Source organism: Cervus canadensis, chromosome 24 (assembly GCF_019320065.1).
Source record: "Cervus canadensis isolate Bull #8, Minnesota chromosome 24, ASM1932006v1, whole genome shotgun sequence".
NCBI lineage: Eukaryota > Metazoa > Chordata > Mammalia > Artiodactyla > Cervidae > Cervus > Cervus canadensis.
Window position 1 is genome coordinate 37,096,922 of NC_057409.1, and position 72,089 is coordinate 37,169,010.

Genomic DNA, 72,089 nt, shown 5'->3' on the forward strand with positions numbered 1-72,089 from the left:
ATTTTATTTCCACCACCACAAACTCCAGGCAATGACTTATGTGCTTTCTATCATCATAGATTAGGGTTTTTTTTTTAATTCTAAAATTTCATAGATTTCATAGCAATAGAATTATTCGGTAGTTACTTATTGATGTGTCTCATTTGCTTAGCATAAATTTTTTGACAATGATCCATGCTATAGTTTTTTTTCCCAAAGGTGAGTAATATTCCATTGTATAAATGTCACGACATTATTTATTTACTCAACTGTTCATGGATGTTAGGGTTGTTTCTAGTTTTGTTTTGTTTTTTTAAAAATACAATTAAGAGTGTTGCTGCTGTGGACATTTGTGTGAGCACATTTTGTATTTGTTACTGGATTTCATTTTAACTCTTGCAAAAAAAATGTTAGGCCTACAGAAGAATTGAAACAGTATTAAGAGTTTTTATTTACTCTTCACTCTAATTTCCCTAGTGTTACCATCTTACATAACAGTGGTAAAATAATCAAAACTAGCAATTAAATCTCGGTTCAATGCAACTAATGAAACTATAGACTTTGTTGAAAGGTCCCTAGTTTTTATACTAATGTCCTTCTTGTGTTCCCGAACTCACCTCAGGATGGTGCACTGTATTAGTTGTCACGTCTCCATAGTTTCTCCAACCTACGATAGTTTCTCAATCTTTTCTTGACTTTTATGACCTTGACACTTTTGAAGAGTAGTGGTCAGGTGTTTCATGGAATGTCTCTCAGTGGGGTTCATTCGATGTTTCATAATGATTAGACTGAGAATATGAATTTTGAGGAAGAAAACCACAGAAGAGCTGGGCCTTTTTTAGTGTATTGTATCAGAGTTGAATGCTATCGATATGTCTGATGACTGGTGATGTTAATCTTGATCATCAGTTCAGATGGTGCCCGTCAGATTTCTCCGCAACAAAGCCACTATCCTCTTTTTGAGCTTCCAAGGTGGCATAGTGGTAAAGAATCCACCTGCCAATGCAGAAGATATAAGAGATGTGGATTTGACTCCTGGGTTGGGAAGATGCCTTGGAGCAGGAAATGGTAACCCACTCCAGTATCTTGCCTAGAAAATTCCATGGACAGAAGGGCCTGGCAGGCTACAGTCCAGAGGGTTGCAAAGAGTCAGACACCACTGAGCACACAGCATATACAATATGCATTAAAATATACCTTAAAATAAGATGAATTCTTATGGTAGCCCGCCAGGCTCCTCTGTTGATGGAATTCTCCAGGCAAGAATACTGGAGTGGGTAGCCATTCCCTTCTCCAGGGGATTTTCCTGACCCAGGGATTGAACTCAGATCTCCTGCATTGCAGGCAGATTCTTTACCATCTGAGCCACCAGGGAAGCCCAATTCTTACAAATATTCCAATTCCAAGCCACTCTCCCAGGATGCATTCTAACAAGCCCCTTGTGCATATTTATAATCTTACATTGCTGAGTAGTTTTCTCCAACAGTGAGGAACTCTCAACATTGACAGTATACTTACTTATGTGTTGAGTTCCAGTACACATGTGAAATAATTTGCAGATTGCTAACGTATACCTCTGTGAGAATTAGACTTACCATTTAGAGTAGAGTGCTTTGTATGACTCTTTCGTTGTCTTCATAACCAGAGCGTAGAATCAAAACACTATTACCAAGTGGCTCTAGTCTTCTTTCTGCCCATAGCTCCACCGCCAATCCCAGCTCTGTGGCACACTGGCTCTGGAGCTTCGGAACAATTACTGACCTCTTTGCCTCACTTTTATCATTTGTAAGATGGACAGTATAATAGTAGTAATGTCCTTTATTGTGAGTAGATTCCTGGTACATAACAAACATTAGATATATATTTGCTATTATTATTGCCCACTAGTCATTATCAGTGCAATAAGTTGGCTTGCAATTATGACATACAATTTTGCACTTTAATCTACTTTTGTCTATTTTCCTCTTTAAGTTGTGAGCTTTCTGAGAATAGAAATTAGATCTTTATTTCTTTTTACAGGTGTCTTGGGTGATAAGTTCTCAGAAGATGTTTGTTGATGTTATTGAGTAGTAGGTACATGCACATTGGGCTTCCCTCATAGCTCAGTCAGTAAAGAATCTGCCTGCATTGCAGGAGACCCAGCTTCAATTCCTGGGTGGGGAAGATCCCCTGGAGAAGAAAATGGCAACCCACTCCAGGATTCATGCCTGGAGAATCCCATGGACAGAGGAGCATGGCAGGCTACAGTCCATGGGGTCGCAAGAGTCAGACACGACTGAGCAACTAAACCACCACCACCACCACCACATGCTAAATCTTAGCAAGTGCATATGGATATGCTGATAAATAATAATTGTTCAATATTATCTTTCCCTAGTCACAAGTTCGTGGTTTTGACATAATCTTTCCTGAAAAGGACCTATTCACTTATCCACATATCTATGTTTTAGAAACTTGTGGAATGGTACCTAAAATTCTCTCTATTTGATCTATTCTTTGAGTTAACTGTTTATTATCAGAGGGAAGATTCAACGTAATCTGTCATAAGAGCTAATGAGAACTCTTTCATCTTTCTATTTCAGAAGAAAAGATTTGACCAAGATGTCTCAAAAGGAAGAAGAGTCAGGGGATGTGAGGGTAAGAACAAGAATATTGCCATTTCTCTTAAACAAGGATGATGATTTAGCAAGAGCTAAAATGTAAACATTAAATCATGATTTCTCTCTAGGGGGAAGATATAGCTTCCACTTTCATGATGATAAATTTTATTCTTCCAGTGGTAATCTGTTCTGATTATTGTGTTCAGAATAACTTGTTGATTCTCATCATGTTTTGCATGTGAAATCATTATAGAGATACAGGAGAAATTTTTGTCTGTCTTTATTTTGAATTTATAATTAGGAACTCTTTTGCTACATAATTGTCAGATATAAATGATATAAATGCATATTTCATATTCTTTTATTAAACATCCAAGAAATGTGGAGAAATCACATTTTGGAGAATCAGGAAGTAAATAGTACCCTGAATATAATAATTTAGAATTATGGAAAATTAATAACTGCCTTTGAAATGGTTAGCTTTGTGCTTTAGCATTAGCACTTGACAATGTTCAAATAGGGAACATTTAAAAGGGAATTAAATTTGCCTAAAAATTGTCATTTAACCAAAATAGTTAGTATAATTTCTGGTAGCTGGAAAATTTTCATAATGTAATATTAGAAAAGAAAAGAGCATTAGATAGTTGGACACTGATTTCCCTTAAATGTCCATAAAAACTTTTTTTTAAATGTGTATCATTTTTAAAGTCTTGAATTTGTTACAATATTGTTTATATTTTATGTTCTTTGGGATTTTTGGTCCCTGAAGTTGTGAGATCTTAGCTCCCCGTCCAGATATCAAACCAACACCCCTGCACTGAATGGCAAAGTCATAACCACTGGGCCACTGGGGAAGTCCCACACCCCCCCTACCCCATAAAAGCTTTTTGAGGAAAAAATAAACAGCAATGACAACAACAAAAAAAATTCTGAGGTTAGCTTCATATGTGTTAGTACAACTCCATAGACTCTCAAAAAGTACATTTTTTAAAAATCAAGTTAAAGAGTCTATAACTGAATTGAGGCAAAATTTACTGCCTTCCTAGAGGAAGAGATGTAACACTTTTATTTTCATTAACATGTCACAGTAACCAAAAGCTTAGGTTACTTTGGAGCCAAAAACATTTAATTGCTGGGTACTGAAAAATAAAAAGTGCATTACCATGTTATAGTTAAGATGATTGGAGAAGGCAATGGCAACCCACTCCAGTACTCTTGCCTGGAAAATCCCATGGGCAGAGGAGCCTGGTGGGCTGCAGTCCATGGGGTCGCTAGGAGTAGGACACGACTGAGCGACTTCACTTTCACTTTTCACTTTCATGCATTGGAGAAGGAAATGGCAACTCACTCCAGTGTTCTTGCCTGGAGGATCCCAGGGACGGTGGAGCCTGGTGGGCTGCCGTCTGTGGGGTGGCACAGAGTCAGGCATGACTGAAGCGACTTAGCAGCAGTTAAGATGATGGAACATCTTCAGTGAACCTACACACTAGTTGTCAGTCATTTGTTCATAAAACACTTATTGATGAGGCATTCTGGTCAATGTATTGGGCTATAAATTGGGGGAATATAAAGATTAGAAAGACATCCTATTTATATACACAGAGAATTATAATACAGAGCTGAAATTGGAAGGGACCTAACATTTTTGGAAGTATGTGAATGGGAGCCAATAGTAAAGTTTTAAGTTTCAGTAAAATCAGCATCAAAGAAGAGTTTCAGTTCAGTTCAGTTCAGTTCAGTCGCTCAGTCGTGTCCGACTCTTTGCGACCCCATGAATCGCAGCACGCCAGGCCTCCCTGTCCATCACCAACTCCCAGAGTTTACTCAAACCCATGTCCATTGAGTCGATGATGTCATCCAACCATCTCATCCTCTGTCATCCCCTTCTCCTCCTGCCCCCAATCCCTCCCAGCATCAGGGTCTTTTCCAATGAGTCAGCTCTTCACATGAGGTGGCCAAAGTACTGGAGTTTCAGCTTCAGCATCAGTCCTTCCAATGAACACCCAGGACTGATCTCCTTTAGGATGGACTGGTTGGATCTCCTTGCACTCCAAGGGACTCTCAAGAGTCTTCTCCAACACCACAGTTCAAAAGCATCAAATTTTCAGCGCTCAGCTTTCTTCGCAGTCCAACTGTCACATCCATCCATGACCACTGGAAAAACCATAACCTTTACTAGACGGACCTTTGTTGGCAAAGTAATGTCTCTGCTTTTTAATATGCTGTCTAGGTTGGTCACAACTTTCCTTCCAAGGAGTAAGCATCTTTTAATTTCATGGTTGACATGCAAAGAAAAGGACATAGCCTAAGATGTCATTGTTGCCTCAAACCATGATCATTTTAATATCAGTATATTCTGGGGGAGATGTTGCTAGAAAACATTACAGTAAACAGACACAAGTGTTTAATTTTCTAACTAATAACAACATGATTTTTTCACATTATTTTCTTTTTTTTAACATTATTTTCTATCGTTTTCTTGTTTAGCATCACAAAGTTTATTAAGTTTTCTTCAGTGTAAACATCCAGTTAACTTACTTTGGGACATTGGCAAATAAGCAGCTTTAGTATCAGCGGTACATATTGCTTTTCATAACATGATTTTAATGACTTGAGCACCACTGAAATTGTTAATATAATTTGAAGTAAAATTATTTGCATTTCTTATTTAGCTGAAAATATAGATTATTTTTTCCTTAACTTGTCTTTCACATTGTTGGAATATAAGCAGCTTTTCTTAAGAGTCAGCCAGAAGCCTTAGACAAATACATGTAAATGACTTAAAGTGAATTGGGCAAATCAACCTCCTTATTTCAGAAATACTCTGATCTGTTCTGTCAGGTTTAACTGTCAGATTTCTCAATGTCAAAACAAAATTCAGTTTTTCTCTACTCATAAGTTTACTTTTCTTGAGTTGGTTCTATAATGCAGTTGACTATTGTTTTACAAGAAGATATCTAAATGTGTAATTCTTCCAACAATGACTATTTACTTATTTTATAGCCAATATAGGGCTTTTATGGTGGCTCAGATGGTAAAGAATCCACCTGCAATGCAGGAGACTCGGGTTCGGTCCCTGGGTTGGGAAGATCTCCTGGAGAAGGGAATCGCTACCCATCTCAGTGTTCTTGCCTGGAGAATTCCATGGACAGAGGAGCCTGGCAGACTACAGTCCATGGGGTTGCACAGTCGGACACAGCTGAGCGACTAACACATACACACACATAGCCAACATATGTTTCATAGATCTAGGTTCATCTCTCCTGCTTATACCAAAACTTTTTGTTTCATAAACCCAGATGTGGGATAAAATGGAGTTCAGATAAAGTGAAACAAAATGAGGAAAATATATTGCTTCTGATTGTTTACATATACAAAAATCACGACAAATACATATATTTTTAAGGAATGATGTAGTTTAACCTATGAAAGCACAGGCACATTTGTTGCCCCAGCTTAATGAATGTGTGAGTTGAGATGGAGACCCTAAATTATTTGAGCAGACTTGGCAACAGTGTTCTGAACAATAGCTACTACCTGCACTGGACTGATGTGTTTATCTTCCCAGGAAAAAAGTCCCATAGAATCTTAAACACTTGCAGTGAATCTATAGCTAAGAACCTCCAGAGAAAGAATTGTTCTGCTTCAATAGAAGCAGAAAAAATATTTACATTGCTTTGAAAGAGGCTGTTTCTATTTTTCAAATTTTATTGCTTTTAAAATTATGAAAACAGTCATGTTCATTGAAATAAATCCCAACATTACAGTATAAAATGTTATCAAGCTTCATTCCCTTCTCACCAGTCTCCTCCTCCTCAAGGATGATCAATGTTGGATATCTTTCAAAATTTTAGTGTATGTGAGAAGTCTCACCATTTTACATTCCTAAATACATTAAATGGACTAAGTCATGTGTAATTATCAAGCTTATTGCATAGAGATATGTCTCAGTTTACTTCAGTTGCTCAGTCCTGTCTGCCTCTTTGTGACCCCTGGACTGCATGCCAGGCCTCCCTGTCTAATACCAACTCCTGGAGTTTACTCAAACTCATGTCCATTGAGTCGGTGATGCCATCCAACCATCTCATCCTCTGTTGTCCCCTTCTCTTCCCTCATTCAATCTTTCCCAGCATCAGGGTATTTTCTAATGAATTGGTTCTTTGTATCAGATGGCCAAAAGATTGTAGTTTATGCTTCAGCATCAGTCCTTCCAATGAACACTCAGGACTGATTTCCTTTAGGATGGACTGGTTGGATCTCCTTGCAGTCCAAGGGACTCTCAAGAGTCTTCTCCAACACCACAGGTCAAAAGCATCAATTCTTTGGCTCTCAGCATTCTTTATTCTCTAATCCTCATATCCATACATCACTACTGGAAAAACCATAGCTTGACTAGACAGACCTTTGTTGGTAAAGTAATGTCTCTCCTTGTAAATATGCTGTCTAGGTTGGTCATAACTTTTCTTTCAAAGAGCATGTGTCTTTTAATTTCATGACTAAAGTCACAATCTGCAGTGATTTTGGAGCCCCCCCCCACAAAAAAAAATAAAGTCTGCCACACTTTCCACTGTTTCCCCATCTATTTACCATGAAGTGGTGGGACCTGCTGCCATGATCTTAGTTTTTTGAATGTTGAGTTTTAAGCCAACTTTTTCACTCTCCTCTTTCACTTTCATCAAGAGGCTCTTTAGTTCTTCTTCGTGTTCTGCCATAAGTGTGGTGTCATCTGCATATCTGAGGTTATTGGTATTTCTCCTGGCAATCTTGATTCCATCTTGTGCTTCATCCAGCCCAGTGTTTCTCATGATGTACTCTGCTTATAAGTTAAATAAGCAGGGTGACAATATACAGCCTTGACATACTCCTTCCCCGATATGAAACCAGTCTGTTGTTCCACGTCCAGTTCTAACTATTCCTTCTTGACCTGCATACAGATTTCTCAGGAGGCAGGTTAGGTGGTCGGGTATTCCCATCTCTTGAAGAATTTTCCACAGTTTCTTGTGATCCACACAGTCAAGGGCTTTCGCGTAGTCAATAAGGCAGAAGTAGATGTTTTTCTAGAACCATCTTGCTTTTACTATGATCTAACGGATGCTAGCAATTTGATCTCTGGTTCCTCTGCCTTTTCTAAATCCAGCTTGAACATCTGGAAGTACACGTACTGTTGAAGGTTGGCTTGGAGAATTTTGAGCATCACTTTGCTGGCATGTGAGATGAGTGCAATTGTGTGGTAGTTTGAGCATTCTTTGGCATTGCCTTTCTTTGGGATTGGAATGAAAACTGACCTTTTCCAGTCCTGTGGCCACTGCTGAGTTTTCCAGATTTGCTGGCATATTGAGTACAGCACTTTCATGGCATCATCTTTTAGAATTTGAAATAACTCAAGTGGAATTTCATCACCTCCACTATCTATGTTCGTAGTGATGCTTCCTCGGGCCCACTTGACTTCACATCCCAGGATGTCTGGCTCTAGGTGACTGATCACACCATAATGATTATCTGGGTCATGAAGATATTTTTTGTATAGTTCTTCTTATATTGTTGCCACCTCTTCTTAATGTCTTCTGCTTCTGTTATGTCCGTACCATTTCTGTCCTTTATTGTGCCCATCTTTGCATGAAATGTTCCCTTGGTATCTCTAATTTTCTTGAAGAAATCTCTAGTCTTTCCCATTCTGTTGTTTTTCTCTGTTTCTTTGCATTGATCACTGAAGAAGGCTTTCTTAACTCTCCTTGCTATTCTTTGGAACTCTGCATTCAAATGGGTATATCTTTCCTTTTCTCTTTTGCTTTTTGCTTCTCTTCTTTTCTCAGCTATTTGTAAGGCTTCCTCAGACAACTATTTTGCCTTCTTGCATTTTTTCTCTTGGGGATGGTTTTGATCACTGCCTCCTATACAATGTCATGAACCTCCATCCATAGTTCCTCAGGCACTCTGTCTATCAGATCTAATCCCTTGAATCCATTTGTTACTCCCACTGTAAAACTGTAAGAGATGTGACCTGAATGGTCTAGTGGTTTTCCCTACTTTCTTCAAATTAAGTCTGAATTTGGCAATAAGGAATTCAAGATCTGAGCCACAGTCAGTTCCCAGTCTTGTTTTTGCTGACTTTATAGAAAATTTCCATCTTTGGCTGCAAAGAAAATCTGATTTCAGTATTGACCATCTGGTGATATCCATGTATAGTCTTCTCTTGTGTTGTTGGAAGAGGGTGTTTGCTATAACCAGTGTGTTTTCTTGGCACAACTCTATTAGCTTTGCCCTGCTTCATCTTGTACTCCATGGCAAAATTTGCCTGTTACTCCAGGTATCTCTTGACTTGCTACTTTTTCATTCCAGTCCCTTGTGATGAAAAGGATATCTTCTTATGGTGTTAGTTTTTGAAGGTCTTGTAGGTCTTCATAGAACCATTCAACTTCACCTTCTTCAGCATTACTGGTCAGGGCATAGATTTGGGTTACTGTGATAATGAATGGCTTGCCTTAGAAACAAACAGAGATCATTCTGTCATTCTAGAGATTGCATCCAAGTACTGCAGTTTTGATTATTTTGTTGACTATGATGGCTACTCCTTTTCTTCTAAAGGGATTCTTGCCCACAGTAGTAAATATAATGGTCATCTGAGTTAAATTCACCCATTCCTGTCCATTTTAGTTTGCTGATTCCTAAAACGTCAACGTTCACTCTTGCCATCTCCTGTTTGACCACTTCCAATTTGCCTTGATTCATGGACCTAACATTCCAGGTTCCTGTGTAATACTATTCTTTACAACATTGGACTTTACTTCCATCACCAGACACATCCACAACTGGGTATTGTTTTTGCTTAGGCTCTGTCTATTCATTCTTTCTGAAGTTATTTCTCCACTAATTTCTCCACTGAAATAGCAAGATATGTCTATTCTTTAACAATGCTGCTGTATAACTCAATATGGGACATTCCATAATTTATTCCATAATACCTATGGTCAGTTCCATAGGTTGGTTTGTTTTCTGAGGCAAATCAGGCTGTTATGAATGTTTCTATGTATAAATCTTTGCAATTTGTATTTTAGTTTTGTAGGATTTTTAGGAGTAAAATCTTGCTACAGAATTGTGTATTGAATATCTTGATAGATAATATCCATTTTTTTAAAACAAGAGTTAGATTGTGTCATTGTTGTTGTTCAGTCACTCAGTAGTGTCTGACTCTTTGCGACCCATGGATTACAGCATGCCAGGCTACCCTGTCCTTCACTATCTCCTGGAGTTTGCTCAAACTCATTTTCAATGAATTGGTATGCCAACCAACCATCTCATCCTCTGTCATCACTGTATCCTTCTGCCTTCAATCTTCCCCAGTATCAGGGTCTCTTCCAATGAATTGGCTCTTCACATCAGGTGGCCAAAGTATTGGAGTTTCAGCTTCAGTCCTTCCAATGAATTTCAGGACTGATTTCCTTTAGGATGGACTGGTTGGATCTCCTTGCAGTCCAAGGGACTCTCATGAGTCTTCTCCAACACCACAGTTCAAAAGCATCAATGTTTTGACACTTAGCTTTCTTTATAGTCCAGCTCTCACATCCATACTCACTACTGGAAAAACCATAGCTTTGACCAGATGGAGCTTTGTCAGCAAGGTAATGTCTCTGCTTTCTGATATGCTGTCTAGGTTGGTCACATTTTTTCTTCCAAGGAGAAATGTCTTTTAATTTCATGGCTGCAGTCACCATCTGCAGTGATTTTGGAACTCAAAAAAATAAAGTCTGTCACTGTTTCCATTGTTTCCCATCTATTTGCCATGAAGTGATGGGGGCAGATGCTATGATCATTTATCAAATGTTGAGTTTTAAGCCAGCTTTTCGGTCTCCTCTTTCACTTTCATTAAGAGTCTCTTTAGTTCTTTGCTTTATGCCTTAAGGGTGGTGTTATCTTTGTATCAGAGGCTATTGATATTTCTCCTGGCAATCTTGACTCCGGCTTGTGCTTCATCTAGCCCAGCATTTTGCATGATGTACTCTGCATATAAGTTAAATAAGCAGGGTGAGAATATACAGCCTTGACATACTCCTTTCCCTATTTGGAACCAGTCTGTTTTTCATGTCCGGTTCTAACTGTTGCTTCTTGACCTGCATGCAGATTTCTCAGGAGGCAGGTGAGGTGATCTGGTATTCCCATCTCTTGATGGGATCTACACGTGGTAGATCCCAAACTTGTAGATCACAAGTTTGTTGTGATCTACATAGTCAAGCGCTTTGGCATAGTCAATAGAACAGAAATAGATGTTTTTCTGGTATTCTTTTGCTTTTTTGATGTTCCAACGAATGTTGGCAGTTTGATCTCTGGTTCCTCTGCCTTTTCTAAATCCAGCTTGAACAGCTGGAACTTCACAGTTCACATACTGTTGAAGCCTGGCTTGGAGAATTCTGAGCATCACTTTGCTAGCATGTAAGATGAGTGCAATTGTGTGGTCTTTGAACATTCTTGGCATTGCCTTTTCTTGGGATTGGGATGAAAAGTGACATTTTAGAATGCTCTGGCCACTGCTGAGTTTTCCAAATTTGCTGGCATATTGAGTGCAGCACTTTAATGGCATCATCTTTTAGGATTTGAAATAACTCAAGTGGAATTCCATCACCTCCACTAGTTTTCTTTGTAGTGATGAATCCTAAGGCCCACTTGACTTCACATTCCAGGATATCTGGCTCTGGATGAGTGATCACACTATCATGGTTATCTGGGTCATGAAGTTTTTTTATATAGTTCTTCTTTGTATTTTCATCACCTCTTCTTAATATCTTCTGCTTCTGTTATGTCCATATCATTTCTGTCCTTTATTGTGCCCATCTTTGCAGGAAATGTTCCCTTGGTATCTCTAATTTTCTTGAAGACATCTCTGATCTTTCCATTCTGTTGTTCTCCTCTATTTCTTTACACTGATCACTGGAGAAGGCTTTCTTAGCTCTCCTTGCTATTTTTGGAACTCTGCATTCAAATGGGTATATCTGTCTTTTTCTCCTTTGCCTTTTGCTTCTCTTCTTTTCTCATCTATTTGTAAGGCTTCCTGAGACAACCATTTTGCCTTTTTTGCATTTTTTCTCTTGGGGATGGTCTTGATCACTGCCTCCTGTACAATGTCACAAACCTCTGTCCATAGTTCCTCAGGCACTCTGTCTATCAGATCGAATCTCTTGAGTCTATTGTCACTTCCACTGTGTAATCATAAGGGATTTGATTTAGGTCATACCTGAATGGTCTAGTGGTTTTCCCTACTTTCTTCAGTTTAAGTCTGAATTTGGCAATAAGGAATTCAAGATCTGAGCCACATTCAGCTCCCAGTCTTGTTTTTGCTTACTGTATAGATCTTCTCCATCTTTGGCTGCAAAGAATATAATCAATCTGATTTCAGTATTGACCATTTGGTGATGTCCATGTGTAGAGTCTTCTCTTGTGTTTTTGGAAGAGGGTGTTTGCTATGACCAGTGTGTTCTCTTGGCTAAATTCTGTTAGCCTTTGCCCTGCTTCAACTTGTACTCCAAGACCAAACTTGCCTGTTACTCCAGGTATCTCTTGACTTGCTACTTTTGCATTCCAGTCCCTTGTGATGAAAAATACATCGTCTTTGGGTGTTAGTTCTAGAAGGTCTTATAGGTCTTCATAGAAACATTCCACTTTAGCTTCTTCAACATTATTGTTTGGGGCATAGACTTGGATTAGAGTGATATTGAATGGCTTACTTAGAAACAAACAGAGATCAGAGAGAGTGCACCCAAGTACTTCATTTCGGACTCTTTGTTGACTATGAGGCCTACTTCATTTCTTCTAAGGGATTCTTGCCCACAGTAGTAGATACATTGGTCATCTGAATTAAATTCACCATTCCAGTCCATTTTAGTTCACTGAATCCTAAAATGTCGATGTTCACTCTTGCCACCTCCTGTTTGACCACTTCCAACTTACCTTGATTCATGGACCTCACATTCCAGGTTCCTATGCAATAATGTTTTTTACAGCATCAGACTTTACTTCCATTATCAGTCACATCCACAACAGCGTGTCATTTTCACTTCGGCTCCATCTGTTCATTCTTTCTGGAATTATTTTCCACTGATCTCCAGTAGCATATTGGGCACCTACTGACCTGGGGAGTTCATCTTTCAGCATCCTATCTTATTGCCTTTTCATACTGTTCATGGGGTTCTTAAGGCAGGAATTAAACCACTGACGTGCTTTGCCATTCCCTTCTCCAGTGGACCACTTTTTGTCAGAGCTCCCCACCATGACCCGTCAGTCTTGGGTGGTCCTACATGGCATAGCTCATAGTTTCATTGAGTTAGACAACGCAGTGGTCCATGTGTTCAGTGATTTTTGGGCCCAAGAAAAGAAAGTTTGTCAGTGTTTCCATTGTTTCCCCATCTATTTCCCTTGAAGTGATGGGAGCAGATGTCATGATCTTCATTTTTTGAATGTTGAGTTTTAAGCCAGATTTTTCACTCTCCTCTTTCACTTTCATCAAGAGGCTCTTTAGTTCTTCTTTGCTTTCTGCCATAAGGGTAGTGTCATCTACATATCTGAGGTTATTGATATTTTTCCCAGCTATCTTTATTCCAACTTGAGCTTTGTCCAGCCTGGCATTTCACATGACGTACTCTGCATAGAAGTTATAAGCAGGGTGACAATATGAAGCCTTAACCTACTCCTCTCCCAATTTTGAACCAGTCTATTGTTTCATGTCTGGTTCTAACGATTGCTTCTTGACCTGCATACAGGCATTTGTTGATATCCCAGCCAAATTATGCATGATTCTCTACACTTTCACATATGCCAGTTATTATTATTATTATTTTTAGTTTTCTACATTTAAACTTTTTATTACCTGGAATTTATATCATGTACAGTGTGAGGTGGGCTTCCCAGGGGACACTAGTGGTAAAGAACCTTCCTGACAAGGCAGGAAGTGCAAGAGACACTGGTTCAATCCCTGTTTCGAGAAGATACCCTGGAGGAGGAAATGGCAACCACTCCACCATGCCAGTTTTCTTGCCTGGAGAATCCCATAGTCAGAGGAGCCTGGTGGGATACAGGCCATGGGGTCACAAAAGAATTGGGCACGACTAAAGTGACAGCACATATGCAGTTAGTGTGAGGTAGGACTCAAACGTATCTTTTTTCCCAAATGAATATCAAGACCCAGAATAATTTATGCATGGAGTATCCTTTCCTTTCAAACTGTGATGCTGGAGAGGACTCTTGAGAGTCCCTTGAGCAGCACGGATGTCAAATCAGTCAATCCTAAAGGAAATCAACCCTGAATATTCATTTGAAGGACTGACGCTAAAGCTTAAGCTCCAATACTTTAGCTACCTGATGTGAAGAGCTGACTCAATGGAAAAGACTCTGATGCTGGGAAAGCATACATAAAAAGGAAATTATTGGCAGAATGATGAATGATTTGGTTTAGCAATTCTGAAACTTCAATGAAGGAATCATTCTCCCTTAAGATATTCCTAGCTGCAAACGGGAAGTAGAGGTAATGAAATTCCCTAATTCATTTTCTCAGAATATAGATCGCAGCGTCAAGAGGGATCAGGAGGCACACCACTCTATCCAGAGTCACTCTTAAAAATAGGATTCCACCCAAGTGGTAGAAGGGGCAAAATGTTCCCTCTTTTCACCTGTGCTGCCAATCATTCTGTTAGTAAAGGCTTACATTGTGGCAATATTCCATTAAGTGGCACTGACAAAAAGTGTTCTATTCAGAATATCGAAGAGTGTTTCCCATCCCTTGGAGAGAGCCATGAGTCCAATTTAGGATCACCATCCCTCTGGGAACTCAGACAACCTCCTAATACAGAAAATAGAGAAATTTCACATTTGTAATCTCTTGTGAAATGATACTATTAGAAAAAATAGAACTTTATATAGATAGGAAAAAATCTGCAGAATATAGGAATGCTAATGAAAAGAAAATCTTCCATAAGGAAATCCATCAAATAATTAGCAGTGAATACCTCTGGGGATAATACTGAGATGAGGAAAAGATGGTGAAGGTTTCACTAGAGACTTTCATTTTTTACTTATTTACTTATTTACAAATTTCCGCTTGTTTTTTGAACAATGAGAAAGAATGCATGCAACCCCTAATGTAGCTAAAATATTGACTGACACTTCTACATAGTTTAATATATCAAGATGTTAGCTGGGTCATTCCTGCCCAAAGAAATCTAGATAGTAGTGCCGTAAAACTTCAGTTCCATGGCCTAAGGAATCCCTAATCTCCGGATTCCAGGAATTTACTCTTTCATGGGCCCTTGTACTTCTTCCTCCATCCTCATTTGCTGTGTGATTGTAGCAGATGGGTTTACACACATACCTTAACAGTCCCAGTTGTTGTTCAGTCGCTAAGTCATGTCTGACTCTTTTAAGACACCATGGACTGTAGCCTGCTAGGCTCCTTGTCTCCATACTCCTCTTCAGAATTCTTTCCCAGGCAAGAATACTGAAGTGGATTGCCATTTCCTTCTCCAGGATCTTCCCGACCCAGGGACTGAACCTGCTGCTCTCCTGCATTGGCAGGAGGACTCTACCACTGAACAACCAGAGAAGCCCTAACAATCCATTTTGTTGTTCTTGTTTAATCCCTAGGTTCTGTCTTAGAGATCCATATGAAAGCTACAAGGGCAACATAGACCTTTACGAAGATTCTATGGGGAGTGAGAGAAGACTCGACAGCATGCAACCTAAAAATGCTTATTTACTGTTCTGTTCTCCAAAGACACGTCTCACTGCTCTCACGCTCCAATGACCCCGTCTCCTTTCTCCTTCCACACAGCTCTGAGTCTCCTTGAATTCTCTGTCTGCCTTCCAAATTTTCAATTCCTGTCCTTCCACTTGCCTTAGTTATTTAACTCCTACTGCCAATTTTTGCACATAAACATTTCAAGGTGCTCTGAAGAACGGAGCAATGACTTTAGACAGAAGTTATTGTTATGAGTGCCAATTACTATCTGTCATGTTATACCTTCCTCCCTTGAAAGAAAAAAAAATATTTATAATTCTTAAATGCTTCTGGTTCATGCTTGTTGCCTGTCCTTATGCTTGGAGTCTTCTTGACGGGTGCTTTCTGCTTAACACGGGGAGTATCTTTCGCCTTCTTCTTCAGGGTTCTCATTTACCACTTATTCCCTCCTTCAGGCTGTAATTCAACTGTTCCAGGAAAGGGGTTTGCTTCTCATTATTTCTGCATCTGGGCTGAGTCATCCTTGCATGAACACTACTTCCTCAGTTGCTTCCAGTTCTAAGGATACAGTTCAATTTTGTTCTGTGGTGAATGCTGAAGTCATCTTCCTATCTCCTCATCCCAAATTATCTCCATGTACTATGATAATTTATGGAGACACTCAGGGCTCTCAGACACAGTGTGCCTCCCTAAAATATTTTGCACCAAATTGCTTCTGCAGTGTCTTACCACAACCAAACCAGATTTTTGAGACTGAGTTCAATAGCACCTACTTGTATGGCTCACTGGAATCATCTTTGATTTGAAAATATATGCAGAGGACTCTTCAGATAAACATCATCTACAATTGTGAAAAAAGAACCCTGAACTAACACCAAATGTTAATCAATACTGTAATAAGTATATATATATTTCATTGGAATATGCAATGGGATGAAGTGATGGGGAATTTATGATTGAGAGCTGTATGTAGTCTCCTGGATGAATCTCATGGTAGAAATACTAAGTGGGAGACAACTTACATATAAATACTGATAGTTGAATTTACATAAAGTTGTAAATATTGTGTATACATTTACTATATCAATATATAAGAAAATAATAGCAAAACACTCTTGTGCTGTATTAGTCTAATTCTGAGATTGATTTTAGTTTTTTAAACATGTTGCTTGGAATATTTTGAAGGACTACAGTTCACTTTGTCTCAGAGGTAACTAAAGCTACAGGATTGAGAGACGTACTAGATACGGGAGCAAGAAACCAATTTTCCTGCCATTTCTGGTGAAATAACCTGTGTTTCTGTAATTTTAGAAAGTGAAACTGTTTTTCTAGCTAAATTATGCTAGTTGCAGACCTGGACAACAGATTAATGAGGTACCTTGACCTTGAGAAATCCCTAAGAGATTAGGCACCTGTAGATGAGAACGTTGAATGAAAACACCCAGGAGACCGAACCTCAGAAAGAATAGAATGAATGGCATGAGATAACGTCAGGTAGCATTTCATCCTGGAGACCTCTGTGAAGCAGGAAGAAGATCTTTACAACGTCTTCCTCAGTTTTCTAGGTCAGTCTAACCGGATAATTAAGAGCAGGTGTTTGAGGAGAAACTGGCAACTAGTGAAAGAAGCTGAAAACAAAGCCACACAATCTTAAAACAAGTTCCTGGATCTTCTCTCTCAGGAGAGGCACCTCTGTACTAACACGTGCTCCCACAATTGCCCCAGCAGCATCAACCACTAGCAGAGAAGTGCTGCTCCCCAAAACTGACTCGCTCCTTTCCTCCCGGTCCATTCACCAAAGCAAGTCCAGTGGCAATACCTAAAGCTGTGAGAGGATGCGTTCATGCGTGCTAGGTCGCTTCAGCTGTACCTGACTCTTTGTAACCCTCTGGACCGTAGTCCGCCAGGCTCCTCTGTCCATGGGATTCTCCAGGCAAGAATACTGAAATGGGTTGCCATTCCCTCCTCCAGGAGATCTTCTCGACCTAGGGATCGAAACAGCGTCTCTTATGTCTCCTGCATTGGCAGGCGGGTTCTTTACCACTAGCGTCCCCTGGGAAGCCTTGTAAGATGGTGGGGAGATTCAGTTCTCAGAAGTAAAGTATTCACATATGAACACGCCTCAGTAGCACCTATTACCCAGAACAGGCACCAAAAATGCACTTCATTTTACATTTTAATGTTTCTAAAGAAAAATAGGAAAAAAACTAATCAATTTTCAGGAAAACACTAACTATAACCCAGAAACTATTGAGAAATCTCTTGTAAAATCTGTTTGCCTTCGTTTACTCACTGGAAGAGATGCAATTAATGTAAACTGACTGGAAAAGAGAAAACACTCATTATATGAGCATTGATCATACAGCTTCCAGGGACGACCATGCACAACCTATAGCAAAACTGAGTTTTTGCTGTTTCAAGAGCTTCCTCTTAGAGGAAAAGCTAACACCCCCCACACACACCCCCACCCCCACCCCCCGACTCCCCCAGATATCAATTCAGCAGACTCTACATAGATCACACACTGCTCAGGTTAAAAGAAAATAAGAAAGATAGGTTAGAAAAGAGAAGGATGTGTGGGAAATGGCAGAATATTATTTAATACAGAAACAGGAGATTAATTTTGAATCATCTTGCCAAACTGCTTCTCCATCTTTTCTGTAGTTTGGCATGTTGATCAGTTTTTCAAAATCAAACAGTTTTCAATTTCATAAATGAAAATTGTGGTTCAAAAATTAGGGGGACGTTTACCTGGAAGGAATTTTAGATTCTCTTTTACACTTCTCTCTACCTTTGAGAAATCCACCTTAGATCAGACTCAGTCAGATATAGTCTGAAGTTGCATTTAGTATAATGTTTATTTTTGCTAGCCATTTCTTCCCCTTCATTCCTTTAATGCCCTTGCTTATAAATAAGGTGAAATGTCCTTCCTCTAAATCAGTGATTCTCAAAGACCTGTGTGCTTAAGATCCAAGTAGAGTGGTTATTTAAAAAAAAAAAAAAATCCTTATTCCTGGATGATATCTCTAAAGATACTGATTCAGAAAATCTCAGATGGAGTACAGCAATTTCCATTTTAAACCAGAGCTTCTGTTGGTTCCATTATGAGAATCTGAATACCACCCTTTGAGACTCATTGTTATAAAGTGATCAACATGGATCAATTGACTCAAGAATTTTTTCAACACCTGTTGTGAGTACCCAGGAGACTGGCTGGGTACCATCCATGGTGGCATTCCAAGGAAGCTGTGTGTTTTTTATAGCACTGATTCTCTATGGAATCATTGATATTTGCTATCCCCTGACCTCCATCAAACTAGTAGTGAGTTCCATCACAAATGAGACACTAATATAGTCCCTATGTAGAGACATTAGCTCTGACTTCAAGGTGTCTAGTTTTTTAAGGGGAGTAAAGCCAGGCAGACCAGGTACAAAGCAGAAATAGATGCAAGAAGGTGGCATTTGGCTGAGTCTTAAAGAAAGTGAATGTTAGTCACTCAGTCGTGTCATACTCTTTGCAACCCATGGACTGTTGCCCACCATGCTCCTCTGTCCAAGGAATTCTCCAGGCAAGAGTATTGGAGTTGGTAGCCATTCCCTTCTCCAGGGGATCCTTCCTAACCCAGGGATAAAACCCAAGTCTCCTGCATTGCAGACAGATTCGTTACCATCTGAGCCATCAGGGAAGATGCTTGGAGGAAGAGTAGCATTTTAACAGGCACTGGATTGAATACATCTTAATTAGTGGGGACAGCATCACTACAAACAAAGCTAGTGGAGGTGATGGAATTCCAGTTGAACTATTTCAAATCCTGAAAGATGATGCTATGGCAGTGCTGCACTCAATATGCCAGCAAATTTGGAAAACTCAGTAGTGGCCACAGGACTGGAAAAGGTCAGTTTTCATTCCAATCCCAAAGAAAGGAAATGCCAAAGAATGCTCAAACTAACCACACAATTGCACTCATCTCACATGCTAGTAAAGTAATAATCAAAATTCTCCAAGCCAGACTTCAGCAATACATGAACTGTGAACTTCCAGATGTTCAAGCTGGTTTTAGAAAAGGCAGAGGAACCAGAGATCAAATTGCCAACATCCACTGGATCATCAAAAAAGCAAGAGAGTTCCAGAAAAACATCTATTTCTGCTTTATTGACTATGCCAAAGCCTTTGACTTTGTGGATCACAATGAACTGTGGAAAATTCTGAAGGAGATGGGAATACCAGACGACCTGACCCACTCTTGAGAAACATATATGCAGGTCAGGAAGCAACAGTTAGAACTAGAAATGGAACAACAGACTGGTTCCAAATAGAAAAAGGAGTACGTCAAGGCTGTATATTGTTACCGTGCTTATTTAACTTATATGCTGAGTACATCATGAGAAACTCTGGGCTGGAAGAAGCACAAGCTGGAATCAAGATTGCCGGGAGAAATATCAATAACCTCAGATATGCAGATGACACCACCCTTATGGCAGAATGTGAAGAACTAAAGAACCTCTTGATGAAAGTGAAAGAGGAGAGTGGAAAAGTTGGCTTAAAGCTCAACATTCAGAAAACTAAGATCATGGCATCCGGTCCCATCACTTCAAGGCAAATAGATGGAGAAACAGTGGAAACAGTGTCAGACTTTATTTTTTTGGGCTCCAAAATCACTGCAGATGGTGACTGCAGCCATGAAATTAAAAGATGTTTACTCCTTGGAAGGAAAGTTATGACCAACCTAGATAGCATATTAAAAAGCAGAGACATTACTTTGCCAACAAAGGTTCATCTGGTCAAGGCTATGGTTTTTCCAGTAGTCATGTATGGATGTGAGAGTTGGACTGTGAAGAAAGCTGAGCGTGGAAAAATTGATACTTTTGAAGTGTTGTGTTGGAGAAGGCTCTTGAGAGTCCCTTGGACTGCAAGGAGATCCAACCAGTCTATCCTGAAGGAGATTAGTCCTGGGTGTTCATTGGAAGGACTGATGTTGAAGCTGAAACTCCAATACTTTGGCCACCTGATGCGAAGAGTTGACTCGTTGGAAAAGACCCTGATGCTGGGAGGGATTGGGGGCAGGAGGAGAAGGGGACAGGAGGAGAAGAGGATGAGATGGCTGGATGGCATCACCGACTAGATGGACATGAGTTTGAGTAAACTTCGGGAGTTGGTGATGGACAGGGAGGCCTGGCGTGCTGTAATTCATGGGGTCACAAAGAATCGGACACAACTGAGCAACTGAACTAACTTGTGGGGACAGTATGGACCCAGGCTTGGGTAGAGAGATGTACAATTGTATGCTATGTGAAGAGGTAGCTAGTGATCCAGGTTGACTAGGATCTAGTGATGTGCTGATTTTCTCAATGATTTATTGCAATCTAGAAATTTTAAAGTGAATAATTTTGTGCAAATGGGGGAGGAGGGCAGGGTGAAGAAGAGGGAAAAATAGCTGACATTATTTTTTCTGATAGTAATCATAATAAACTCTGTAAAATTTAATCATATTTAATTCTCAGTTTAATCCTTTAGTGAAAGGACAAGGAAGTGAAATTACATAAAAGCAGACAGCAGAAGGGAGGGAGGAGCCGGGAGAGAGGCAGAATGGAATGAGGTTAGATGGCTGCAGTGTGCTGGGAAGAACATTATCCCATTGCTGGGGTTGCTGTGATTGTGTCTGATTAAGGTTGGCATAGAAAAGCTACTTAGGAGCTGGCAACTGTATAGAGGAAGGCAAAAGAAATAGACCTGATTTTAAGACACAGTCAGTTCACAAAGCTCCCAAGAAATGACTCAAATAAGTGTAATATGTGATTTGCCTAAGAATAGTGTATATAAACATCATTGCTTCTTGTGATAATAGGTCAAATTCTGTTCAAGAGCAATACTTTGCTCGTAATTAGAATGACTCTCAGAGAAATAAATATCAGTTTGCCTGAGGACTTTATTCCATTCTGTACATGTTTACTCCATTGTATGCCCCATCTCTAATAAGAAATTCAATTATGACACATCACTTTCATTTTTGACACTTTTATTTTTGACACTATTTTTAAAGGATTTATGAAATTAAAAAATGAATTACTTTTCCTTTTGCCAAAGATAGGCTGCACTGCAGTAAGTTCTAGAGAAATCTACTCAATGCTTTGATCAGAAAGAAGTTTTCCCCAAATTGAGATAATGAGCTTTAAGAAATGGAAAATCAATTTGGGTTGCTGTTCTTTGTGTAAGACAGTATATCTGAATGGAGATAACATAATCTTACATATTCAAATTATTAATGCAATTAATCATTAATGGTTCTGTGCCGTGTCATCAAATTGGAATCTAGAATAAGTTAAATTTGTTTTTAAGGTCTATTAATTTTCTAGCATTTTTCCAATTTAAGAATTATAGTAAGCAAAATCCCAACTTTTGATATTTTCTAAAAATTTTTACATTTGGTAGAATGCATTATTCTCTACTCAAAAAAAAAAAAGAAAAAGATTTTTCAAACCATTTAAATTGTGATTTAACAAAAAAAATCAATCTTCATGGAATTTCTAAGAATCTATTTACTTCATAAAGGAAGGCAATCTTTAACATGATAGCAGATAGGAAGGGAGAAATGGGAATGTCAGATTATGGGTATATACAATAGCGCAACGTTGCAGGGATGCGCGAACAGCCTTTATACTGAACAGATAATGTGGGAAGACTGAAATGCTCTAGCAAGGGGGATGTGCCCATTTTGAACAACTTGTTCAGGGAATTGGAAAGAGTACCAGAGCAATCTGTCTACACTGAAAAAATTGCTTGGCTTGGAACCAGTCATCCAACTTTTCTGCACCTCACTTTATTCATCTGCATTATTATTAATAATGGAGTTGGACCAGATGCTCATTATTGGAAGCTTAAAAAATGCAGAATACTGGATTATACCAAGATCTACTGAAGTAGAAATAGTATTTAACATAAGCTATGGATTCTTCCTATGTGTATCAAGTTTAAAAAGCACTATCTTAGATGGTTTTTACATTACCTTAAGTTGTACTTTTCTTTGTGTATCTCCTTCTTCTCTACAAATTCTCTCTTCAGCAAAGCAGGCAACAGGCTTTAGCAAAAGGTCAAAGTTTTCCTGAGTCTGGGAGTCAGACAAACTTGGGGTTCCTGGCTCACAGTTACTTTGTGGGACTCTGGATAACTGACTCCATCTTACTTAATCACAGTTTTCTTATCTTAGTAATGCATATTAATGTGTTCATCACATGTTTTCTGTGTTAATTAGTGTTTGTTGAGTCTCTGACACATATTTGAGGCTTAATAACTGGTAGCTTTAATTATTGCTATGATTCCAATCATTTTTACAACCCTGAATTTCCCTGCATAATTCATATTAGCTAAGGGATAAGTCTAACTAATAATGGTTTAATGATTAATCTCGCCATCTCTTTTTTTTGGAAAAAAAAAATATATATATATATATATATATATACACATATTTATTTATTTACTTTTGTCTGTGCTGGATCTTCATTGCTGCCTGGACTTTCTCTAGTTGTGGACAGCACGGGCTACTCTCTAGTTGCGTGTGTGGGCCTTTCACTGTGGCGGCTTCTCTTGCCGCAGGGCACAGGCTTTAGGGCACAGAGGCTTCAGCAGTTGTGGCGTGTGAGCTCAGTAGTTGTGGTTCCCAGGCTCAGGCTCCATGATTGTGGCACACAGATTTACTTGCTCCATGGTGTGTGGGATTTTCCTGGATCAGGGATTAAACCTGCATCTCTTGCATTGGCAGGCGGATTTTTTTTTTTTTTACCACTGAGCCACCAGAGAAGTCTTCCATCTCTTTCTATGCTTTCCTTTCAAAAGGAGAGTCTAAAAGGCTATTGGTCATGGAAGGACATTGTCCAAATGGCCTTCGAGTCTCCTCTCTTCTCATTTGCTTCTGGACTGTTACTGGAGTCTGGATAAGCATCCACACCCTGTCTTCCACTCTAGAATTATAGGGAGGAGGGATGATTCACTCTTGTGACCCAGTACTTGTCTCTGTGGCAGATCTTAGACCTACTTCCTCTGTTGCTAGTGAGGAAATAAAAAGTTTCCTGTCCCAGAAAGAGAGCTGATCTCTGATTTAAAGCTTGAAAAATATCTTCCATCAGGTATTATTCTGTTGCAGGTGAACTGAAAGAAGAGTCCAAATATTCTCAGTGTTTGCCATGTACACTGCCATTTTTGGAAGAAATTGACCCATCCCGGTCTTTCTCCATCTTAGCAGCCTTTGCTACCAAGGGGAAGTAACCAGTCACCGCACTATGAAGGTGGTTTAGTTGCTAAGTCATGTCCGACTCTTGTGACCCCATGGACTGTAGCCCACCAGGCTCCTCTGTCCGTGGGATTTTCCAGGCAAGAATACTGGAGTAGGTTGCCATTTCCTCCTCCAGGGGATCTTCCCAACCCAGAGATTGAACATGTGTCTGTGCATCGCAGGCAGATTCTTTACCACTGAGTCACCAGGAAGCCTAGACACTGAACTGGTCATATCCAATCTTATCTTGACTGTTGCCTGACCCCAGAGTAGGCTGGTTCCTAACTATTGGCATCTTGCATCAAGAAAACAAATGAAACTCCGCATCACATTATCTCCAAATTAGTTGAAGTCATAAATTGAAACAACATTATTTTGATGAATCTGAGATTTTCAAGTTAATTTAAAAATTTTAAGTACATTTTTAAATCTTTCATAAAGAAATTAATTATCTAGAGTTCTAGTGTTCAGTGTCTTCCCAGTTGCCAATGAAAAAAACAATATGACTCCTCATGTCTCTCTGTCTCAGTATTTATATATATATATATATTATTATTTAATACCACAAAATATTATTCAGTAGCCTTTTGCAACTGTTGAAAATACTGATTTGTAAATTTCTACAAATTGAGATATAAAAGGAAGCAATAAAATGAACCATCATTGTTCATGGGAAACAATATTTAATGACTTAAGAATCAAAAACATGGTATCTGAGAAGAATATTGCCACATTACTTAGTCTTTTCAATTACTTAAGGGCTGAAACTGCTCAAATATCTCCCATATTCTGAAGTGCTGTATTTTTCCAACATAGCATATTACAGCCTATAAACTTTGATGATATTTGTCTGTATGTTTTTCTTTTGATAGCATGGAGCAGAAGATGTTGAGAAGATTTATTTTCCTGAGCTTGAAAGGTGTTCATTGAAAGGGAGGACACACAGCCTCCTGGTTGTCTGCCCCGAGAAGACATCCTTGTGCTCTTCAACAAACTTATTAGTTTGCAAGAGCATGGAGAAGGGAATAGCAACCCACTCCAGTATTCTTGTCTGGAGGATCCCATGGACAGAGCACCCTGGTGGGCTACAGTCCATGGGGTCACAAAGAATGGGACACTCTGAGGGGCTAAGCACGCATGATATGCAGAGCTCTCTGAACAGAGTGGCTCAGTGGAGAGGTCCCTCTTGCTTGAGTATAAGGACAGTTGGTTTCTGATCCCACCAAGATAGTTGGCTAAAACTGCCTAATAGAACTAGAGCACAATGGATGATATCCAAGCCACCCAAGCTAACTCTTCCCTTTGGAAAATGGTGGTTTGTGTGGCCAGAATTTCTGTCTTTAGAATTCGCAAGTACATTTTCTGTGTATTTATGAAGACTCATCTCTATCAGGAAATTTGGATAACTGAACCCTAGTTGATGTGTTGCATAAACTGATTACTGCTCCCACTCCATGCACCTTCATCCTTGCAATAAACATATACAATTATGGATAAGCTGGGATTTTTATTTCTTGAGATCCTGGGTGGTCTAAATAACACATCTAATATACATCCTTTATAAATAACTTCAATTTCATACCATGTTATCTTGCATAAGCCACTATTATCCCAGAGCTTCAATGATCTATTAATATAAAATGAGGAAAATTATATCTATCTCTTAGTGATGCTTCAAGGACTAAATATGTTAATATGCTTAGAAGGTGCTCAGTTAATTAAACATGAATATAAGTCAAAAAATACAAGACTAAAACCCAGAAATGCTTTTGCCATTAATACCTTTACATTTCATGGTAAGACTGTTGAGACATTATTTCTTTCTTGCCATAGTGTTGCTGTTGTTTTTGTCATCAAATAACTCTGAGAGTCACTTTGTTATGGGTAATTAGCACGCTCATATGAAGAACCACTGGTTCCCTACACTGATAAAGTTTAAAGAAAGAGACAATAGGAAGCTGGTTGTTGAGTCAGGCTTCTATCTGAGGACTGCCAAGTTGGGATAAGCCTGCAGACCTTCCATGGTGCAAACAGAGGAAATGAGCTTTTAGTTAGGAGCCTGAGGGCTTGAGGAAAATGTTATTTGCTACATTTCTGAGATGTATTGCATAGAAAACAACTGAAACATTTATTGCTTCCAGCTGCTGCATATTCCAGTTTTGTTTGTACTTGACCAGTCCATTGGTGGATGCTGTTGCTCCTACCCAAACTCTCACACCTGGATTTCCTTAGAGCTACTCTTGTACTGTCACTTTCGAGGTGTCCTAGAATTATTTTGTAGTATAAGTATGGTTCGGAGTTACTTTGCCGAGTTGACGTCCAACATCAAATATTGGATAGCAATGGAGAATGCAGGGTAAAAAGCATTCAAATACATGCATTTAAATATGCTTTTCTATTTGTTTAAATGTCTTGTAGTTCATCTATTTTCTAAAAGGATTTGGGGTAACTAATGGTTTGGATACATACCCAAAATAAACACTTGAAATAAAAATTTTAATTTTAGATCTGCATGAAAAGAGAGTGAATGTTGCATCAGAAATTTAGGATTAGAAAGCTACTCTTAGTGCATTCAAAATTTATATCTGAATCCCAGGATGTAAGAGCAGAAAATGTTCACATAAATAGCTATCACACTCCTCATGTGGGGAAATAAAATGCCTAAATTCACCTGAACATGCAAAACTACTAAATATGTATTCTGTCCCCCAGTATTATATAATCCACAGATTATACATAAATGCATTCTGAGTCTAGGATTAAGATCTGTTGAATAATCATGTAAGATAATGTTGGCACTGCATTCCCAACCCCTAATCCATTAGTACAGTTCTGCACTTCCCTTCCCTGTACTTCCCCAAACACATTTCACTCCTTGGCTTTCAGAATGTTTTCAATGGCTAGATCTAAGGCTCTCCTTCAGCCCACTGCCCTAGGCCTAGTTTATGTGGCCCAGCACTCCCCTGTGGGAATATTAAATTTCAGTTCCCTCATCCCTGCTAGGGACAGCTCTGCGGAGTACCCCATACTTCAGGGTTCCCTTGCCGGGTCAGCTGGGAGCTACCCTCGATGGGACTTTTGCCAGAGACCCCATCTTTGTCTCTAGCATGATGTATACTCTTGGGGAACACTTCCTGAATAAATTATTTGTGCACAGAATCTCTTTTCCTCTTTGTAAGATCAGCTTCTGGGAAATTCAGTCTAGCACAATAATTGATGAACTCTAAAAAGCTCTCAAGTCCTCTCTTGGAGCTGAGGCACGGCAATAAAGTTCAGGTATACCTCAACTTGATTGGTTTCTCAGAGTTGAGGAACCCAATCTTCCAGTGTTAAAAAGAAAATATGTTTAGAAATTTTAAGGAATATAGCAAGGTCATTTGTAATTTTTTTAAGTCTGAAGATAGGATAGTTTTTTCTTTCCCAGGAGAAACAGGACAGAGCAATGAGCTAATTAGGAGAAATGGATATGATAATAGTGATTCTGCATCAGAAGAGACTGGCTCTTAGAACTGCCAACTTTTTAACAGATAATTAACGGGATGTTTTAAAGAAGATCCTGATCCCGGATTCTACCTAGGAAAACAATAAAGTCTATAAACTGTAGGCAAATCATCTGAACTGACCCAGCAAGCATATGTTTTTTGGGTTTTTTTTTTTTTTTACCAAAGCTTTGTTGTTTAGTTGCTAAGTTGTCCAACTCTTTGTGACGCCATGGACTGCAGCAAGCCAGGCTTCCCTGTCCTCCACCATCTCCTGGAGTTTGCTCAAGCTCTTGTCCATTGAGTTGGTGATGCCATCCAACCATCTCAAATCTCTGTCTCCTCGTTCTCCTCCTGTCTTCAATCTTTCCCAGCATCAGGGTCTTTTCCAATGAGGTGGCTCAGAGGCAAAAGAATCTCCAAATCTGCTTTTTTATTGGCCTCAAAATCTGTCATCAGGTGTCATTATATCCAATTTAGTTTTCTATGGAACATTATTTATAATTAAAATATTTCAGAATATGTATATTTATATGATTCATAAAAGGTCTCACATTTCTGCTATAATTGGCTTGGTTCCCTACCTCCTATTTATTCCCACAGAGAACCACTAATATTGGTATTTCGTGTATTCTTCTGAAGTTTCTTTGTGTAAACATAAGCAGATAAAAATAAGATTTCTTATCCTTTCCAGTGCCCTGATGCCCAGGTATAGAGCAGTTCAACGGGATTGCAACTTATGAGTAAATGTTGCTATGAGACTGTAGAGACGACTCTTCCAAGAGTGCTGATCAGGATGCTGAGACTTCTCTAGACCTCAATTTCTTCTTCGTAATTAGTTCCTCTTGCAGGAGTAACAGCAGGGGAGTATTTGTACTGGCACCTTATGCATTTCCTAGAGGACACACATTGGATGTTAGCTTCCCATTTAACTTCTGATGGCAATGAATTAAGATGGACCCTGTGGATGAGCATGTCCAATTGTTATTTCCTGACGTGTGACACTGACCTATTCAATTCCACATGTCAGTTTTCACTCTGTATTGGATTGGCCAAAAATTTCGCTGGGGACATCTTACAGAAAAAACCTGAATGAAGTTTTTAGCCAACCCTATATTTTGTGGCATCAGTTATTAAGATCTGAATGTACTCTGTATATTCGCCAAACATCTTTTTTCCTAAACAAAAAGGAGAGAAGCAAATTAATATGATGTGGAAAGAGAAGTTTTTCATGCATAGCCCCTTAGGCTTTCTCTTTGAACCCTACATAGAGTGGAGAATTAAATATTAATTTTTAAAGACGGCAAGATTCTTTTTACTCTCCCTCAAAAGTAATTTTTATGTTTTAACTAGAAATTGTTAAGTTATAAAAGTTCAGTTCAGTTCAGTCACTCAGTCGTGTCTGACTCTTTGTGACCCCATGGACTGCAGCACGCCAGGCCTCCCTGTCCATCACCAGCTCCCAGAGGTTACTCAAACTCATGTTCATTGAGTCAATGATGCCATCCAACCATCTCATCCTCTGTCATCCCCTTCTCCTCCCGCCTTCAATCTTTCCCAGCATCAGGGTCTTTTCAAATGAGACACTTCTTCGCATCAGGTGGCCCAAGTATTGGAGTTTCAGCTTCAACATCAGTCCTTTCAATGAATATTCAGAGTTGATTTCCTTTACAATGGACTGGTTAGATCTCCTTCCTGTCCAAGGGACTCTCAAGAGTCTTCTCCAACACCACAGTTCAAAAGCATCAATTCTTTGGTGCTCAGTTTTCTTTATAGTCCAACTCTTACATCCATACATGACTACTGGAAAACCATAGCATTGACTAGACAGCCTTTGTTGGCAAAGTAATGTCTCTGCTTTTTAACATGCTGTTTAGGTTGATCATAGCTTGTCTTCAAAGGAGCAAGCGCCTTTTAATTTCATGGCTGCAGTCACCATCTGCAGTGATTTTGGAGTTCCCCCAAAATAAAGTTTCTCACTGTTTCCCAATCTGTTTGCCATGAAGTGATGGGACTAGATGCCATGATCTTCATTTTTTGAATGTTGAGTTTTAAGCCAGCTTTTTCACTCTCCTCTTTCACTGTCATCACGAGGCTCTTTAGTTCTTCTTCACTTTCTGCCATAAGGGTGGTGTCATCTGCATATCTGAGGTTATTGATATTTCTCCTGGCAATCTTGACTTCAGCTTGTGTTTCATCCAGCCTGGCATTTCTCATGATGTATTCTGCATATATGTTAAATAAGTAAGGTGACAATATACAGCCTTGATGTACTCCTTTCCCAATTTAGAACCAATCTGTTGTTCCATGTCCAGTTCTAACTGTTGCTTCTTGAACTGTGTAGGATTTCTCAGGAGTCTGGTTAGGTGGTCTGGTATTCCCATCTCCTTAAGAATTTTCCACAGTTTGTTGTGATCCACACAGTCAAAGGCTTTGGTGTAGTCAATAAAGGAGAAGTAGATGTCTTTCTGGAACTCTTATTTTTTGATGATCCAGTGGATGTTGGCAATTTGGTCACTGTTTCCTCTGCCTCTTCTAAATCCAGCTTGAACATCTGGAAGTTCATGGTTCATGTGCTGTTGAAGCCTGGCTTGGAGAATTCTGAGCATTACAATGCTAGTGTGTGAGATGAGTGCATTGTGCGGTAGTTTGAACATTTTTTGGCATTCCCTTTCTTAGGGATTGGAATGAATACAGACCTTTTCCAGTCCTGTGGCCACTGCTCAGTTTTCCAGATTTGCTGGCATAGTGAGTGCAGCACTTTCACAGCATCATCTTTTAGGATTTGAAATAGCTCAACTGGAATTCCATCACCTCCACTAGCTTTGTTCGTAATGATGCTTTCTAAGGCCCACTTGACTTCGCATTCCAGGATGTCTGGCTCTAGGTGAGTGATCACACCATCATGGTTATCTGGGTCATGAAGATCTTTTCTGTATAGTTCTTCTGCATATTCTTGTCACCTCTTCTTAATATCTTCTGCTTCTTTAGGTTCATACCATTTCTGTCATTTATTGTGCCCATCTTTGCATGAAATGTTCCCTTGGTATCTCTAATTATCTTGAAGAAATCTCTAGTCTTTCCCATTCTGTTGTTTTCCTCTGTTTCTTTGCATTGATCACTGAGGGAGGCTTTCTTATCTCTCCTTGCTATAAATGTAATACATAAGTATTTTATCATTGTTAAAAATCAATTACACAAGAAAACTAAGAAGTTAGGATGTGGTGACTCTTCCAGTTGCTGCAGACTTTATCCCCAGAGGGAACCACAGCGATCAGTTTTGTCTTTGTCCTTCCAGACACTTTTCCTGGACATTTGTACATTCGTGCCGCTATGGGCATTGTAGGTTCGATGTGCTCGTTGTCATGAATGGAGTCATACTCTGCAAAATGATCTCCCTACATTTACCACATAGAGATAAAATTAGAATTTTTTAATATCATAATATATACATCTGAACCTAGTATTCTGACCGTTGGCAAACTGCTTTACGTCTCTTCATCTTCAGTTCAGTTCAGTTCAGTCGCTCAGTCGTATCCGACTCTTTGCGACCCCATGAATCGCAGCACGCCAGGCCTCCCTGTCCATCACCAACTCCTGGAGTCTACTCAAACCCATGCCCATCGAGTTGGTGATGCAGTCCAGACATCTCATCCTCTGTTGTCCCCTTCTTGTCCGGCCCCCAATCCCTCCCAGCATCAGGGTCTTTTGCAATGAGTCAACTCTTCGCATGAGGTGGCCAAAGTATTGGAGTTTCAGCTTCAGCATCAGTCCTTCCAATGAACACCCAGGACTGATCTCCTTTAGGATGGACTGGTTGGATCTCCTTGTAGTCCAAGGGACTCTCAAGAGTCTACTCCAACACTTTATCTATATGGTGACCATCATAATGAAACATACCACACTGGGTTATTGCAAGGATTGCTTGAGGTAGTGCTTGTGAAATGCCTATAGCCCCTCCACCTCTTCAAAAGTTTGCTGGATATTTGTACTTTTCACCTTATAAATTGCTTATTCATGTCCTGATTTTATTTTTCTACATGTATATTTTTCTTATTGACCTATATGCTTTCTATTGACCTACATGTTTTATATTGTTAGCTAATTAGCCTTATGTGTATCACATGTATGCAACATTTTGTTTTCACAGCTTGATTATTTTCTTTTGACTTTATTTATGGTGTTTGAATTTTCGCCTATGGGCAAAAATGTTATTTCATTTAAGATTATATATGTGGCACAGTTATATAAAACATCCCTCATAAATTTGTATTCTATCAAGTAGATAGGAAATTTACAAGTAGATATACTGTATCATGTCAGTGAGTGTCTTGGAAATGCCAGGTACTTTAAGGGAAAAGATAGAGAAGGAAAGGAGCGAAAGCTGCTTTGAAGTGGTGATATTTGAATGAAGATCATAACAAATGAAAGAACACTCCATGGAAATGCCTGTTAAGAGTTCCAGGCATCTTTAAAAAAACTAAAATAGAACTACCGTATTATCCAGCAATTCCACTCCTGGGAATATACCCAGAGAAAACCATAATTGAAAAGGACACATGTACCCCAGCATTCATACGTGCTCCATCACTAAGTTGTGTTCCACTCTTCTCGACCCCATGGACTATAGCCCATCATGCGCCTCTGTCCATGGGATTTCCCAGGCAGGAATACTGGAGTGGGTTGCCATTTCCTCCTTCAGGGGATCTTCCCAGGGGTCAAATCTTCTTTGTCTCCTGCATCGGAAGGCAGCTCTTTACTGCTGAGGTGCCAGGAAAGCCCTTGCAGCACTATTTACAGTCACCAGCACAGGGAAGCAACCTAAATGTCCATTAGCAAAGGAATGGATAAAGAAGATGTGGTATGTATATACAACGGAATATTACTCAGCCATAAAGGAATGAAACTGGGTCATTAGTAGAGAGTTGAATGGACCAGGAGATTGTCATACAGAATGAAATAAGTCAGAAAGAGAAAAACAAACATCATATATTAACACACATATGTGGAATCTAGAAAAATAGTATAGATGATCTTATCTGCAAAGTAGAAATAGAGACACAGATATAGAGAACAAATGTGTGGATTCCATGGGGGTGGAGGGGAATAAGAGAAATTAGGAGATTGGGATTCATACATATATACTATTGAACCTATTGCCAGGAGAAATATTTGATATTAATAATATCAAGATTGCTGGGAGAAATATCAATAACCTCAGATATGCAGATGACACCACCCTTATGGCAGACAGTGAAGAGGAACTAAAGAAGCTCTTGATGAAAGTGAAAGAGGAGAGTGAAAAAGCTGGCTTAAACCTCAACATTCAAAAAATGAAGATTGTGGCATCCAGTCCCATGATTTCATGGCAAATAGATGGGAAAACAATGGAAACAGTGAGAGACTTGGTTTTCTTGAACTCCAAAGTCACTGCAGATGGTGACTGCAGCCATGAAATTAAAAGACGTTTGCTCCTTGAAAGAAAAGCTATGACCAACCTAGACAGCATATTAAAAAGCAGAGACATCACTTCGTCGATAAAGGTCCATCTATTCAAAGCTATAGTTTTTCCAGTAGTCATGTATGGATGTAAGATTTGGACTACAGTGGTGCTGGAGAAGACTCTTGAGAGTCCCTTGGATGGCAAGGAGATCCAACTTGTCCATCCTAAAGGAAATCAGTCCTGAATATTAGTTGGAAGGACTGCTGTTAAAGCTGAAATTCCAATACTTTGGCCACCTGATGTGAAGAGCTGACTCATTTGAAAAGACCTTGATGCTGGGAAAGACTGAAGGCAGGAGGAGAAGGGGATGATAGAGGATGAGATGGTTGGATGGCATCACTGACTCGATGGACATGAGTTTGAGCAAGCCCTTGGAATTGGTGATGGAGAGGTAAGCCTGGCATGCTGCAATCCATGGTGTCGCAGAGTCAGACACGACTGAGTGACTGAACTAACTGACTGATTGACGCTATGTGTAAAATAGACAACTAAAGAGAACATATTGAATAGCACAAGGAACTCTACTTAATGCACTGTGACAATCTAAATGGGAAGGAAATCTAAAAAAGAGTGAATATATGTATATGTATGGCTGATTCATCTTGCTCTACAGTGGGAACTAACAAAACATTGTAAAGCAACTATAATCTAATAAAAATTAATTTAAAAAGAGTTCCAGGCAGATGGGACAGCAAATGCAAATCCTCACTCAGGCACAGGTATGATATGTTCTGGAACCAGAAAGGGCCCCTGTCACTTGAACATTAGTGAGCAAATGGGAATAAGCAACAAGTGGAATTGAATAGGTTGATCAGATCACATATGGTCTGAAAGGCTGTAGGAAGACTTGTGTTTTTTTTTTTCCTGTATGTTAAGAGAAATTATTGGAAGATTTCCAGCAGGGAAGTGACTTGGTATGTTTTTAGGAGTTACTACCCTCACTACCCAATCATCTGAGTATGAGATAATAGTGACCTGGACTAAGGTAGTAGGAAGGAAATTGATAAGAAGTAGTTGTATTTGGCTAGTTTGAAAGTAGAAATTTGTTATGAAATAATGGGGAAGAGAGAAAAGAGAGACTCATAGCTGATGCCAAAGGTTTTAGCTTGAGCAACTGACTGTATTATTTACTGAGATATAGAAGAAAAAGTGAAGGATAGATTTATAGAAGGGGATCAAGTTGTGTTTGACATATTATTTGTGAAATGACTATGAGGTATGCAAGTAGAGTATCAAGTAGACAATTAAGTATGGAAGTCAGAAGAGAACAGAGCAGGGCACATAAATGTGAAAATCACTAGTGTGTGGATGGTATTTAAAGTCACATTACTGTATGAGATCACTTAGAGTTTAATGACAGTGAGGAGATGAAGACCTAGAGAACTCCAACATTTAGAGATCAGAAGGAGGTGGTAAATTCAACAAAGATGAGCAAAATTGGCTTACAAAGTAGGAAGAAAATCAGAATCATATTGTGTCCTGCAAACCAACTGTGCCAACTATTTCTACTGTGTTTAATACTCCTGAGAAGTTGAGTGATAGGAGGACTGAAATGAAACAGTGGGTTTAGGATTACGGAGCACTTGTGGGTTTAGCAGTAGGATTTTGAACAGAGAAGCACAAGGAACAATAGCCAGATTAAATAAGAAATAACACACCATCATTTCTCTTCAGAGCATCTTCATTTTGAATATAATGGCAAAGTTCTCCTCTCTGCAAAGATTCTATAAAATCATGATAAAGGACATTACAATGGAACTATTTTAGACCCAATTTTGGCTGAGGCACTATAATGACAGATGCGCAACCCACAGTGAGACATGGGAGATAAAAAAAGGTTGTATCAGAATATTGGTTTCCATCATTGGTTGATTACTCACCTCTAACAGATCTTGGATAGGCTAAGAAAATAGATCAGAAATTCGAATAGAATTTTTAGATAGAGTCTTGGTGTTCTATGGTTTATCCAAACTGCAAAAAGCAAAGTGCTTTTCCTTTTTTTTTCAGACAAATAAAGGGGATGCAAGAAAAGAACTTGGAGAGCTTAATATTGGGTTGGCCAGAAAGTTCAGGTTTTTCTGTTAAAATGGTACAGAAAAGTCCAAATGCACTTTTTGGCCAACTCAATACATTCCCTTCCTATGGCCATCTGACTCGTGCCTGAGAAAACTCCAAGGGCAAGTTCTGGGCTGCCTTTCTGGGGCTCATAGAAGGGAGGTTGTTGTGGCTTCAGAATTGTGCTACACTCAGAAGTTCAGCGGGGCAAAGCTGTGCATTTCTCTTATGCCCCAAAGACATCATTTCTGAAGAAAGGTTGTGAGCTTGTCTTTGTTCTTGCCTAAGTCTTATATCAGTTAGACTTTGCTGTGTAAGAAACCAACCAAAAATTTAGTGGCTTAACACAGCAAATGTTTGTTATTTTAATGCATCAACCACATGACTATTCTGGGGTCAGTTGGCAGGTTGGCTGGGGCTGGATTGCCTAGAATACCTTCATTCCTATGTCTGGTCATTGGTGTTAGCTGGTGTGATGATAGGGACATCTCTCACCATTAGTAGGCCAGCCAGCACCATTCTCGTAGTAGTGGTCACAGGGAGCACTGAAAGTTTCAAAGAGTAAGTCTTCCTTATGCCCCTCAATTACTTGAAAAACTTTTCTTTGTATAGGTGTTGTATGTTAACTGAAAATTTTATTCCTATTATTTATATTTTTGTTCATATTACTATCAACAATAACATAATAGTGAAGTTAACATTTACTTTTCTATATTTGTTAGCAATTTATTTTGAAAATAGTTTTAGAAATGTCATGGATGATTATGGAAAAATAAAATGCACCAATTAATTTTCAGTTTATTGAATATGATACCTATCCTTAAGACCTGCTCAGTCATTTTTTTAATTTGGATTCTCTGTTTTAGCTCTCCCTTTGTGCTGAGCTCACAGAGATGAGGTTGTTCCCAACTATTTTGCTTCTATCTATTCCCATTTACAATTTTTGCAGTTTTATTTTAATGGTCTATAATTTGATGCATAAATGTTATTGATCCGGTAGTTAATGTGGTTTGCTCTGATTGATGATTATAAAATTTCTTTTTTTTTCTCAGTTCATAATCATTGGGTTGAACTCAAGCTTATAAGTCCCTACTTAACATTCTTATTTTAATAATGTGTGCTAATTTGCTTCAGTTGTGTCGAACTCTTTGCGACCCTATGGACTGTAGCCCACCAGGCTCCTGTCCATGGGATTCTCCAGGCAAGTATACTGGAGTGGATTGCCATGCCCTCTTCCAGGGACTGTTCCCAACCCAGGTATCGAACCCACATCTCCTATATCTCCTGCATTGGTTGGCAGGTTCTTTACCACTAGCGCCACGTGGGAAGCCCTTATTTTAATAATAGATTGTTCCAAACTTGGTGAAAGTTTGGTAATTCACACTTTTTCATAATTCAGACAAAACTTAAGATACAGTTATATTTAATTAATGAATTATTTTTATAAAATATTTAAATCATTTATCAAATTATAAACATATTCAATTATTAATCAAATGTTCAAATTATAAGGATTAACCTTGCAAAAATTCCAAGAGAATAAATTTTTCTAGTATTTTGGAAGTTATATTTTATTTGCAAATAGATATTTAAATAACTACACTCTGCACTTGCCCTAAGAACATTTTCTTCTTTGAAAGAGAATCTTGGGGTCAAAGATTTTGCTGAAAACCATATAAAATATTGAATAGTTTATATATTAGAGTAAGTGACACATATCAAAGTTTTTGTCCTCCCTGCAACAAGCACCACGCAAATATTACTACCATGCTAGTTACAAATCAATATGACCTATCGAAATAGTTATATAACCATTATTTTCTCAGCATGTATTCTGTGCACTTAACATTGTACTCAGCATTTCTGTACATTATGTAAAATGTTATGTGAAGCAAGTATCCTTATTTTTACTTACAGATGGAAGAATTGAGGCTCACAGATGAAATGTGACTTCTCAAGGTTACACAGCTACTAAGTAGCAGAAGGAGAATTTGGACCAGGTCAGTTGGATGCCAAAGAGCGTACACGTCATCAACTTTGCTCTTATGTTTAATATTCCCTTCCTGGGAAACAATGCGAGTGAATAAAGGATGTCAGCTTAATAAGGAAGAAATATATTTACAAAAAGCAATTTAACAGTATTTAAGTATGTGAACTGGGGTTTTTACTAGATCAGCTAGGTCTTTTGGCAAGGATAAAGTAAGGAAGTTTCACTATTAGCATTTTTGTATTATAATATTGGGGATTGAATGGTTTTAGAACTTGAAGTGCATCCCAATATTCTAAAAATGTTGATTTTCTCTGAAAATAAAAAACAGTGATCTAAACGGTTTGCAGAGTTTTCAATATAACTACAGTATGCAAATATATGATATGTAAATATATCTATCTGGTGGCTGAGACGGTAAAGCATCTGTCTGCAATGCGGGAGATCTGGGTTGGATCCCTGGATCGGGAAGACCCCCTGGCAAAGGCAATGGCACCCCACTCCAGTATTCTTGCCTGGAAAATCCCATGGATGGAGCAACCTGGTAGGCTACAGTCCATGGGATCACAAAGAGTCGGACACGACTTAGCGACTTCACTTTCACTTTTCATCATATATCAAAATAGATGATTATCAAATATTGATTAAAATGTAAAAACTCTGCCATGAAAGTCTTAAATGATAGTCAAATCTCCAGGAGAGGAAATGGGAGCATTGGCATTCAGTGACCGCCCCCCCAGTCCACGGCCAGTCCACGGGGTTAGGGGAGTTTTTTCCTCCCAAGGTTGTCTTATGAGCGGCACTAAATTCTGCTGGCTGGTCACTGGTGCCCTCTGCAGGACAAATGCGTGCTCTACAGTCCTACTGTGTTTGCAACGGAAGCACGGAGGCAAATTGCCTCCTACAGTGGCATTTTACGGCTGTTAGCCAACGTGACGCTAATGACACGTCTCCCAGCCTTCAGCAGGCTACCCCGGGCTCTTTGCATAGCATTGGTCATGGGGGGAATTGGAAGTGTCAAAGAACCTGTTTTCCTAATGCCCTTCAGTTGTTTTTTAAATTTCTTCTGCATATAGGTGTTATGTAACTATAACACTCATAATACAACACTCATATAACGACTTTTTACATTGTTCAGTTAATTCAAGATGATTATTTTTAAAAGGGGGAATAGGAAACAGACCTGGTGATGGCAAGAGTGGATTTTTCTTTAAAATTTAAAGAACTTAATATCTTCCTGATTGGTTTATTGTAAGACAAATAAGTTGTGTAAAGCACATGGCAAACAGGACCTCTGAAAGAATTATCACTCTATCAATTAAGTTTTAAAATTTTATGTGGGAACAGAGCAAGCTAGGGTGAGGATGGAATGGCTGGGGATTATGGAAAAAGCAGGCAATGTGGAAAAAGTTTCTACATAGTCTTCAATGAAAATATGTCTCAGTAAATATGTTTTGTATAAAAAATTGAAAAACGGACACAAAATATAAACACATGTTTCAAGCATAATAAAGAAAAGCCATGTAAGGTCAATGTTAGGCATTTTTTTTTTTTCTTAATGAGAAACCTAAGCTTGCAGTCTTTGCTCAGGGTCAGACTTAAGCTGTTGGTTAGATTTATTTACAACCTTTTTCTTGACAGTTTTCTGACATGGACTAATTCGGAACTCCTTGACTCTTGGTAAAGAGACAAGCTCTAGTTTTTTCCTCTTCACTGTGTATAGAGGATAACAGCATCCTAACGCTACTAAGGGCTCCCCAGGTGGCTTAGTGGTAAAGAATCTGCCTGTCAGTGCAGGAGACGCAGGAGACGTGGGTTCGATCCCTAGGTCAGGAAGATCCCCTGGAGAAGGAAATGTCAGCCTACTCCAGTATTCTTCGCTGGGAAATCTCATGGATAGAGGAGCCTCTTAGGCTACAGTCCACGGGGTCACAAAGAGTCAAACATGACTGAGCAACTAAACAACAAATTCCACTAAGGTTTTTGTTTTGTTTTTTAGGCTAAATAAGAAATTCATGTAAAAACACCTAAGACTTATCATGCTGGACATGGTCATAAGTTCTTCACATATAATAACTTGACTCTCACAACAATCTTTCAACAAAGGACTATTTTCCTCATTTTTCAAAAGAGGAAAGCAAGGTAGAAAAAATTTTAATAAATAGCCTAAGTTGGACACAGTTTATAAGTGCTGGACCCAAATCCATCTTGGGCAATCTGATTCCAATTATCTATGTGCTTTATCACATATTCAATCTTGGCATGTTTTTATAAAGTGATATTTAAATTAAGGCATTGTTATAAGGACTGATACTAATCGGGTCATTATTTCTCACACTCAGCTAAACTGAGTTAATATGAACAGCATGGGCCCATTTAGAATGATCAAAATTAAACATTATTCTTAGAGGTCTGGGTAGCATAATTTTGGCACCATTTATACTGGAATGGGATATGGTGTTTCTCTTCTGTTAAACAGGTTTGATTTTCTTTGGTTGCTTAAATTTTTCTGTAACTTTATGCCACAAATGTGCATCCTTACTTATAGCATGGTACCTTAGGGTATGATGTTTAGATCAGGTTATGATATTTAGATATTTAATTAAAATGTTTTTGTTTTTTTGAAAGTAAACTTAGATTAAATGTCTTTCTACAGTACTCAAAAAACAGGATCTGTGTATATATTTGGAATTATTAAATAATTTAATTATCTTAGTCTATTTGTGCTGCTATAACAAAATACCATAGACTGGGTGGCTTATAAACAGGAATTTATTTCTCACAGTTTTGGAGGCTGAGAAGTCCTAGATTTACCATCATATTAATGGGATTTCAGATGGGAGGAGTGATAAATAAAGTGGTTATTAAATCATAGCAGAAGCCACATAATGCTTAAGCAAGAGATGATGTAAGAAGAAACTTTAAAAGAAAGAGAATGCCTATTGTCATCAGACCAATGAACTGTAGGTCTAGAAGTCTTTCTTTTACAAATCAGTGTTTACGAAGCAAGGTAGAATAAATTAATTTTCTAAAATTATGTAATTGTCAGTATCAGTCCAGAATGAGTGGCAATTCTAGCTGGAGTGATTTTTTACTTCTTATCTGTTAACATCTGATTTTAAGGGTACATAATGACTGTTTTTGCTTAGGACTTGGTGCACCTGGCACCTTTAGCTAACTCAGGTCAATAAAGGCTTAATAAGGTATTTTATTTTTAGTTGCCCGACTCTTGCCCTGCACTTGCTGTACTTTTTTTCTTTTTTTAATTTTTTTTTTTTTTTTTGCTGTACTTTTTTTCATCCTCTTCAGTGACAGGGCAGATAAGAGCTTGGAGGCTTTCTACTAAGCACATTTCAAAATATCAGACCAAGCTAATACTAGTGCAATTTTTCTTTTCCAGCCAGAAAGTCTTATCTGGAAAAAATAGTTATCTTTTAAACTCTTTTTATGAATAATTTTTATGAATAATTTATTTTGAAATATTTTATTTGATCATATTACAGTTCAGTTTTAGCTAGAGCTAGTGGTAACTCTGAGCTTCCCAGGTGGTGCTAGTGGTAAAGAACCTGTCTGCCAGTGCAGGAGACTTAAGAGACGTGGGTTCAATCCCTGGGTCAGGAAGATCCCCTGGAGGAGGGCATGGCAACCCACTCCAATATTTTTGCCTGGAGAATTCCAAGGACAGAAGAGCCGGGTGGGCTATAGTCCATAGGGTCACAAAGAGTCGGACACGACTGAAGAAACTTAATATGCATGCAACAAGAACTCTAGGCTGCTGTTTTTATTTTTCAAAATTTGAAATGTGAGTTTGAACTGTTTTACCCAAAAGAAAATAAAATATAATTTACAAATACAAAATCATAATTTTCTATTTCTGACAATAAGTAACAAGGGCACTTATTCCTGAAGTATTTCTGTATGTTTGGACATTTTTTTCAGCTGTAGAATTACAAAGGACATTATACAATGTCTTACTTCACTAATGTACCTGAGGTTATATGACAATGAGTGTTTTGTTAGTCTGCCAACACTATGGGCTTTAGGTTTTGAGGAATGAAGTAAAAATGGCAAGCCTAGACTAAAACTCCTTTTCAGTTGATACTTCATAAGGAAATTAAAATTCTAAATCTGTCAAAATTTTTCTCTAACACTATTACCTATAAAGTTTTATTGAGGTTGTGTTTTCAGATGTAATGCTTTCTCATATTATAAATTCAGAAATACTCAAAGTTGGAAGAGACCCAACTCAGCCAGCTAACCCTGGTCAGGTAAGTGAAGACATTGAGAGTTTAAATGGCTGTCTCAAATAGGTGCACAACCAATTACTGGCAGCCTTGATGATATTTCACAAATTTTTAATATGTTGTAGTTTTATTCTCATTCAGCTCAAGATATTTAAATTTTTTCTTATAATTTCTTTGACATCTGATTATTTAGAAATACTATTTATTTTCTAGACATTTGGGAATTTTGCAGATAGCTCTCCTTTGTTAATTTGTGATTCAATTCCACTTGGGTCAGAGAAAATAGTTTGCATGATTTCATTTGTTTCCAATATACTGAGAGTTTATTTAAGGCTCAGGATATAGTCTATTTTAGTAAGAATTCTATGTACGTTTCAAGAAAGCCCATCTTTTGCTCCTGTTGGAAGTCACCCAGGGAGGATGTTACTGAACTTGCTAAGTCGCTTGTGCTGCCTGCAGAACTTTCTGGGAAGAAGTCCATGGATGTGTCATGGAAGCTCACTGGGAGTAAGTTCAGCTGTGTGTCCCACTTGTCAGCTGAACGCTGAAAAAAAAAAAAAAAAAAAAAAAAAAAAAAAAAAAGCACAGGGGAATTATAAGAGAAGGTCCTTCCTACTCCTGCTGTGTCCCTCAGGGTGACGCTACTGGCAAAGCTTACCATCCAGACGGCTGGAAAGAGAAATGATTTTAAGATTCAGCTCCACAGGCCATACAATCAAGAATGGATTTGGAACTGAGAGGCAGTAAGCTGGTAGCTGGCATACTGAAACTTCTTTCTAATAAAATAGATCTTATTTTCTTTTGCATTGTATCAGTAACAACCATCAACAACAGACTAGGAATTAAAATCTTTGGAATGGCCACCGAATAAGTAGAATCATATTTCCTGTCATTTGTGTCTTTAATTTTCATTGACATAAAATTAAGCTGTCTTATAAATAAGTGGATTTATCAGTAGATGGTGCTGTTTGCCTTATATTTTAATTTTTTCCAGAGAATTTAAAGTATTTTTATTTCCCTTTAACAGTTATATACCTTTTAAAAGTTACAGAATACAACTTATATTTAAGCAATTTACAAAAATATTTAAATTTAAGTTATTTGACAAACTAGGCAGGCTTTCACAGAGCAATAAAAAATGCAAATAGGAAAAAATGCTAACAGTGAAGCTTCAGAGAAGTACACGTTCTGACAGCTGTCATTAAGTCAGTTCTTAATTCTAAGTTCCTTAGTATAAAAACTACAGTAAAACTTATGGATAATACCAAAAATTACTCACAATACCTTTGTTGAATTGATTTTTCAGGTGAGTGACATCAGGAAAGTGGATGGAGCATTAAAAACAGCTTTCTCCAAAATGCGTACCTAATCAATCATGAGTTTTAGTATAAGAGATGCAGTTCAATCGGAGAAATAGAAAACATTGTTGCCTAGAGTTTTGATGAAGTGTAAATAGTCAATTGATTGTACTAAAGATGAGAGTTGGACATATGCTAAAGATGGGAATTGGACATGTTTTACCCCTGAACGGAAATAAGAATGGGTTTGAGAAGTCATATGTAAACTTTCATTGGCTTAGAAACTTCAGTGATAAATGCTTTATTAAATATTATTTTCTATTTTACTCAAAATATATAGTTTCTCGTATTAAGAAAAGGCATATCATTTTGCTTTGAGAGTGCATACCATTTATATGCCAAAAGTTGACTTTTAAGATTTAACTTTATAAGGTTTATAGAGACCTGTGGACTCAGGTTACATTATCCTTTCTGATGCTTTTCCTGGATACATTATTCTTTCTGACAGCATTGTCTTAGTTAATTTGGGAGAGTTTTCAGTGGAATACATTGATCGTTTGTCTTCCAATTTACAAACACTCAATTTGTATATAAATAACCTCTATCTATAAACATGTGCCTCTACCACACTTCATTTCCCCTTGAGTCTGTCATTGCTGCTCTTGGCATTGTGGAACCAAACCCTTTGTGTGCTTTCTCTTTCCCTTCCTTTCTCTTCCCTTTCTTTTCATTCCTAAATATTTTTTCCAGAACAATTTAGTCCTAAAGCTTTAGACAGGGCGGAGAAATGTAGGGAGGAAAGAGAGACAGGCAGACAGAGAGAGAGGGCGAGAGAGGAAGAGAGACTGAAGACGACAAGGCCATCTGCCTTCAAGGGCAACTTGGTGCAAAGCCTGAACAGAGACGAAAGGAAGCTGAACTCAGAGGGCGCTCAGCCCGCGGCGTCGTAGGGGAGTTAGGAGAGCATCGGGCAGGGAAGAGATCTGACGTGGGGGCTCAGCCCACTCAGGCTGAGGAGGAAATACGCGTGGGAGGAAGGAGGCACAGGATGGAAGCCTGAGTGGGCTGAGCAGGGTGACCCTGCCCACCCAGCGTGCAGTGTGTGAACCTGAGGTCCCGGTGTGAATGGCATCCCCACAGCGGGGCAGCATGACCTTGTGTCCAAGCCCAAGCAGGGTGGTGAGGGCACACACGTGGCAGTGGGCGATGGCCTGGATGCAGAATCACAGTCTGCAAAGCACATCACTGAGCATCTGAGGCGGTCCCGTGAGGGGTGGTGGACCTGAAAATGGGTCTCAGCACACTTGGATTTAAAACAGCAGACTGAATGCACGACAAATCAAATTTGCCCACTAGGATGAAATCTTTGCTCTTATTGTTATCATACAACGTCATCCTATGATGTTAATACCTGTCTTCAGCACTGGATTTTATGAAGTTCCACATTTTACAGTATCTCAACTCAGGAAATGTCATTGAGAAAGCAAGGGATGTTCTTGGCATAGTTGCTCTGGTCTCCCTGGTTTCTTAGAGAAACACTGACCAGCATTTTCCACCAGTGGAGTCCAGAACATCCTCATCAGGTCAGGTCTGAGCATGTTCAAAAATTCCAGAATGTCCCGCAGATTTCCTCCTGTCTGCCCTTTCTGGTCAGTAAGACACAAGTGGCATCTGTCTACCTAACAAGATACATCAGAATACACTTAACCTTTAAATGAGCACCCTTAGCTGGTCTTGGTTTGGGAATCACCTACATCCCACTTGTATTTCTATACCACAAATATAAAAATTCAAATATATCATAGTGGTTTCAGGACCAAATTTCATCTCTTAACTTTCTATTGAACAGTATCCCCTGCCACACCAAACTCTCAAGGAGAGTCTGATTTTTCTGAATGGATATCCCTTATGACAGAAAACTCATTACCTATCAGATTGCTCTTTCTGTTTTCAGTTAGAATGATGTGATTTGCCGTGAAACAGAACTGTCTTCCTACACCTTTGGTGGATCAGAACTCATTCTTACCTTAACAGTCGCATGAAATGAAGCATAACCCACATTTCCCAGAGCAGACATTGAGACACTGAAAGCCTCACTTCCTGACCTGATACATGTTTTCTCCACAATTACCAGCCCCAGTTACCTCCACAGCTCACTGGGTAGAATGGTTTTCTGAATCACATTATCTTATCTACCTATTTGCAATTTATTCTTCGTAACACATTCCAGTTTTTCTCTGTTCCTCCTGACCTACATGTGCAGAACTCAACATAATACCCCAAATAACTTCATCTCTACAATTTTGGTATCCATATAAGTAATTTCATATTTCTATGAAAATTAACTCTGCTTACTATCTTTGTAATTTTTCTATAAATCTAAAATTCTTATAATTAAAAAGTTCTATTAAAATTTCCTGAACTGATTTTTAGAAAAGTCACTACTGAAATATGTAACCCCATATATTAAATATGTATGATCATATATATAAATGCACCTTCATTTTTCATAGACAAATTCTAAAATCCCACTATTAAACTTACTATGGAAGTATACTGTTATTTGATTATGGAAGACCAGTTTCCTTATCCAGAAAATAATCATTTGGGTAAGATATTCTCTAACTTTTATAAACTCTTTTTATTCAAAACATTGGACTTTTTTTTTACACATTATTTTCAGTAAAATTTAGAAGTTAGACCAAAGCATGCCACGTTCTCAATAACAGTAGTTCAATAAACTTTTCTGACAGTTTCTGTAATATTCCATGAGATGATGCTATGTTACTATAAAAAATATTCAAATTTCCAATTTCACAAAGCTTGGCACTAATCAACCCTTTATTTCATCTGTTCAGTTCAGTTCAGTCGCTCAGTCATGTCCAACTCTTTGCAACCCCATGGACTGGAGCACGCCAGGCCTCCCTGTCTGTCACCAACTCCTGGAGTTTACCCAAACTCATGTCCATTGAGTCGGTGATGCCACCCAACCATCTCATCCTCTGTCGTCCCCTTCTCCTCCTGCCCTCAATCTTTCCCAGCATCAGGGTCTTTTCAAATGAGTCAGCTCTTCGCATGAGGTGGCCAAAGTATTGGAGTTTCAGCTTCATCATCAGTCCTTCCAATGAACACCCAGGACTGATCTCCTTTAGGATGGACTGGTAGGATCTCCTTGCAGCCCAAGGGACTCTCAAGAGTCTTCTCCAACACCACAGTTCAAAAGCATCAATTCTTTGGTGCTCAGTTTTCTTCACAGTCCAACTCTCACATCCATACATGACCACTGGAAAGCCATAGACTTGACTAGATGGACTTTTGTTGGCAAAGTAATACCTCTGCTTCTTAATATGTTGTCTAGGTTGGTCATAGCTTTCCTTCCAAGGAGTAAGCATCTTTTAATTTTGTGACCACAGTCACCATCTGCAGTGATTTTGGAGCCCCCCAAATAAAGTCTGCCACTGTTTCCACTGTTTCTCCATCTATTTGCCTTGAAGTGATGGGACTGGATGCCATGATTAGTTTTCTGAATGTTAAGTTTTAAGCCAACTTTTTCACTCTCCTCTTTTTACTTTCATCAAGAGGTTCTTTAGTTCTTCACTTTCTGCCATAAGGGTGGTGTCACCTGCATATCTGACATTATTGATATTTCTCCTGGCAATCTTGATTCCAGCTTTAGCTTCCTCCAGCCCAGCCTTTCTCATGATGTACTCTGCTTATAAGTTAAATAAGCAGGGTGACAATATTCAGCCTTGATGTACCCTTTTTCTATTTGGAAATGGTCTGTTGTTCCATGTCCAGTTCTAACTGTTGCTTCCTGACCTGCATACAGATTTCTCAAGAGGCAGGTCAGGTGGTCTGGTATGCCCATCTCTTTCAGAATTTTCCACAGTTTATTGTGATCCACACAGTCAAAGGCTTTGGCATAGTCAATAAAGCAGAAATAGATGTTTTTCTGGAACTCTCTTGCTTTTTTGATGATCCAGCAGATGTTGGCAATTTGATCTCTAGTTCCTCTGCCTTTTCTATAACCAGCTTGAACATCTGGAAGTTCACTGTTCACGTATTACTGAAGTCTGGCTTGGAGAATTTTGAGCATTACTTTGCTAGCCTGTGAGATGAATGCAATTGTGTGGTAGTCTGAGCATTCTTTGGCATTGCCTTTGTCTGGGATTGGAATGAAAACTGACATTTTCCAGTCCTGTGGCCACTGCTGAGTTTTCCAAATTTGCTGACATATTGAGTGCAGCACTTTCACAGCATCATCTTTCAGGATTTGAAATAGCTTCAACTGGAATTCCATCACCTCCACTAGCTTTGTTTGTAGTGATGCTCCCTAAGGTCCACTTGACTGTTAGGTTGCATCTGTTTTTTCAAAAGCTATTTGAAAAAAAACATAGTTAACCGATATAATTAACAAAGGAATTAACTTATGCCAAAACCCACTATTTAAATCAGAGGTTGGTAAACTTTCTGAAAGGGCCAGATAATAAATATATTATAGCACAAAAGCGTGCATGCATGCTCATCCCCAAAGTTGTGTCTGACTCTTTGGGACCCATGGATTGACTGTAGCCTGCCAGGCTCCTCTGTCTATGGGATTTTCCAGGCAAGAATACTAGAGCGTGTTGCCATTTCCTACTCCAGGGGATCTTCCCAACCCAGGGATCAAACACAGATCTCTGGGTCTCCTGTGTTGGCAGGCAGATTCTTTACCACTAGCGCCACCTGGAGGGCTTCCCTCCCTGGTAGCTCAGAGGGTAAAGAATCTGCCTGCAGTTCCATGGACAGTCTTTGGGTGGCAAAGAGTGGGACATGACTGAACACAGCGCCCCCTGGGAAGCACGTCCAGTCTTATGGGTGTCATTCAAATGCTGATTTTTGTCTCTAAGCTACTATGACTCAGAGTCAGTGAGAAATGTGCTTTCTTTGGATTTTGCATGAGTGATGAAAGATTTATACTGGCCATTTGAGTTTTTAACCAATGTCGTCCATTTAAAGAAAATACTTATTATTTTGTTCTGTCACGTGGACACTCTGGGGCCATAGCATCTCAGGAGATGTGTCATCCTTCATGTTGTGAGTGTAATTTTTCAGGTCAATACTGACTTAGAGTTGGAGGTTGGCTTTCATGGAGGTCTCATTAACTTCAAAGTTGCAAGAACTTTACTGTCTTCTAGCTGCCCTTATACCTCCTAACACTATCAGTCAACTGGTCAGCCATCTCTTTTCTGTAACCACAGGGAGGAAAGAAAGAAACCATTACCCAAAGAGCTTACAATCTGTGGGACTTAGAGGATAAGCTATGACATTCTGGAGATTCCTACAGAACCTACTCTGAGAGTATAGTAATAATGGCAAAGTGTTCCAAGTACATACATAGCTATTTAAAGCATGAGAGGAATGTACCTACATTTTATAAGCTATCCCCTTTTGAAGTTTCTTAGCAAGGCCAAAGAGTAAGTGGGGAATCGGGATTTGAATCTAGCCAGAGTCATCATGGGTGCTCTTAACACCAGGACGTAATGTGTCTTCTGGCCCAAAGTAAAACAGAGTTAAACCCACTGGTGCTTGGTTTCTGGCATTTCTGTCATCGCCAAGAGAAAGGCATATCGTGGGCAGCCTGTGGGTTTCCAAAGAGCAAAAGGCACATGGAGTAGACACAAACCTATAATCTAAATACAATCCTTCTCAATCTTCTCTGAAAACAGCTGAATGCCCAGAACTTGCCAGGTTAATGAGAAATAAATTCTTCCTGTCATACACTGCTGAGTTTTGGGGTTGTCTGATATGTGTATTTCTGTGAAAACAGCTTACTGATAAACATCTGTAAATAATTTGTTAGTATTTACTGTTTCTAAAATAACTGATAATTATTTTACTAAAAATACTTTTTTTTTTCCATTCTTGATTAATTCTTTATTACTATTCAAAACTTCAGGACAGAAACAGGGTTAATATAATTCTAACTAAATTCCGAATCAGTTTTTAATGGTTCTAATGTGGCTCATTCATCTATATTTCTTAGATTTTTTTTCCCTCTCCTTTGTTGATTTGGACTTATTTATATCATGCTTTTCTTAGAAAAATTCTGCAAAGTAATCTTCAGTGTGCTGTCTTTGAACCTGACAAATAATATATTCAGCAGAATACGAGAGAATGGTATTTTATCATACTGAATGGCTAGTTTGGCAGTTTCTTATTTTACCATTGCTTATTTTCCAAAATAAGTTCTTATATTTTTTTAAAAGAACAATTTCCAGTTCCATAGTAATCATGCTAATTAGAATTTTACAAGTAGGTATATTCTTAGAATTTATTTTAATGACATTATAATAACCTGAAACTCATGGTGGACACTATTGCAGCTTAAATATTGTTGATTTGGAAAATGAACACTTCAGTGCATTATCTGCTGAGAAATAGTACTGTAATAACCTCAGGAATTATTAGAACATAGCTAACTTGCTACCATGGGGTGGTTTCAGTACACACAAAAAATTGAATTCTAAATAATCTAAGAGGAAGACCACAACATTAAAGTGTTGGCTAGGTAACTTTTTGAATCTCAGAAGTTGAGACCTAATTGTTTTCTAAGATAAATACAGACTCCCATTTATAAGTTTATCACATTGAAACTGTATTATTGTCTCAGATCACTAGGATACCTCAATGTCCCTTGGTCTCTATAAATAGGCTTACTTTGATCATTCTTTAACAGCTCAATGTTTACTCATAAGGCTAATAAAGCAAGTAATTCTAAGGGGTAATGTTTGAGAGAAAGAGATAAAAACTGCTCCAAACTGGGTTGTTCTAAACTGAAAGCAATGAGATGACTTGTGAATACTTCATTCTCTGCTACTTAACCCAGGCTTTGGCTGTTCTCTTTGTAGGAACACACCCTGAACCATACCTCTAGATTCCCATCATATAAATCTTCTCATAAAAATTAGCAACTTGTTTTTGTGAAACCTCTAACAGCCCCATGTGGTAAAGAATCTGCCTTCAATGGAGGAGACCTGGGTTCGATTCCTGATCCCGTGGAGAAGGAAATGGCAACCCACTCCAGTGTTCTTGCCTGGAGAATCCCATGGACAGAGGAGCTTGGCAGGCTCCAGTCCACGGGGTCACAAGACTTGGACACTACTTAGCGACTAAGTCGCCAGCACCAACAGCCCCACACAGAGGTAAACTCTTTGCCTTTCTGTTTCACTTCCTGTTAGCCACTCTATTATTTTTTTAATTGAAGGATATTGCTTTATTAATAAATGCTGTGTTCGTTTCTGCTGTAAAACATTGTGAATCAGCCATGTGTATACATATACTCCCCCCCTCTTGAGCTTCCCTTTCACCATCCCATTCCACCCTTCTGGGTCATCACAGAGCACTAAGCTGTTTGCTCTCTGCTATAGAGCAGCTTCCCCCGGCTGTCTACTTTCCACGTAGTAGTGTATATATGTCAATGCTTCTTTCTCAGTTTGTCTCAGCTCTCTTTCTGCCCCCACCCCATGTCCACAAGTTCATTCTCTACATCCATGCCTCACTAACTACCTCTGTGTTACTCTTACCATTAGGCTGTTAACTCTTCGAGAAGACAGAGCATGACTCATGCTTTTACAATATTGGGAAAGTTGTTGATACCCAAGATATATCTGTAGAATTAAAGGATAATCTCAGATAGAACTAAATACAGGAATCTGGTTTTTCCCTTCTTTTACTCTTAACATTGGGAAGCTAAATCACACATGCTAATTGAAAAATCTTTCTCAATCACATGTCTTAACAGTTAAATATATATATATATTTTACTTCTAGTCTACTTGATATTAAGTTGACATGAGAAACTAAAATTTGGCTTTGTATTTGGACACGTGAATGTCTCATACACACTTAAAATTTTTCATAATTACCTGGAGGACTTTCAGCTACAGGTTTTTCATATTTACTGAAGTATCTAATTGAATCAAAATACTGTTGTTCAGTGAGCTAAAATTAGGTTATCTTTGAAAACATTTTCAAAACCACAATACTAGTATCATAGTCCCACTTTTCTATCTCTTTATAACCTTTTCTAAACTCTGCTTCTTGAGAATTTCTGCTTCCCACTTGCTTTTCATGCTTTGCCAAAATCATTCTAATTTCTGTTCCTCTTAGCGGTTAGAATTATTTTGGTTGACATAAACTATTACTTACTCCGTTTTATGGAAGATTTAAATGTTGTTTGATATTGAATAGTAGTAAACTGAATGTGGCAAAAGACAGCATTTTTTTCTCTAACAATCCTTTGTTATGACAGACATCATTCATCTAGTCCCACATTAAATAACTGCAATATGCAGTAATAAGAATTGGAAGGAGTTACATACACTGCACAGAACCTATGTCCCTACACAGGTAAACAGAGATGGATTGTTGAGGTGATCAGCTGACAGAAGATGAGTGATGAGAGGCCTCATGCTAACACTTTAGGAAGTCTCAGAATTAAGCTAATCAATATACTTAAAATTTTATTTTTGGCAATTGTGAAAGTTGAAGAAATCTAGTAATTCTGTGTTCAGACTTTTCTTAAGGAAAACTATTTGTGAACTTACTGTTAAGAAAGAACTGTCCGTTTCTCTTATAAGCCAATAAGCTGCTAACAGAGTCTTACAAGGGATTCAGGTGTTGCTGATGGTGAGAGCAAGTATTTCTTGGGAGATCCTGTTTACCGTTGTATCTGCAATTCAATATTTATTTTTATAACATCATGGTCCTTTACATAGATAAGTGTGGGTTTGGATGATATTAGGAGACAGATGGTTAATACAGCAAATAATGGAAAACAACGTCACTGAAGAAATATGCCTACATATTTTTAGCCATTGATATATGTTCCAGTGACCTGCAAATAAATCACTGGGACAAGAATGGAACAAATGGCCATGACATTCCTATGTCATGGAATAGGTGTGGTGCCATGTCTGAACATGTCTGATCCAGTGACACAGGAGTCATCACACATGTCTGCACTGCTTCATGTCACAAGCCAAGTATTCTGCTTTCTTTCACCGATCACAGTGTGATGTCTGCACTGTTAGATATTTTGCATTTGTGAATACTTGATAAAGTCCAGATGATTTAGTCCTTTCATAGAAAAAGAAGATTTGATAGTTTTTCTCTTAAGAAATCAATTCAGGTGAAAAGAGTCCAATTTAAAGAAAAGGATTTAACTGATATGTTAAAAACATAATCGCCTGTTTCTTTAGTTTTGTGTTTAGGTAATGATGGGAATCATTTAACAGCCAAAACTGCAAAGAAAAGATGATGCTGATTTTTAAATTTTGAGATACTTTTGTTCAACCAAGTAATTTTACCACATAAGAAGAAGTGAGCTATAGATCCTAGAGACACAAATTGAGGCTTTAACATCAGAGGACAATGCAAAGTTAATTTACTTGACTGCCCCTCAAAAGAAAAATTTTAATCTAGTCTTAACAGATTGAATAGCATTGTATCACAACAATTTATCTTACTTTGAGTAAGTATTAAATTTACCTAGGCATTGGGAGGTTTTAAAAATGTACTATCTTTAAATAACCATGTAATTATTTTCATCATCATTTAACTATAGTTTGGGGCAAATTGTAAAATATTATTTCCAGTATTCAGTTCATTGAAAGGATGTATGACATATGTAAGCTTATTTTTTCAGTGTAATATTGAACTGGCATCTGCTAAGGCTTCTACAAAGTGATAATCTATTAGATATGAAATAACTTCTTAAAACAAATCATTTTTTAACTTATTCTTGTTTAAAACTTGATGACATCATGAACTCATTGAGGGAATTGGTTATCTGTCATTATCACTCTTATGAAACTAAATTGAGACAGCAAAATGACACATTTCTCTAAGAAAATTCTAGATCCTGTTACCTGTTAAAATTACTCTTTCCTTCTTCATATTTGCCTTAGAAATTTGCAGATAGAAGTTGGGAATTCAAGCAAATATGTACTCCTAATTATGATCCTCCTAAATTCTGTCATTCTCCTGCATTGACAATGTGCATGGGAATTGGCTCTAGAGGTTGATAAATTTGGACACAGATATTACTTTTTAAAAAATTTTTATTTTATTGGAGTATAGTCAATTAACGTTGTTGTTAATTGTAACTAATCAGGTATACAGCCAAGTGAACCACTTACATGTATACATGTATCTATTCTTTTTCAAGTTAATTTCCTATTTAGATAATTACAGAATATTGAGTACTAGATCATTGTTATTTATTTTAAATATAGAAGTGTGTACATGTCAATCCCAAACTCCCAATGTGTCACTACCCTCATCTTCCATGTCTGGTTACCATAAGTTCATTCTCTAAGTCTGTGAGTCTGTTTCTGTTTTGTAGAGTTCCTTTACATCATTTTTTTTAGATTCCACATATGCCTGATGCCATATGACATTTGTCTTCCTCTGGCTGATTTAATTTACTTAGTATGATAATCTCCAGGTCCACCCATGTTACTGCAAGTGACATTGGTGGTTTAGTCGCTGAGTCATGTCCGACTCTTGTGAACCCATGGACTGTAGCCCGCCAGGTATATGTACCACATCTTTATCCATTCTTCTATTAATGGACATTTATAGCTTCCATATCTTGGCTATTTTAACAGCACTGAAATGCACACTGGATTGCATATAATCTTTTGAACTATGTTGTTCTCCAGCTATATGCCCAGGAGTGGAATTGCTAGATCACATGGTAGCTCTAGTTTTAGTTTTTTAAGGAACCTTCAAACTGTTCTTCATAGTGTCTGTACCAAATTATATTCCCACAAACAGTGTAGGAGGATTCACTTTATTCCACATACGCTCCAGAATTTATTGTTTGTAGACTTTTTGATGATGGCTATTCTGACCTGTGTGAGATAATACCTCCCTATAGTTTTGATTTGCATTTCTCCAATAATTAGTACTGCACTGAATATGCCAGCAAATTTGGAAAACTTGGCGGTGGCCACAGGACTGGAAAGGTCAGTTTTCATTCTGATCCCAAAGAAAAGCAATGCCAAAGGATGTTCAAACTACTGCATAATTGCACTCATTTCACAAGCTAGCAAAGTAATCCTCAAAATTCTCCAAGTTAGGTTTCAACTGTATGTGAGCTGTGAACTTCCAGGCATACAGGTTGGATTTAGAAAAGGCAGAGCAACCAGAAATCAAATTGCCAACATCTGCTGATCGTAGAAAAAGCAAGAGAATTCCAGGAAAAACATCTGCTTCATTGACTACGTTAAAGCCTTTGGCTGTGTGGATTACAAAAAACTATGGAAAATTCTTCAAGAGATGGGAATGCCAGACCACCTTTCCAGCATCCTAAGAAATCCATATGTAGGTCAAGAAGCAACAGTTAAAACTGGACATGGAGAAACAGACTGGTTCCAAATTGGGAAAGGAGTATGTCAAGGGCTGTATATTGTCACCCTGCTTATTTAACTTATATGCAGAGTACATCATGAGAAATGCTGGGCTGGAGGAAGCACAAGCTGGAATCAAGATTGCTGGGAGAAATATCAATAACCTCAAATATGCAGATGACATCACCCTTATGGCAGAAAGTGAAGAGGAACTAAAGAACCTCTTGATGAAAGAGAAAGAGGAGAGTGAAAAAGCTGGTTTAAAACTCAGCATTCAAAAAACAATGATCATGGCATCCGGTCCCATCACTTCATGGCAAATAAATGGGGAAACAGTGGAAACAGTGACAGACTTTATTTTCTTGGGCTCCAAAATCACTGCAGATGGTGACTGCAGCCACAAAATTAAAAGACACTTGCTCCTTGGAACGAAAGCTATGACCAACCTAGACAGCATATTAAAAAGCAGAGACATTACTTTGCCCACAAAGGTCCATCTAGTCAAAGCTATAGTTCTTCCAGTAGTCATGTATGGATGTGAAAGCTGGACCATAAAGAAGGCTGAGAACCAAAGAATTGATGCTTTTGAACTGTGGTGTTGGAGAAGACTCTTGAAAGTCCCTTGGACTTTCTGCAACCAGATGGACTGCAACCAGTCCATCCTAAATGAAATCAATCCTGAATATTCATGGGAAGAACTGATGCTGAAGCTGAGGCTCCAATACTTTGGCCACCTTACACAAAGAGACGGCTCATTGGAAAAGACCCTGATGCTGGGGAAGATTGAAGGCAAAAGGAGAAGGGAACAACAGAAGACAAGATTGTTGGATGGCATCACTGACTCAATGGACATGAGTTTGAGCAAGCTCTAGGAGATGGTGAAGGATAGAGAAGCCTGGTGTGCTTCAGTCCATGGGGTTTCAATGAATCAAACAAGACTGAGCAACTAAACAACAGTAATTAGTGATGTTGAACATCTTTTCACATGACTCTTGTCCATCTGTATGTCTTCTTTGGAGAGATGTCTATTTAGGTCTTCTGCCTATTGTTTGATTGCTTTGTTTGTTTTGATGATATCAAGCCATGTGTGCTTTTTGTAAATTTTAGAGACTAATCCCTTGTCAGTTGCATTGTTTGCAAATATTTTGTCCCATTCTATGAGTTTTCTTTTGTTTTATTTATGATTTCCTTTGCTGTGCAAAAGATATTGAGTTTAGTTAGGGCTCATTTGTTTATTTTTGTTTTTATTTCCATTACTCTAGGAGATGGCTCAAAAAAGATATTGCTGAGATGTATGTCAAGGAGTGTTTTCCCTGTGTATCCCTATTAAGACTTTTATAGTATCTAGTCTTAAATATAGGCTTTTAATCAATTTTTAAGTTTATTTTTTGTATATGATGCTGAAGAATATTATAATTTCGTCCTTTTACATATAGCTGTCCAGTTTTCCTAGCTCCATTTATTGAAGAGACTTTTTCTCCATTGTATAGTCTTGTGTCCTTTGTTATAAATTAATTGACCATAGGTGTGTGAGTTTATTTCTGGGCTTTCTATCCTGTTCCATTGACCTATGTGTCTGTTTTTGTGCTACTATCCTAGGGTTTTGGTGAATGTAACTTTGTAGTAATAGTTTGAAGTCGAGGAGCTTGATTCTTCACATTCCATTTTTCTTTCTCAAGATTGCTTTGGTTTTTTGGAGATTGATCACATCTGGGCCACAAAGAGAGCCTCAATAAATTTAAGGAAATTGAAATCATATCAAGCATCTTTTCTGAACACACATTATGAGATTAGAAATAAACTACAAGACAAGAAACTATAAGAAACAAACACGTGGAGGCTAAACAATATGCTGTGTGCTGTGCTTAGTCACCCAGCCATGTCCTACTCTTTGCGATCCCACAGACTGCAGCCCTCCAGCCTCCTCTGTCCATGGGGATTCTCCAGGCAAGAATACTGGATTCAGTTGCCATGCCCTCCTCCAGGGGGATCTTTCCAATCCAGGAATCGGGATCTCCTGCATTGCAGGCCGATTCTTTACCAACTGAGCTACCAGGGAAACCTGCCAACAATATGCTATTAAACAACTGATGTATCACTGAGGAAATGAAAGAGGAAATAAAAAAAAAAATACCTAGAGACAAGTGAAAATGAAAGCACAATGATTCAAAGCCTATCAGTTCAGTTCAGTTCAGCCGCTCAGTCGTGTCCGACTCTGCGACCCCATGAATCGCAGCACACCAGGCCTCCCTGTCCATCGCAAACTCCCGGAGTTTACTTAAACTCACGCCCACCCAGAGGAATCGGGTGGAGAGGGAGGTGGGAGAGGGGATCGGGATTGGGAATACATGTAAATCCATGGCTGATTCAAAGAATAAAAAAAAAATAAAATTAAAAAACAAAAAACAAAAAACTCATGCCCATCAAGTCGGTGATGCCATCCAGCCATCTCATCCTCTGCCGTCCCCTTCTCCTCCTGCCCCCAACCCCTCCCAGCATGGTATGCCACGAAAGCAATTCTAAGAGGGGAGCTAATAGCAATACAATCTTATCTCAGGAAATTAGGAAAATCTCAAATAAACAGCTTAGCCTTAACATGTAAAACAACTAGAGAAAGAAAAACAAACAAAACCCAATTAGTGGAAGGAAAAAAATCTTAAAGATCAGAGCAGAAATAAGTGGAATAGAAATGAAGAAAACAATAGAAAGGATCAATTGAACTAAAAGCTAGTTTTCTGAGAAGATAAACAAAATTGATAAACCTTTAGCCAGGCTAATAATGAAAATTCAGGAGAGGGTTCAAATTAATAAAATTGGAAAGGAAGAAGTCAAAGTTACAATGGACACCACGGAAATACAAAAGATCATCAAAGGATCATAGACTACCACAGCAACTATATGCCAATAAGATGGACAACATGGAAGAAATGGACAAATTCTTAGAAAGGTACAATCTCTTAAGACTTAACCAGAAAGAAATAGAAAATATGGACTTATCAGTCACAAGTACTGAAATTGAAACTGTGATTAAAAAACTCCCAACAAACATGAAATAGAAAATATGAACTGATCAGTCACAAGTACTGAAATTGAAACTGTGATTAAAAAACTCCCAACAAACAAAAGTCCAAGACCAGATGGCTTCACAGGCGAATTCTATCAAACACTTGGAGAAGAGCTAACACCCATCCTTCTGAAACTATTCCAGAAAAGTACAGAGGAAGAAATACTCCCAACCTCATTCTGTGAGACCACCATCATCCTGATACCAGAACCAAAGATACCACAAAAAAAGAGAGAACATTACAGGTTAATATCACTGATGAACATAGACATTGAATCCTCAGCAGAATACTAGCAATCTGAATCTAACAGTACATTAAAGGGATCATGTACTGTGATCAAGTTGGATTTATCCCCAGGGTACAGGGATTTTTCAATGTCTGCAAATCAGTCATTGTGATACACCACATCAACAAACTGAAGTATAAAAAAACCTCATGATCATTTCAACAGATGCATAAGAACCTTTTGACAAAATTCAATAAACATTGAATTTTGAACATACATACCCATTGAACATGCATTAACAGACATTACTCTTTGCTCACTTAACAAGTTAATCCCAGCTTTTCAACCCTCTCTTGTCACCACAGGGACCTTGAGAAGGCTGTTGTAGTCTTGGCGGCATTATTGTCAGCTGGCTGTCATTTACTCTCTCAAGAAAATGGTCAAAACTGATTTAACTCTCCCTTCCCTGGAATTGGGGCTTCCCTGGTGGCTCAGCTGGTAAAGAATCCGCCTGCAATATGGGAGACCTGGGTTTGATCCCTGGGTTGGGAAGATCTCCTAGAGAAGGAAACACATACTCACTCCAGTATTCTGGACTGGAGAATTCCAAGGACTGTATAGTCCATGGGGGTCACAAAGAGTCGGACATGACTGAATGACTTTCACTCTCTGGAACTGAAACTTAAAAGCCAGTTGCATCTATGCTGAATCTTGAGATGCATGTCCCAAGTATTAAAGGATGAGGCCAGTGTGTGATTCAAACTACATTCGTATTTTTTACACATATTATCTAAACCATGTACTTAGACTTAGTTTCCTTGAACCCCTTCTAATTGGCCCTAGAAACTGAATGCATAAGGCTATGATGTATATCCTTTCTTTTGCTTCCCTGGTGAAATCTGAACTTGCCTATGTCCTTACATTGGTCTGACATCTGGATCTTATTTTTGAATTTGTGTAATAGCGACATATTCTATTTCAGAAACCTGATCCCATTCAGTTCAGTTGCTCAGTTGTGTCTGACTCTTTGCAACCACGTGGACTGCAGAATGCCAGGCTTCCCTGTCCATCATCAACTCCTGGAGCTTGCTCATACTCATGTCCATCGAGTCAGTGATGCCATCCAACCATCTCATCCTCTGTTATCCCCTTCTTCTTCTGCTTTCAATCTTTCCCAGCATCAGGGTCATTTCCAAGGAGTCAGTTCTTCGCATCAGGTGGCCAAAGTATTGGAGTTTCAGCTTCAAAATCAGTCCTTCTGATGAATATTCAGAGTTGATTTCCTTTAGGATTGACTGGTTTTATCTCTTTGAAGTCCAAGGGACTCTCAAGAGTTTTCTCCAACACCACAGTTCAACAGCATCAATTCTTCAGCACTCAGCTTTCTTTATACTCCAACTCTCACATCTGTACATGACTACTGGAAAAACCATAGCTTTGACTGGATGGACTTTTGTTGGCAAAGTGATGTCTCTACTTTTTAATATGCTGTCTAGGTTGGTCATAGCTTTCCCTCCAAGGAGCAAGCATCTTTTAATTTCATGGCTGCAGTCACCATCTGCAGTGATTTTGGAGCCCCAAAACATAAAATCTGTCACTGTTTCCACTGTTTCCCCATCCATTTGCCATGAAGTGATGGGGCTGGATGCCATGATCTTTGTTTTTTGAATGTTGAGTCTTAAGCCAGCTTTTTCACGCTCCTTTTTCTCTTTCATCAAGAGGCTCTTTAGTTCTTCTTCATTTTCTGCCATAAGGGTGGTGTCATCTGCATATCTGAGGTTATTGATATTTCTCCTGGCAAACTTGATTCCAGCTTGTGCTTCATCCAGCCCGGCATTTCACATGATGTACACTGCATATAAGTTAAATAAAGCAGGGTGACAACATACAGCCTTGACGTACTCCTTTCCTGATTTGGAGCTAGTCTGTTGTTCCATGTCTGATTCTAACGGTTGCTTCTTGATCTGCATACAGATTTCTCAGGAGGCAGGTAAGATGGCCTGGTATTCCCATCTCTTTAAGAATTTTCCACAGTTTGTTGTGATCTACAGAGTCAAAGTCTTTAACAGAGAAGGCTTTTAATGGAGTCTTTTAACGGAGAAAGGCTTTTCCTGGAGAAGGAAATGGCAACCCACTCCAGTATTCTTGCCCGGAGAATCCCATGGACAGAGGAGCCTGGTGGGCTACAGTCCATGGGGTCACAAAGAGTCAGACATGACTGAGCGACTTCACTTTTTTTTCAAACACAGTCAAAGGCTTTGGCATAATCAATAAAGCAGAAATAGATGAGTTTCTGGAACTCTCTTGCTTTTTTGATGGTCCAGTGGATGTTGGCAATTTGATCTCTGGTTCCTCTGCCTTTTCTAAATCCTTCTTGAACATCTGGAAGTTCACAGTTCACACAGTGTTGAAGCCTGACTTGGAGAATTTTGAGCATTATTTTGCTAATGGGTGAGATGAGTGCAATTGTGTGGTAGTTTGAACATTCTTTGGCATTGCCTTTCTTTGGGATGGGAATGTTGTCATAGCTAATAGCTTTCCTATTGGCGTGGATGTTTTATTGAACACTTTGCTCTTGCCCTTACGTATCTGTAATCTTCATAACCCTCTCTAAACCATGACAGCATGGCACAGATTTTTCAGAATTATATGATTTACTGGTTGTCCTATTATCAGCCCAGGTTGCCCACTTTTGAATTAGAAAACAGTGTGTGTGTGCTTGCATGCTAAGTAGCTTTAGTCATGTCTGACTCTTTACAACCCCCTGTACTATAGCCCGCCAGGCTCCTCTGTCCATGGGTTTTCCAGGCAAGAATACTGGAGTAGATTGCCACTTTCTTCTCCAGGGGATCTTCTGGACCCAGGGATCGAACCCTTGTCTCCTGCATTGGCCGGCTGATTCTTTACCACTGAGCCACCAGGGAAGCTCCTTTAATTAAATTACCTATTTAAAAATTTTACCTCAAAATAAAGTCCATGGGTAAACATAAGGCCATGCACAAACCAAGGAAATTATGGTGTATATTAGCTTCTCACACTGTTATTTAGTTGGGGGTGAAAAAAGAGGGAAGGGCAACTGGTGTCCCTTGAAAGATTTCCTTGTCCACACACTTCAATACAGTTCCCACACTGTTTTTCTCTTTTGAAAGTGCTGAATGTTACCATTTAAACTAAGTTGAGTGTAAGAATAATTTGAATGAGGTACTACAGAGACTGTCCAGTGTAACTCTGTTTTGTTCATCCACGTCAACAAATCTGAACCAGGAACTTTGAGTCCTGTGGTCAAAGCTTGGAGATCAGTAAATAAATGCTTGTCCTCATTAAGAATAGACAATGTTTTATTCAACAAAACAGCATTCATATTCTGTCTGCTTCCTGAACTTTCAATGAGACTAGTGTTCCAAAGGATATACTAAACAAGAAAAATAGAAACATAAAATACAAAGCAAACTGCCCATATTTATTGAGTTAAAAACCTTACTCTCCCAAGGTTATCATTCTGTTACCTTTCATAAACTCCTTATTATAATAATTTGACAAAAATGAGTTATTTTGACTGAGATCAATTTATTATCACTCCATTGTTATTGAGATGTAAAAACCTTAAAACTGAAATACAACTTCAGTGTCGCTGAGTCTCTCTTAACCACAGTAGCAAATTATATTAAAACCAAAAGCATTTGTTTCATCATGTAAAAAGATGTGATGATTGGATTGTTTGAGCAAGATAATTAACCAAATGAAATTCTGCCCATGTGTCAATGCACAAGCTTGATAGGTTTTGTTGTTGTTTTCTTTTTTTGGACAATGGAAACACATTGAAGTAACAAAGATAGCTTTTGAAGTTGCATTATTTTGGCGGGGATTTCCCAACCATTCCTCTGTCAAAATGTGCTATCCCATTATTAAACACCTCCACTCTGCTTTTATGAAGTTTGTATTTGTTGTATTCCTGTGCTGATGATAACACTTCTGTTCAAATAAAAACTCTTGTCTTTACTCATTTATATAGAGTTTCTCAAAAGAATCAAGATACGTTGTTGTTGTGTTGTTGTTCAGTCACTAAGTTGTGTTGACTCTGCAACCCCATGGACTGCAACATGCCAGGCTTCCCTGTCCTTCACTACCTCCTGGAGTTTGCTCAAATTCACATCCATTGAGTTGGTGATGCTATCTAGCCATCTCATCCTCTTCCGCCTTCTTCTCCTTTTGCCTTCAATCTTTCCCAACATCAGGGTCTTTGCCAATGAGTTGGCTCTTTGCATCAGGTGGTCAAAATATTGGAGTTTCAGCTTAGCGTCAGTCCTTCCAATGAGTTTTTAGGGTTGATTTCCTTTAAGATTGATTGGTTTGATCTCCATGTAGTCCAAGGGACTCTTAAGGGTCTCCTCCAGCAACAAAGTTCAAAAGCATCAATTCTCTGGTAGTCACCCTTCCTTATGTCCATCTCTCAAATCTGTACATGACTACTGGAAAAACCATAATTTTGACTTTGTCAGCAAAATGATGTCTTTGCTTTTTAATATGCTACCTAGAGTTGTCATAGCCTTCCTTTCAAGCAGCAAGCGTCTTTTAACTTCATGACTGCACTCACCATCTGCAGTGATTCTAGAGCCAAGATATGTTTGCAGCCTATTTTTATGAGACCATTTAAACCAATTCTTCAGCATGCCTCTCTTTACATTTTCTCTGTCAATTAAATATTTTCAAAACAATTTTGAAAGATTATTTTCGCACTTTACATATTTTATTGAATTGATTTTATTATTTTCTAATTAGTAGAAAATCTTTAGCCTTGGTATGTAGATTTATTAGGACCTATTACATCATTCATATTTAACACACGACTCTAATAATCACAACTACTTTCTTTCTACTTATAGCTCTGTTAATCAATCTGTGCTCTCACTTAATTACTCCCTTAAAAACACAAAAATTTTTTGGTATATTTAACTACAAGGAGATATTTTGAAAAGGGTCTATATATGTTGATAGTTTTAAACTTATATTTTTGCCTGAAGTGAATAAAAATAAATATGAGTAAATTAAAATATTAATATAAAATAGTTTATTTTATACTCAGAAAAAATCTTGAGAAGTTCCTCTGGTCTTTTGCTTCTATCATTATTGTAGCCATTTTTAAAGGCATTTCAGTTCAGTTCAGTCGCTCAGTCATGTCCGACTCTTTGTGACCCCATGGACTTGCAGCACTCCAGGCTTCCCTGTCCATCACCAACTCCCGGAGTTTATCCAAACTCATGTCCATTGAGTTGGTGATGCCATCCAACCATCTCATCCTTTGTCATCCCCTTCTCCTCCCACCTTCGATGATTCCCATTTTAACCACTAACATCATAAACTTTAATAACAAATTCCAAATGACTAGTAATAATGCCAAAGCTACCTTTTATAATAAAAGATAAGATAATAAAACCATGTACCATGAATCTTAAAATCATTAGTGTTTGGTTTAATTAACTGCAGATTACTTTACCAAGTAAAGCTTGTGATTTCAGGGAGTCTAATCTTAAATAAACTCAGGCTAATCAGAATTGTTTAGTTCAGATAAAAATCAAAATGTATGACAAGAATCTACCTTACATCTTAGTGGAGAGGGTTTGTTATAATGGTAAAGGAAGCATTCTTTGTCTCTTTTAACTAGCATAGTGCTTGTTGCATTTTCCCATATAACATGTAACACAATTGTGGTTTGTGGATTTGAAAGTGTACTTATTTAATATTCTGTGCCCATTTACCCCAGCACATGAGTGCCTGGAACACAGGCACTGCTTGATAGACATTTTTGAATAGACAAAAGTACATGAGTTGATTGATCTTTCCATCTTTTCTATTAAGAAGAATTTCCAGGTTGGAAATGGTTACACAGAAATAATTAAGAGAAAGCTCAGAAGAGAAGAGAAATGAGAGAGCTGACATAGCTACCTCAAATGAATGCAAGTCTCCAGGAAGAGACAGATTTAATTTCTAGGTTAAAAAATCAATTTATATCCGAAGTCCATTCATTCTTCTTGCTAATGTGCCAACTTCATGAAAATATTACATGAAAATTAAAAATATGTATAGATATTTCTGTATCTCAAACAACAAATTTTGAATTTTCACTTGTGTCCTACTCCTTGTGACCGCATGTATAGTCCATGGAATTCTCCAGGCTAGAATACTGGAGTGGGTAGCCGTTCCCTTCTCCTGGGGATCTTCCCAACTCAGGGATCGAACCCAGGTCTCCCGCATTGCAGGCAGATTCCTCACCAGCTGGGCCACAAAGGAAGCCCAAGCATACTGGAGTGGGTGGCCTGTCCCTTCTCCAGCGGATCTTCCTGACCCAGGAATCGAACCAGGGTCTCCTGCACTGCAGGTGGATTCTTTACCAACTGAGCTTTCAGGGAAGCCCACAGATGCAGGTCCAGGAATCTTTATTTTGTAAAAACTTCCCAGTCATATCTGAGAATCAATGTAGAGAACAAAGTAGAAGGATCAAGATTCATTTTGTACGTATGGAGATCACAGTAACGCCACGTGATTTAAAGAAGTGTTAAAGTATTGTCACTGCTTCACATTTGTCACAAAGTGACTGACTGTATATACCATTCTGCTTCAATTACTCCAGTGTTTGAGACAAAAGAGTCCAAGAATTACAAACTGAGACAGCAATTTCTATTGTTAGTAAAAACGAAAGAGTCTCAAGTTAAGCCTCCTTTCCAACATCAGATTCCCATATCTACAATAGAGGATGTCTGTACATTGTTTCCATTTTTCTTAAGTCCTTGTCATCATGAGGATTTCTCAGCATGAAGCTGTTTGATGAATGGCGTGGTGAGGTACTTTATATAGTATTATAGCCTTGACATACAAATAAAAAGGAATGTGAGATTTTAGAGTTTTATCTTGTCAAATTTTTTTTTTCTGTATCAAAAGTTTATTGAAAAACCTAGAAAGATTTTTTTTTCTTTTTTTTTTTTTATTATTATTATTATTTTTTTTCCAGTGGGTTTGTCATACATTGATATGAATCAGCCATGGAGTTACATGTATTCCCAATCCCGATCCCCCCTCCCACCTCCCTCTCCACCCGATTCCTCTGGGTCTTCCCAGTGCACCAGGCCGGAGCACTTGTCTCGTGCATCCCACCTGGGCTGGTGATCTGTTTCACCATAGATAGTATACATGCTGTTCTTTTGAAACATCCCACCCTCACCTTCTCCCACAGAGTTCAAAAGTCTGTTCTGTATTTCTGTGTCTCTTTTTCTGTTTTGCATATAGGGTTATCGTTACATCTTTCTAAATTCCATATATATGTTAGTATGCTGTAATGTTCTTTATCTTTCTGGCTTACTTCACTCTGTATAATGGGCTCCAGTTTCATCCATCTCATTAGAACTGATTCAAATGAATTCTTTTTAATGGCTGAGTAATATTCCATGGTGTATATGTACCACAGCTTCCTTATCCATTCATCTGCTGATGGGCATCTAGGTTGCTTCCATGTCCTGGCTATTATAAACAGTGCTGCGATGAACATTGGGGTGCACGTGTCTCTTTCAGATCTGGTTTCCTCAGTGTGTATGCCCAGAAGTGGGATTGCTGGGTCATATGGCAGTTCTATTTCCAGTTTTTTAAGAAATCTCCACACTGTTTTCCATAGCGGCTGTACTAGTTTGCATTCCCACCAACAGTGTAAGAGGGTTCCCTTTTCTCCACACCCTCTCCAGCATTTATTGCTTGTAGACTTTTGGATAGCAGCCATCCTGACTGGCGTGTAATGGTACCTCATTGTGGTTTTGATTTGCATTTCTCTGATAATGAGTGATGTTGAGCATCTTTTCATGTGTTTGTTAGCCATCTGTATGTCTTCTTTGGAGAAATGTCTGTTTAGTTCTTTGGCCCATTTTTTGATTGGGTCATTTATTTTTCTGGAATTGAGCTGCAGGAGTTGCTTGTATATTTTTGAGATTAATCCTTTGTCTGTTTCTTCATTTGCTATTATTTTCTCCCAATCTGAGGGCTGTCTTTTCACCTTACTTATAGTTTCCTTTGTAGTGCAAAAGCTTTTAAGTTTCATTAGGTCCCATTTGTTTAGTTTTGCTTTTATTTCCAATATTCTGGGAGGTGGGTCATAGAGGATCTTGCTGTGGCAAAACACTCTCCGACATATCTTGTCAAATTTTTTATAGCAGCTGAAGGATAGACATTTAGGCATTGTTCTTATAACTTCTGGTAATAAAAATTGGGAGAGTTCAAGCTTCATAGAACTGACTTGTCACAGATAATAGCACTTACCATTGTCCCCTCACCTCACACCTAACATTCTATGTTATTCTAAGTTCTAAGACATTTCATATATATCCCTTAATTTCTCCATATAAGATTTCTTTAAATGACATGTCTTATTCTCTATAAAAACAAATCATTATTATAGGAAAGAAGGAAATGTAAGTAGATTGAAGCATAAGCCTAAAGTAATCAACAGCATTAGTAGGAAAATGTTCTGGTTGTTGTAATTATAGCATGAGGGTAATAATTTTTCCTTTTGAAGTTACAAAACAATGATGTAAAGAAAGCAAATGTATTGTGTTTTTAATCAGATAGATATTATAGATTATTGGTTGATCAGTTTGCATAAATATCACTAAATATTTCTAGTAATCAGATGTCAAAGCTGTTATGTGATGTAATGTCAGGTTGCATGACAGACTTTCTATGGCTTTGAAAGAGCTGAGCAAGTAAGTTTTTCTGTGTCTTTAGAAAACAGTGAGATTTCCCTTGGGTTCATGTTGTGTCCTGCTTGGATATCATTTATGACATTTATTATTTAAGAATTGTGTAAAAAATTATAGTAACAACACAAAAAATTCTATTCAGTATTCTTTATATAACACTGCCTACCAGACAATTCCTACTGTAGAATTGTCATTATCATCATCTTCACCAATATCATCCAATAAAAATGAATGAAATAAATTCAGTTGTGTTTAATTTAAATGTGCTTCCAAGTGAAAGAAGTCAATCTGAAAAGGCTACCCACTGTATGATTCCAATGACATTCTGAAAGAAGCAAAAGTATGCAGACAGTACTAGAAAAAACTAGCGATTGCTGGGTTTCAGTGGAAAGGAGGTATGAATAGACAGACCACAGCAGATCTTCAGGGCAGTAAAAATGCTCTTTGTGATGTTCTCATGGTGGATCTATGTCAGATGTTTGTTCAAACCCATAGAATGTACAACACCAATGCATGCGTGCATGCTAAGTCATTTCGGTCATGTATGACTCCTTGCAACCCCATAGATTGTAGCTCGCCAGACTCTCTGTCCATGGGATTCTCCAGGCAACAATACAGGAGTGTGTTGTCATGCCCTCCTCCAGGGGATCTTCCTGACCCAGAGATAGAACCCAGGTCTCTTACTGTCTTCTGCTTTGGCAGGCAGGTTCTTTATCACCTGCACCACCTAGGAGGCCCATACAACACCAAAACTGAACCCTAATGTAAATCAGTATCCCCACTGGAGAGGTATATATTTTACAACTGACAAACCTACACTGAAACATCATTATCATCTATAATCTATCATTTACACTAGAGTTCATTAATGTAAGGTATAGCTTATGGATGATAATCATGTTTCAATGTAGGTTCATCAGTTGTAAAAAATATACCTCTCTGGAGGTTGGGGGGAGGATATTGACAACGGGAGAGTCTGTGTATGTGAGGGAGCAAGGATACATGGAACATCTCTGTACTTTCTGCTTAATTTTGCTGTGAACCTAAAACTGTTCTAAAAATTAATTTATGAAAAAATGGAAAGTAGTGTATATGAGTTTCAAATTTAGTTGTAATTTCACTGTTTCCCATGCTGGTAACAAATGATATTTATCTTTGTGACAATAGGCAAGCCCTTTGTCTGAATAAAGAAATATCTTTTGCTAAATAGTGGCAAAACACAATAAATTAATTTGTTGTTCTGTTTATAAGGATAATAAGGTCAAACCAAAGATGTCACTCAGTTATAGTATAAGAACTGTTAACCTGGTTAAATAGTTATGTCGGATTTTTGAAACGTTTTCCCTATGAAAGTAAAAAATATTTTTTCATCTCTTTATTAGAAGAAATAATTTTGAAAAATCCCACCACTTCCTCCTTAAAACTGAAGTTACATGAAATGCTACAAATCAGAATAGATACTATCATTAAGATAGACTTGCAATTCAGTCTGCAAGAATAGGCGATGAGGGTCCATGTTCTGAGGCATCAGATATAGTGACGTCACATATAGTTGTAGTGACACATATACCACCATCTTCAGGACAGACCACGTACCTGGGAGCAAGCTGACCTGAACCACACTCCTGGAGTTGCCGCCGTCTTTGCCTACCAGACCCAACTGTGTGCTCATGAACATATATATGCCTGTTACCTGCGTGTTGTTCACAAATGACTCTTTGATTATTAGCTGCATGGCCAGATGTACCAGAGCACAGCAACCTATGACATGACTCTTGTCCAATAATAATGCTCTGTGTTGCATAGTGATTGAAAAATCTATTTTGATCCCATTTCTTGGGACATTTTGAGTTGTAGAGAGGGCGGTAGAAGTAAGAACTGTAAGTATACCGCGGGATATTGAGGGAGAATCTGACAAGGACCTGGTTTGTAAGTAGGGTACTTGTCACTAGAGTGGAGAGCAAGGGTGAGCTGGCTTCTGAGGGGACAAGATGCCCAGGACTGCAGTACTTCTTTTGGTTCATCTAACTTGCAATTGTGTCTTGAATAGTTACAGTCTTCCAATTCTTCAAAGGTTCAGAAGAGTTCCTGGGTTTCCTTACTTTCTGGCATTCAGGTAACAAATCACTACCAGGTGACCCTGGTATTCCCCAATCCTTGTTAGAAAAATCTCAAACAATGTTTATGCATTGATAAAAATGAATTAAATTAATTAATGCTACTACTATAGCACACTCTTTAAAAAAATACTTCTTTTAATTGGAGGCTAGTGATTTTACAATATTGTGGTGGTTCTTGCCATTTATCAACATGAATCAGTCACAGGCACACATGTGTTCCCTATCCAGAAACCCCCTCCCACCTCCCTCACCATCCCATCCCTCTGGGTCATCCCAGCGCACCAGCCCTGAGCATCGAACCTGGACTGGTGATGCACTTCACATATGATAATATACATGTTTCAAAACTACCCTCTCAAATCATCCCACCCTTGCCTTCTCCCACAGAGTCCAAAAGACTGTTCTTTACATCTGTGTCTCTTTTGCTGTCTCACATATAGGGTCATCATTACCATCTTTTTAAATTCCATACATATACGTTAGTATACTGTATTGGTGTTTTTCTTTCGGACTTACTTCACTCTGTATAATAGGCTCCAGTTTCATCCACCTCATTAGAACTGATTCAAATGCATTCTTTTTAATGGCTAATATTCCATTGTGTCTATGTACCACAGCTTTCTTATCCATTCGTCTGCCAATGGGCATCTAGGTTGCTTCCATGTCCTGGCTATTGTAAACAGTGCTGTTTACAATGTGATGAACATTGGGGTACATGTGTCTCTTTCAATTCTGGTTTCCTTGCTGTGTATGCCCAGCAGTGGGATTGCTGGGTCGTATGGCAGTTCTATTTCCAATTTTTTAAGGAATCTCCACACTGTTCTCCATAGTGGGTGTAAAATAGCTTGCATTCCCACCAACAGTGTAAGAGGGTTCCCTTTTCTTTGCACCCTCTCCAGCATTTATTGTTTGTAAACTTTTGGATAGCAGCCATTCTGACCAGTGTGAGAGAGTACCTCATTGTGGTTTTGATTTACATTTCTCTGATAATGAGCGATGTTGAGCATATTTTCATGTGTTTGTTAGCCATCTGTTTGTCTTCTTTGGAGAAATGTCTATGTAGTTCTTTGGCCCATTTTTTGATTGGGTCATTTATTTTTCTGTAATTGAGCTGCATGAGCTGCTTGTATATTTTTGAGATTAATTCTTTGGCAGTTGCTTCATTCGCTATTATTTTCTCCTATTCTGAAGGCTGTCTTTTCACCTTGGCTTATAGTTTCTTTCGTTGTGCAAAAGCTTTTATGTTTAATTAGGTCCCATTTGTTTATTTTTGCTTTTATTTCCATTGCTCTGGGAGTGGGTCATAGAGGATCCTGCTGTGATTTATATTAGTGAGTGTTTTGCCTATGTTTTCCTCTGGGAGTTTTATAGTTTCTGGTCTTACATTTAGATCTTGAATCCATTTTGAGTTTATTTTTGTGTATGGTGTTAGAAAGTGTTCTAGTTTGATTCTTTTACAAGTGGTTGACCAGTTTTCCCAGTACCATTTCTTAAAGAGATTGTTTTTTTCTCCATTGTATATTCTTGCCTCCTTTGTCAAAGATAAGGTGTCCATAGGTGTGTGGATTTATCTCTGGGCTTTCTATTTTGTTCTACTGATCTATATTTCTGTCTCTGTAACACACTCTTAACATCAAGCCAGTCTCGCCCCATACCATTAACATTTAGCTTTATACTATTTCTAATGGTGTGTCAATGATTGTATGTTTTTGCCAAAATCATGTGACTAGTGTGGAATGCTATTGATTGAAATATCAGGTTTCTTTATGACCACACATCTTTTAAAAAATATTATGAAGAAAACTAAAAAGGAAATCTCAAGAAAGGATTTTAGGATCTAAATTAGAATAGTTATTATTCAAATTAAAGTATATTTTTAAAGAATTTTTTCTTGGCAATTTAAATAAACTTAAGGTAGACAAATATGTCATTTTCTCCATGGTCTCTGCCTAACTGAAGTTTAAATACTTTTGCAAACGTTCAGCATATATGCAGTTAAAATTTCCTGTTGCCACAATAATGACTGAGCAGAAACACATAAATATGCAAAGTGGTTTTGAAAGTGCCTCTAAGCTTTAATTGTTGTTTTAGGACTGACATTCCAACCCAGTCAGACAGTTAAGTAACAGAAGTAATAAAAGAAAATCATCATCTGAATCTTCTATGTGTATTGTGGCTATTCTCAGTGATCCAGTGTGCAGTTTCTGTAGCTCATATTAGTTAGCAGAATGCCTTAACTCTGTTCAAATTGAATAAACATGGGTTCTCTTGTGTGCATTATATTTTCTTTCTTATGTTCCCTGTACCATATACTCCTGTCCTCATCCTCTTTCCTGGAAAATGCCTTTAATGTAGTGAATGTAGAATATAATCACCTACTGTGTTTAGTGTCCTGAGAGCATCCCAGGGGCTTGAGAAAATCACTTTCTCTGTGCACATAGGAAGAAAAATTCAAAATAAAATAGATGAATCCATTCAATTATGCAGATGCATTTTGTCTCCTAAACAAAGCTAACTTTCTTCAGTATCTAAGATTTCTTGAGCTCTAGAAGAATCTAGATCTATTTTTGATAAAGGCTGCTAGATAGATGCTTTAATGTATTTTAGTTTGGTTATAAATTCAATTTAGATAGACCTGGTTAACATGGGAATTTTGAAAATATGTATACTTTCCCTAACTTATACCACTCTGTGGATTTCAAAGCATCTTGCAAATATGGCTTTAGTTCACACACCCAGGTCTGTTACACATATGTTTTATTAGGTAAAAGCAAAATTAAAAATAAAAACCTTACAAATATATAAAGATTAGAAATATGCTGGCATTTGCACTGTAGAGTAGGGAGCACTCTAAAGTCAAGAATTTCATAAAAGCAATGAGAAAAATTTTAAATTCAGTAAAGTAAGAAGACAGTCAATAAAATATTACTGCCATTTTCTTAAGCTCATCCTTCTTTCTTTTAAGTCCTGAGTATGTGAAGTAGTATATTTAGTTAGATTAAAATCCTGGAGATACTATAGGTATAATCCTGACTGCTTCGCTATTCTTTTTATTGACTGAAGTTGTTTTCAGATATTTACTCAGTATAAAATAATACCTCACATATAAAGAACATTTACCAGGGGAAATTTTTGTTTGCCCCAATAATATTAAAGATGTTTCTACTTCCTTTTAAATATTTATTTGCAAAGCCTACAGCATATTCAATATATGTTCTCAGCTATGCTTTTTGGATTCTGTCCAGCAGTTATTGAAAGTTAGAACTTGACATCAAACAGAAAACATTGCCTTACTGCACTGACAGAATACTATTTTGTCTACTGAAGTTCTATATACATAAGAATTAAAAAATTATTTTAAAATCATTTATAACACTCAAGATATTTATTCTGAAATACTGTCGTCTCTCAAGATATGAAGCATATTCCATCTCCAATTACAGGTAAAAATACTGGCCTTTTATCAGAATCAAATGTCTACTTTTTCTGGAGATTTATGATATCCAGATTATGATTAGAGAATAAAAGATCTTCATACGCTGGAGATATGATTAAGGGTAAGTTTTCTGGAGCATCCAGAAAATTATGCCACCTAATTAAACTGAAAATTAATTTTTATAAATATTTCCAAAGCAAATGTCATGTTTAGCTTATTGCATGTACAGTAATGGCTATGTATCCATTCTTGCTCTTATGACATGTACTTATTAAACTGTAGATCATTTGGCTTTGAGTAAAGTGACTGCCCTTGGGTCATAAGCCAGAGTCCAATTCATAATATCATCAGATAAGCTACCTCAGTTTGTTTTCAAAATAAGTAAAGTATAAATAATCATGTCATTACCTTACATCATTATTGAGATGTTCACACTGGAGTAGAACAGGAGGAAACCTAAGAATATTCATCATCCTGAGATGACAAAGCTGTGGAATGACAGAGATTTAACTCTACAGCAAGTTCATGAGAATTCAGAAGCACTACAAATGTAACACAGTTTTTTCAAAGTATCTCGAGTGTTATTATGTATTTGGGCTGAAATATTTAATAAATGTAAAGAAAAAGGGGTCTATTATTATTGCAGAGTCCACTACTTATGTTACATCTGTTTTTACATGAAAGAAAAATTACTAGGTAAATAAAAATGATAAGAAAAAGATTTTGGTTTTATTGAAAGCATATCATGTCCCACAACTGATGTCTATACAATTCCTTTTTCTCCTTGGTATTCATCTTTTCCTTCTTAAGATAAACACTTTCATATCTCAGTACGTTTGAGTCTATAACAGTGATCAGTAAGAAAATCCATCATAGTAAATTGGTCAAAGGATTAAATAGAATAAAATTTTACCTTTTGAAGTAGTTTTGTTGATGTATACTTGGATGTACTGGATGCCATCTCAAAAAACGACAGAA